The sequence below is a fragment of the Nothobranchius furzeri genome, chromosome 12, assembly GCF_043380555.1.
Source record: "Nothobranchius furzeri strain GRZ-AD chromosome 12, NfurGRZ-RIMD1, whole genome shotgun sequence".
Classification (NCBI taxonomy): domain Eukaryota; kingdom Metazoa; phylum Chordata; class Actinopteri; order Cyprinodontiformes; family Nothobranchiidae; genus Nothobranchius; species Nothobranchius furzeri.
Window position 1 is genome coordinate 45,636,492 of NC_091752.1, and position 61,193 is coordinate 45,697,684.

General features: G+C 43.5%; 2 protein-coding genes across 2 annotated transcripts; one reads left to right on the top strand and one right to left on the bottom strand.

The window, feature by feature from the left end:
• Positions 1 to 46,911: 46,911 nt before the first annotated feature.
• adob (2-aminoethanethiol (cysteamine) dioxygenase b) lies at positions 46,912 to 49,349 on the top strand. Its single transcript, XM_015976688.3, has 2 exons — positions 46,912 to 47,637; positions 47,738 to 49,349. Exon 2 carries the CDS (start codon positions 47,868 to 47,870, stop codon positions 48,627 to 48,629), a length of 762 nt encoding a protein of 253 aa, XP_015832174.1. The 5' UTR covers positions 46,912 to 47,637; positions 47,738 to 47,867; the 3' UTR covers positions 48,630 to 49,349.
• Positions 49,350 to 51,611: 2,262 nt separating this feature from the next.
• LOC107396841 (early growth response protein 2b-like) lies at positions 51,612 to 54,579 on the bottom strand. Its single transcript, XM_054734641.2, has 2 exons — positions 53,277 to 54,579; positions 51,612 to 53,190 (listed from the first exon to the last, which is right to left on the bottom strand). The coding sequence occupies exon 2, from the start codon at positions 52,928 to 52,930 to the stop codon at positions 52,151 to 52,153; it is 780 nt and encodes a 259-aa protein (XP_054590616.2). The 5' UTR covers positions 52,931 to 53,190; positions 53,277 to 54,579; the 3' UTR covers positions 51,612 to 52,150.
• Between the last annotated feature and the right edge of the window lie 6,614 nt (positions 54,580 to 61,193).

Here is a 61,193-nt window from a genome sequence, read left to right on the forward strand (position 1 = left end):
ATCAGGGTGATCAGCATAAACTTTATAGCACTGTCAACTCCATCTTGTCAATAACTGAACCTGGTAGTGTTGATCCCTCTGTGTCATTGTGTGCTGAGCTCCAGACCTTGTTTCTAAACAAAGTCCGGGACATTAGGGACGGTCTTGTGCAACCAGGATCTGGCTGTCCTGATGTACCACCAGCACCTCCCTCATTCTGTGATTTCACTCCCATATCTCTTAGTGAATTGTCAGATCTGATTGGAAATATGAAACCAGCAGGTTTTCCCGAGGACCCTCTCCCCCCAAAGATGGTGGGTGAGATCATCCCTATTTTGGGCCCCACAATTCTAGACATTTTTAACTCTAGCTTGGCTACTGGGGTGTTTCCTACTTCTTTTAAAAAGGCGGTTGTGCAACCAATTTTTAAAAAACCTGGTTTAGACGGCTCAAACCTTGCAAACTTTCGGCCAATCTCCAAATTACCGTTTTTGTCTAAGGTCCTTGAAAAGATTGTCTATTCACAGATTACAGCACACATGAATAGCTTTTCTCTGGATGACATGTTCCAGTCTGGGTTTAGATCACTTCACAGTACCGAATCAGCCCTTCTTCGCGTGACCAATGACATCCTGGTGGCTTCTGACTCTGGGTCGCCTGTTTTGCTCCTACTATTAGATCTCTCTGCTGCATTTGATTCCGTTGACCACGATATTTTGCTGGATAGACTTGAGTCATGGGTGGGGCTAAGGGGTACCTCACTTCAGTGGTTCTGCTCATATCTGTCAAACAGAGTTTTCAATGGTCCAGTTGGGTAATTGTTCCTCTGCATTCCTCCCACTTCCATGGGGAGTCCCACAGGGATCTGTGCTTGGGCCTCTCCTATTTTCAATTTACATCCTTCCCCTGGGTTTCATCCTGAGGAAATATGGCCTGGGCTATCATATTTATGCAGACGATTGCCAGATCTACCTGGCTTTGAAAAAACCAGACTCCATCTCGCTTCTGGACCAATGTTTGGCTGAAGTGAGGGTTTGGCTTGCTAATAATTTCCTTAAGCTAAATGATTCTAAGTCTGAGGCACTCCTGATGACCACTAACCAAACAACACAAGTATCTTCTGATGTGGCCACTCTCCCTTTTGACCTCAAGCAGTGTGTTACCAACCTTGGGGTGAAATTTGATACACAGTTTTCCATGGGCCCTCAGATTAATGCAGTGGTCAGATCGTGTTTTTATCAGCTGCGCAGACTAGTCCGCTTAAAACCGATCCTGAAACGAGCACACCTGGAATCCGTAATCCATGCTTTTATCATCTCTCGACTGGATTATGCAAATTCTATTTTAATTGGTTTACCTGCCTCCGCTCTTAACAGGCTTCAGGTCGTACAAAACGCGGCAGCCAGGTTTTTAACAAACACTTCTAGGAGAGAACATATCACACCTGTACTGGCGCAGCTCCACTGGCTACAAGTAAACTTTAGGGTCAAATTTAAAATCCTGATATTTGTTTTTAAGTTCCTGAACGGTCTAGCACCGGATTACCTGTCGGATCTTGTCACTAGATATGTGCCAAACCGGGCGTTGAGGTCTGCTGATTGCCTGCTGCTTCGTGTTCCATTAATGAAATACAAAACGCGGGGGCAGCGTACTTTTGTCTATGCTGCTCCGACACTATGGAATGCACTTCCTCTTTCGGTGAGGCTGGCACCATCCCTCCTCCGGTTCAAATCGCTGCTGAAGGCTCACTTTTACGACCAGGCATTTTTAAATCCCTGACTTTTATTATTTTATTATGTGTCTTTTTATTGACTTTAATTATCTGCCTTGTTGTGCATTTTATTGTTGACCGTGTATTGTTTTATATTGTGTTTTTACTTTTTATTCTGTACAGCACTTTGGTCGGCTGCCATGCCGTTTTTAAATGTGCTTTATAAATAAAGATGGTATGGTATGGTAAATAAAAACAAGTTAGTTTTTGTACCTGGTGGTTGCAACAAACAGACACCATTGAAGGTAATCAGAAGTGAGGGACAGAAAATGAAATAATTATTTTAATGTTTAGAGCAGCAGGAACACTGAGAGACTGCAGGCGCATCAGTGAGTTTGCGGCCGCTGCGCAGGGGGAGGGGAGAGAGGGCTGAAGCAGAAACTACCGTTGTTAAAATAAATGTGTTTAACTTTGAAAATGTGGGTGCAATTTTAATTGTCAAAAACTCCAGCGAACCATTAGTTCATTTTGCTCAAATAGAAATAGAGGCCTGCATCTAATACTGGCCCTCCTTCCAATAAAGGCCTGGAGCTTGATGAGCTTGAGTCAAATACAGGCCAGGCCTGTATTAGAGGATTTACGGTAGCCACAAATGCATTGGGGTGCTGGGTTTGTAGCTTAGCGACAACGGAACTAATGGCATCACATGCACTTTCAGAAATGGCTGAAGGTGGAATATAAACGGTTGCCAAGACAACACTGGTGAACTCTCCTGGCAAATAATATGGGCGACAACTTACTGCCAAGAGTTCAACATCTGAGCTGCCGAGACGAAATTTCACTGAAACATGACCTGGATGGCACCATCTGTTGTTGACAAGCACTGCCACTCTACCTCCTTTTCTTTTCCCGCTCCTCTTCAGAGCTCTGTCTGCTCGTACAGTCAGGAATCCTGGCAGAGAGACGTTGGAATCGGGGATATGGTCCTGCAGCCACGTCTCAGTGAAACACATAACACTGCACTGCCGATTCTCTGGCTGAGTCCTTGAAAGGGCTTGGAGGTCATCCATCTTGTTGGCCAGTGATCTCACATTGCCCATTATGATAGATGGAAGAGATGGTTTGAATTTCCACTTTCTCTGTCTCCGTTTTGCTCCCGCTCTGCACCCACGCTTCTGACGTTTTAGCTCATTTGGGATTTGTGGCTTCAGTTGAGGTCTAATTTCAGCCTTTCCAATGTTAATCAGCTGCTCCCAATTGTAAACCAGCTTGCTGCCATGGTTAAGCATAACAAATGCTCAAAAAGTGAAAAAAGTGAAAAAATAGCAGTAAAAATCCACTAAGCTTCACAGCACCAGAAACAGAAAAGTAAAATGTCCAAAAAAGTACAGTTTTTCTTGAGAAACTAGAAGAAAAAATGCCCCAAGGCAAAACTTACATATAGTCAACAGAGCTACTCCAACATGCAGCCACCCAGAGCAGCGCAGTTCCAGAAAAAAAATAATAAATAGCATCCAGCGCGTCGTAGCTACTCCGTGTATTTCTCCCATCTGAAAAAAAATCCACTCCGGCTGTTTCTGTCCTTAACTATTAACTAAATTGGGCTTTAATTTCTTCATCTTGGCCCGACAATGAGCCAACATCCACTCTGATCCTTCGGCTGCCATCCGCTGAGAGAAAAACTACCGATTTGGCTAGCTCCTCCTGTGGACTCTCATGATGAAAGTGAGAAATGTATGGAACTCTGAAGGTGAACACTTGCTGCTACTTGCTGCAATTTTTTCACTTTTATGTTCAGCTAACGAAAATACAAACAACAGAATTCCATTAGTTCTCCTGTTTGCAAGAAGTGACATATTTCTGTCAACCAATCAGTGGACTGTGTTGTTGCTCCACCCTAACCATACCGCTCCAGGAATTTCTGGACCTACAACAGAAGGGAGCCCAGAAAATCCCATGACTGGCGCGGTCCGGGTCGTTTGTCTGGACCGGTTTTACAATCGGAACAGAAAAATTTGCGACCTGATCCTTCCCATTCCATGCCAGTTTGAGTGGTGGAAAAGACCTATAAATGAGGGAAAGACAGAGCTCATTGTTTTTCACCCCAACAGCAGGGCTGTGGGTCGTTAGGTTGATCTTAGCCCTGTTTCTCCCTACTCAAAACCAGTTGTCACCAGTTTGGGGGTGAAAATTGACTCTGGACTTAAATTTGATGCCCACATCAACTATGTGATCTGGTCCAGTTTCTTTCATCTGAGACGCCTTGCAAAAATCAAGCCTATGCTGTCGAGAGCCCACCTGGAGTGGGTACTCCATGCTTTCGTAATTTTTAGGCTTGATTACTGCAACTCTCTATATGCAGGACTGTGTCAGTCATCACTGTGCCACCTACAGGTTGTGCAGAACAGCGCAGCCAGGTTTCTGACTGGGACCAGGAAATGGGACCACATCAGTCTGAGAGACGGCTGAGAGACGGTGGAACGGGTCCGGTGGGGTTGCAGGTTTGTGGTGAGAGGTGGTGGTGGAAATCTGGAGAGAAGGCAGGTTGTAAAATCAAGCAGGCTCGGAACAAACATACAGACTAAGAATTCGGGCTAATGACTAGACTTAAAATATCTCTGATATGAATACTCGGGAAAACAGGCTTGGAGACGTAGATACCCAAGTTGAGCTAATCATCCCCCCCCCCCCCCCCCCACACACACACACACACACACCCACACACACACATTCCCAAGGGATGTCACCCGGCAGCCCAAGGAAGGAGGAGGTGGAGGCCAAAGAACCCTCGAAGTCTCGGATGAGGGAGGGATCGTCAGTCTACAACCCCAGCACCCATTGGCGGTGCTCGGGTCCATAGCCTTCCCACTCCACCAGGTACTGACGACCCTGGCCACGACATTGGATGTCCAGCAGACGCTGGACCCTGTAGCCGAGGCCATCATCGGCAAGCCGGACAAGAGGTGGAGGAGCCGAGGAAGGACACAGGGACTAGAGGAGATGAGCGTGAGGAGGGAAACGTGGAAGACTGGGTGTACCTTCATAGAAGGCGGTAGGTCCAGACGTACAGAGGCGGGGTTGATGACTGCTGAGACGGTGCAGGGTCCAATGAATCTTGAGGACAGTTTCTTGCAGTGGTCCTTCAGACAGATGTTCCTGGTGGACAGCCAGACCTGCTGTCCGGGTGCGTAGACTGGGGCGCACCTACGGTGCTAGTCTGCCAGGCGGCGGTTGCGGTCCACGGTCCTGCGGAGGGCCTGTCATAGTCCAGGTTCGTTTGGCACTGCGGATAAACGGGGTATGGAAGAAGCTGTGGAGGGAAACTCAGAAGGAAGCAGACTAGGCTGAAATCCCATGGAAGACTCAAAGGGTGATGGACCAGTAGCTGAGGAGATGTGGGAGTTATGAGCGTACTCAATCCAGGCTAATTGAGAGCTCCAGTGGGTAGGATTGGATGAACACAAGCATCAGAGCACAGATTCCAGCTCCTGGTTCATCCTTTTGTACTGGCCATTTTTTGCAGGTGAAAACAAGAGGAAAGAGCCACCGTTGCATCCAAACAGACAGCAAACTCTTTCCAGACCCTTGAGGTGAACTGGGGACCTCGGTCTGAAAGGATCTCTGCTGGGAGGTCGTGTAAACGGAAAACATGTTTTATTAGGAGACTGGCAGTTTGAGCAGAGGTGGGAAGAGTCTTTAATGGCACCAAGTGACATGCTTCAGAGAAACAGTTTACTATTGTCATGATTATTGTGAAGCCTTGTGAAGGTGGCAAACCAGAAACGAAATCTAAGGCGATGTGGGACCAGGGTCTGGATGAAACAGGTAAGGGATTAAGACGTCCGAAAGGAGGTTGGTTGTTACTCTTATCATGTGCACAAACCTGACATGCTATGACATATTCCTTCACATCCTTAAACATAATTGGCCACCAAAAAGAGTGTCTGAGGAGCGAAACAGTGCAGCTGATCCCAGGGTGCACAGAAAATCTAGCAGTGCGTGCCCATTGAATGACTTTGCTCCTAACAGAATCCGGGACAAATAGTATGTTGGGAGGAACATTGCTGGAACTAGGTGTGGTTCTTCGTGGTTTGAGTACCTGTTCCCGGATCTCCCAGGTTAATGCTCCGAACACACAGGGCGGAGGAATAATGGTCGCTGGGCTGGTCTCAGAGTCGGCCGAGTACTGTCTTGAAAGTGTGTCTCGTTTCGTGTTTCGGGTTCCGGGTCTGTAAGATATCACAAAATTAAACCGGGAAAAGAACAAAGACCACCTGGACTGGCGTGGAGTTAGCCTCTTAGCCTCTTTCAGGTATGCCAGGTTTTTATAGCCCGTCCAGATGATGATGTCATGCTCAACTCCCTCCAGCCAGTGTCTCCATTCTTCCAAGGCAAGTTTGATAGCCAGTAGCTCCCTGTCTCCGACGTCGTAGTTCCTCTCAGCAGAAGAGAGATGACGGAGGAAAAAAAGCACAGGGATGGAGATGATGATCTGTGGGAGAGACCTGGGACAAAACAGCGCCCACACCAGTGTTGGAGGCGTCAACCTCGAGAGTAAACTGATTAGAATGGTCTGGACGGGTTAGAACCGGGGCATGTGTAAATCTGTCTTTTAGGGCGACAAAAGCTGCGTCAGCCTCAGAGTTCCATACAAAGGGCCGGTTGACTGAGGTTAGTTGGGTCAAGGGAGAGGCAGTCTGACTATAGTTCTTAATAAAATGTCGATAAAAGTTATCAAAACCCAGAAACCTCTGTAGCTGCATTCTCGTTGTGGGTGTGGGCCAGTCCTGCACAGCTCGTACCTTTTCGGGATCTGGGCTGAGCCTCCCACTCTTGAGAACAAACCCCAGGAATTTCACGTATGGCACGTGGAACTTGCAATCCTCCGCCTTGACGAACAGCCGGTTCTCTAGTAGGTGTTGGAGGACAGCTCGCACATGTTCCTGATGTTCTTCAGGGTTCCTTGCAAAAATCAAAATATCATCCAAATACACAGTGACAAATCTGTTAATGTTATCTCCCAAAACCACATTAACGAGGGACTGAAAAACAGCTGGGGCATTGGTGAGGCCAAAAGGCATTACCAGATACTCAAAGTGACCCATGGGGGTCTTAAATGCTGTCTTCCATTCGTCTCCCTCTTTAATCCTGATAAGATGGTAGGAATTTCGAAGGTCCAGTTTAGTAAAGATTGTAGCGTCCTGTATGGGTTCAACAGTTGATGACAGCAGGGGTAATGGATATTTGTTTTTTGCAGTTATGTTGTTTAGTCCTCTATAATCAATACACGGGCGGACCGACTCATCCTTTGAGACAAAGAAAAAACCTGCCCCCATGGGGCGACGTGGACGGACGGATCAGTCCTGAGGCGAGAGATTCAGAGATTTATTTCCCCATACATTCTCTTTCGGGCTTTGAGATGCTATAGAGGCGACTAGAGGGATGCGGAGCTCCGGGTATAAGTTCTATTGAGCAATCATATGGCCGGTGTGGGGGCAAAGCTGCAGCTTTGTCCTTAGAAAATACCTGTCCAAGGTCATGATATGCCTCGGGAACTCCGGTTATTGCAGGAGGTGTTGGCTCCTGAAAACTCCTTTGATGTTCTAGTCACGCTGAACCCAGGCAGGCCGAGTGACAACGGGAACTCCATGACTCCACCTTGTTTGTGACCCAGTTGATGTGTGGGTTATGTTCCTTTAACTAGGGGTGACTGAGAACTACAGGAGATTGAGGAGAGGGAAAAATGAAAAACAAGATGAGCTTGTGGTGGTTACCTGAAGTCTGCAGGTGAACTGGACCAGTCTTGTGAGTTATGGAGGATAATGAGCTGCCATCCAGCGAGAAAACCCTCATGGTAGTTGTGAGAGGGATGGTCGGGATGTTTAATTGCTCCACCAGGTGTTCGTCCATAAGATTCTGCTCACAACCTGAGTCCAGTAGTGTCTGTGTAGGGATGGTGATACACTGAGTTGACAATTTACACTCGAGAGTAGACCGAGATGTGACATTTGCTGTGGAACCACCCATCAGTATCTTCGGAGTTACTGATGGGCTCTCTGGATTTAACCGAGTCGAGCAGTTGGAGACAAAATGACCAGACTGGCCGCAATATAAACAAAGGCCCATCCTCATGCGTTTGTCTCTCTCCTGAGGGCTGAGTCTTGTTCGGCCTATCTGCATGGGTTCATGCTGAGGCAATGGAGGTGTTAAATGAACTAGACCGGATGGAGGATGAGTGGAAAGAAAAGGTTGGTTACCTTTCTGACGTTCTCTGAGCCGCTTCTCGATCCTGACACAGAGAGCGATTAGTTCCTCCAGTTCTGAAGGCTCCTGGCAGAAGGTAAGCTTGTCTCGGATCCGGTCATTAAGGGCTCGAGTGAAAGCTCCCCTCAACGAGGCGCTGTTGAGGGTTGAGGCTATGGCTAAAGTCCGAAACTCAATGGCAAAGTCGGCCAGTCGGCCACGGATTGTTTACCTTGATGTAGGCTCCATATCTTCTGGGCTAGCTTGGAAAGAGACTTGATGTCAAAAGTCTGGTTAAAATCAATTAAAAACTGTTTGAGTGTGCCGCCGAGGAAGCCAGGCTTAGCTTCTGCCCATCTGACGGCCTTACCACGCAATAATCCAACGATGTTTGAAATCTTGGCAGTGTCGGTAACAGAGGACTCAGGAGTTCGTTGGAAAGCTAGCTGACACTGTAGGAGTAAACCTCTACAATATCTCTGATCCCCATTAAAGGATTCTTGGGACGGTGACTCCGCGGCCCGGAAGTGATTGGCGCATGGTGGTGTCACCGCTAGTGTTCCAGGTGGATCCGGAGGCTGGGGTGCAGGAGGTTCCGTGACGGTGAGTTTCTCGTGGATCTGTCGGACCAAATTATCCAACTGAAACAGGGACTGTTGTGAGCTCGAGAGTTGGTCTGTGAGGGCTTGGAGTGTGGTCTCGTGCTGAGAGAGTCTGGCGGCTATGGGGAGAGGATTAGATTCTGCACTGAGGTCAGAAGTGCGGCTGGATGATTCTGTCATATGGGGGGAAGGTGTCTGACCCACGACATGCAGAATCATACACTGAGACCAGGTATGATAAAAAATAAGGTTTATTATAAAAAGGTAAACATAAAGTGCAGCAGGAAAATCCAGCTGGGACTCTGGAAGGTATCGAGGGACAGGTAGGAAGAGTTAGTAGAAGTGGATGATCAGGAATACTGGGGTGAGAGTCGGCACTTACAGTTGGTGGTCCAGGAGGAGTGAGGAAACAGAGACACACACTTAACGGTTAACAGGAAAGGGGGCTTCAGGTTGCTGGCGAACTGGAGGAGATGAGTACGGGAGCGAGGACAGGATCCGGTAAGGTGGGTGGTGAAGGGAGGGTGGACGACTAGCAACCAGCTGGGAGATGGTGGAACGGGTCCGGTGGGGTTGCAGGTTCGTGGTGAGAGGTGGTGGTGGAAATCTGGAGAGAAGGCAGGTTGTAAAATCAAGCAGGCTCAAAACAAACATACAGACTAAGAATTTGGGCTAATGACTAGACTTAAAATATCTCAGATACAAATAGTCGGGTAAACAGGCTTGGAGATGTAGATACCCAAGTTGAGCTAATCATCCAGCGAAGTGAAGATGTCTCCCAGCAGCTTATATGTCCCTGGCCAGCTGATGAGCAGATGGACTGCAGCTGATCCACTCCCTGACACGCCCACCTGCAGGAGAAGCTCAGAGAAGGTAAGACTGAGAGGAGGACTCACCCCAGACCATGACAGAAAGAGCCATAAATCCCATCTACAAGAGAATGCCAAGAGTGTACAAAGCAGTAATCAGAGCAAAGGGTGGCTATTTTGAAGAAAATAGAATATAAAACGTGTTTTGTTATTTCACCTTTTTTGGTTAAGTACATAACTCCACATGTGTGCATTCATAGTTTTGATGCCTTCAGTGAGAATCTCCCAATAAATAGTCATAAAAATAAAGAAATAGGGCTGTAGCGAAGCCTCGACGAAGTCGACGGCTCGATTCTAAAAATTTGTCGACGTCAGATCCGGAAGTCGACGCACCGCGCCCACTTGTTGCATCCCCAGGAGTTTGTAAATAGAGGAGGAATCTGCCTGTTCTTCCTCTAGTTCGCCCTCTTCTCCGCCTTCACTAACATCTCCGCCAAATACCGAAGACCCGGAACAACGTCCGTCCACTACTAGATTATTTTCCTGTTTTGCCCCTTCGTCTCCCGGCAACGGACAACAACTTCCGGGGTCAGATGCGCTGCTTCGTCTCTACCGCAGATGTAGAAAATCACCGGGAGCGCTTCTCCCTTCATAAAGGAGCTTCTTTCAGACATGAGGAGAGCTGTTTTGGTGGTAGCAGTCTCTCCTCCGTGCTGGTCTGTTTGCTGCTGGGTGTTTTTGGTTTATTTAAACTTGGTAACTTGAACTTAATGTTGGTAAAGCTACTGTTAGCATCTTCGCTAACAGCTTCTTGCGTTGGGATAAGCTGTTACGTTTTGGTTTAGAGTTCATCTTTTTTGTGGTGTAGATCTCCCTTTTATTACATTTAGAGTGTTGTGGGTTTTCGGTTTAGTGTAAAATACCACCTGAGTTTGGTTTAACCCGTAAGACCACTCGCCTCACGCACATAAGTGACCAAAACAAAGCAGCATGGAGACACTCCATCTTCTACCACCTCTCAGGCAGCAGCCTGCACTCCCAAGTTCTACACGTCATCAGAACATAACCAACCAACACAATAAACGCAGTGTTATACAAAATGGAAGGCCTGTAGTGTTTATTCTCTTACAGTAAGAATTTATCAATTTTTTTTGAGGAATTTATTTGAGATTTTCTGGTTTTTGTTAATTGTGCAATAGAAAAATAATCATTAGATTAATTTTCTAAATAGTCATTAGAATAGTCGACTATTCGATAAAATATTCGTCAGAATAATCGTTTTAAAAATAATCGTTTACCCCCAGCCCTATAAAGAAAACACATAGGAGATGGTGTGTCCAAACTTTTGACCTGTACTGCAGTTACAAATAATTTGTTTCTTCTAATAACAAACTTGTGAAAGGCATTCAAACACAATAGGCTAGTAGCTAGCTTGTGATGTAGAAAGCTATGGCTAGCCTATTTCTAAGTGAAAAAAAAACAATATGTTTTGAAGTCATTGTTTGAAATTAGACTTTTGGTTTGACATTTTCTTTAGAGATGACTGCATCTAGAACTAAGAAAGTGTTACAGAATTTATTTGAAAAAGCTTTAGATTTGACTGCTTCATTGTTCTTTTATCCTATGCTCTGAGGGAGACTTCAGAAGCACCAAAGCTCAGTGAGTGGACGTGTGCTTCACATTAGACTCATTCAGCTGAGTTTTTCGGGCTAAAAGCAACCACAAACCTCCGCTAACTTTGGTTTGCTCAGTTAGCTCATAGCTACTGGGATCAAAATGTGATGGCTGCCCACATTTTCACAGTCCATCTCTCAGCTCCACCTCTTTGTCCATTTATGTTTTGTCCAGGAGTAATGAGAAGTGTGACACGGCCAAAATGGTGGAGGTGGGAACTACCCATTGGGCTTCAGTTAAGCTCTTCATAAACCTACGGGTGACGTCACGGAGGGTTTTTCCAGTATTCTTTACAGTCACTGGTTTAAATACAAAATTAGATCCTCAGAATAAATATCAGTGATGAAGAGCTAGATAAGTGTGATGTATAGATCCTGTAGCTTTGACGTATCTGATGCTTCCGTTGAGTCACATTCGATCAGAGACTCAATACCACTAGTGTGTGTGTGTGTGTGTGTGTGTGTGTGTGTGTGTGTGTGTGTGTGTGTGGGTGTGTGTGTTCATGTAAAAGTGAATGAGGGTGATGTTAACACAGGGTCCAGCATGTTACTGTGTGTGTGTTTACAGGATGACATCACTAAAAAGAGTCATCGTGTTATACAGCAGTGGAGGCTTTAAACCCTCCAGCATCATGCACACACGTGCGCGCACACACAAACACTGCCTCTCAGCTTGACTTTGTCTCTGTATGCGCGACAAGACCTCTGGGAACTCCTAAACACACACACAACCTTTGGGCCCAATGTCTTTCCCTGTTTTAGCTGTGTGTGTGTGTGTGTGTGTGTGCGTGCGTGCGTGTGTGTGGGTGTGTGTGTGTGCATGTGTGTGGGGCAGAGAGAACACTGCGACCTAAAAACCCAGCTCACTGAGAACAACTCCACACTGAACAGAAGGCTCATCCAAGTGTAAGCACACACACACACACACACACACACACACACACACACACACACACTTATGCCAACAACTTACCACAAATCGACACACTTGACTTGATACAGCAAAATCCAGCACACACTCCCAATGCTGAAATGTGTTCTTTTTTTAGCAGCATGTGATGACAACTGAAGCATCACCATGACGACCATCCTCCTGATGAGGAAACCCATGAGATGTGTTTGAAGGAGACAATTATTTTGTTATGATGATGTTTATCATCACAGAGAGAACAATTATGTTAGATATTTAGAGGGCCTGTCCTTGTGCCTTTCCCATTTTAGATGTTTCCCTGATTCAGCACATCTGATTTAAGCTGAGCTTCTCAGCTTCTGCAGAGCGTGACCTTAAGCCTTGAGGTAATTTCTTTCTGTGAAAATACAGAAGCACATTTTATGACCAGGATTAGGACTATTGTCTTTGTAGCCTTCAAATTAAAATCTTAATGTATTTTGAGAAAAATGATACCACAAGGTGAAATATTGTTTAAAGATGCTGGTAATAATACTTGTTTTTCTCTTGTTACATAAATGCCATCATTCCTGAGAGTCTCAAAAGTGTTGTGATTTAGCAGCAGGTCTTTTCTAGGGTCTGAAGGGCCCATTTGTGATGCCAAAGAAGAGAAGGTTCAAATCAGGTATCAGCACCTTTGACCAGATGTGTGAGTACTTCAGGTAACCAGATAGAACTGTTGTGTACCACTGTTACCCTGTCAGAGTAAAATTATACTCTGCTGGATGAGGAACCACCTCAACTGTGGAGTCTTCTCAACTATGGGTGTTCCTCAAGGGTCGATAACTGGTCCAACCTTATTCAAAATCTACATTAATAACATTGTTCATGCTGTTGACAGTTCTCACATACATTTATATGCAGACGAAACCATTTTATATGCCATGCAGTTCTTCCTTGAACACAGCTTTGTCCTCATTGCAGCACAACTTTAATTGTCTTCAACATGTCTTCTCCAACCTTCGTCTTCATTTAAAGACAAGTCAAACAAAGTTCATAATCTTCAACTGTAACTTACCGCAAGCAACTTTCCATCCTAGTATTGTTTCCCTGGATGGTACAGAACTACAACTTGTCAGTTCCTTTACCTATCTGGGTATCTGGCTTGACACACTTTAATTTGACATTCACATTAATTCATTACATTCTAAAGTCAAGTCAAGAATTGGGTTTCTATTCCGCAACAGGTCATCCTGGAGGGAAGATGGCACCAGAATGTTGGGCAGCTCATCTGTTGCTCCTGCAGTTGTTATGGTTTTACTTGTTACTGGGATGTTTTTTCTGCAATATTAGCTCACTACGTGTGTATAGCCGTTGGGCTCTGCTGCAGCTCCGGCAACCGGCTAATTGTTTACCACAGCCTTATGAAAATGGACAAGACACATCTGCGCTACTCTCGGGAGTCCCCGGATTCTTACTCTGACTGCCAAACCTACCTAAGTGGAGCAAGCGTTGGAGAAGGAAGCATCGGAGAAGGGGTAAACGGGCTGGACGTCTGGTGAAGCTAAGATCAGCATTGCTTGATGAACCGGATGCTTTGAGGGAGAATCCTGGTGCGGCTGTGCCCTGTTTGCAGCGGTGGTGTCCGCCAGGCCCGGTGGTTTCGGGGTTGGTGGCGGCAGTTGGCGGCGGTCGGCTGGTCCGCTCCCGACGACCTGCACGTCCGAGGTACAGCTCTTGGAGAGGAGTCGATCGGCGGAATTTACAAAAGGTGATTTACGAGCCATTAGGGTCTTCATTATCGGATGGGAAGGATCAGGACGTCTCGGCGCCGGACACCATCAGGTTTTCCCTGGTGAATGCCAGGTCTATTATGAAAAAAACTTTTATTTTGAAGGAGTTCTTTGAGACTCATGGCCTGGATTACCTATGCATTACGGAATCTTGGGTTCCCAAAGGTGAATCTGCTGCTTTTGTGGAGCTACTACAGGATGACTGTGCCTATTTTAGTGTCCCGAGACTATCAGGACGCAGAGGAGGACTGGCGGTGATTTTTAAGTCAAAGTTCACTTGTAAACAAGTGGCTTCGCCAGTTGTGCCTACTAGTTTTGAGCTTTGCCTGTTCGAGCTGGGTCATGCGCCCCGACTCTTGGTCGCACTCCTGTACCGTCCACCAAGATTTAATGCTAACTTTTTGGAGGAGTTCACAGAGTTCCTCAGTGAAACTATTCCCAAATGTGATCAGGTTTTAATTCTTGGGGATTGTAACATCCATGTTTGCTGTCATGATAAGCCTATGGTGAAGGATTTTTAAAATCTTGTTGACTTAATCTGTCTCAGTTAGTTGACCAACCTACACAGGTATGTGGGCATATCCTGGACCTTGTGTTGTCGTTTGGGGTATCTGCATCCAATCTGCAGGTTGGGGAGGCCTTTTTCTCGGACCACAGACCTGTTTTATTTAATGTGCCTTTACCCTGTCAGCCTGTGATGCAGTGTCCTCCTGTGAAACTCTGCTGGGTGTTAAAGTCCTCTGCAGTCACTGAGTTTTGCTCAGTGTTTGGGTTGGTGGGGCAGGGCCAAACTGCTGGGCCTAGTAGCACTGAGGAGCTTACTGCACATTTTAACGCAAAATGCTCGAAGGTCTTAGATATTGTAGCGCCTGTGCAGGCTAACAAACATAAGTGTAAAAAGGAGCCATGGCTAAATATGACAACACAGGACTTAAAAAGGAAATGTAGGAAGGCAGAGCGTAGGTCGAAGCGGGATGGCTTCAGATCTCCCTTGACCTACTGAGAGATAGCTGGGTAGCCTACCAGAAAGCTGTGAAAGAGGCGAGAATTAAGTTCTTTGCTGACATTATTTCCTCCAACTCACAGAATCCTCAGGTTCTTTTTAGCACTTTGGATTCTATTTTAAATGCAAATGAACCGCTGGCTATTGAGTACACTGCAGATCCCTGCAATAATTTTCTCAACTTCTTTGTTGACAAAGTGCGGAGGACGAAGGCTTCAATCACACCCTCAATTACCACCCTCCTCTGCGGGGTCTTGCCCCATGGCTCCCGGAGAGCTTTTATCCAACAGCTCTCATAGAGTTGGAGAAGGTGGTCAACAGTCTGAAACCATCTGGTTCTGTATTGGATGCAATCCCTTCTAAACTTCTAAAATAATTTTTTCCAGCTGTGTCTCCTTATGTTCTAGAAATTATAAATAGCAGTCTACTATCAGGTGAAGTTCCCAGCTCTTTTAAACATGCAGTAGTGCGCCCTCTGCTGAAGAAAGCTGGCCTATAGATTCAACGAATATATCTAACTATAGGCCTGTTTCCATACTGCCTTTCTTAGCTAAGGTCTTAGCAAAACTTGTGTATGCCCAAATGATATCCTTTCTACATGAAAATGAGATACTAGAGATTTTTCAGTCTGGGTTTAAGTCTCTCCAAAGTACAGAATCAGCCCTGTTGATGGATTTGAATGATATCCTGATGGCAAACGATTCTGGGGAGGCTGTGGTTTTGATGCTCTTGGACTTGACTGCTGCATTTGACACCATAGATCACAATATCCTGATTGGTCAACTGGAGCACTGGGTGGGAATATCAGGCTCAGCACTCCAGTGGATAAAATCTTACCTGTCAGGGAGGAATTTTTGTGTAAGACTGGGGGACTGTTCGTCTGATACTGCTGATTTGCAATGTGGAGTGCCTCAGGGATCAGTCCTGGCACCTCTCCTATTTTCCCTCTATCTGCTGCTGCTGGGTGACTTGTTTCATCGGCACAACATCAAGTTTCACCTGTATGTGGATGACTGTCAAATCTATTTACCAGTATCATGCAACTCAAGTTCTTTTAAACCACTCTTGGACTGCTTGGAAGAGGTCAAGTTATGGATGCCTCAGAATTTATTGTTCTTCAACCAGAATAAAACTGAGACTATCCTGTTTGGCCCAAAAAACAAACATGGACGTGCCCAAGGGATGGACTCTCCATCATTAGCACCTTTTGAGAAGGCTGTGGTCACCAACCTGGGGGTGAAGTTGGATGTAGAGCTCACACTGGACAGCCAGGTCAATGGAACAATGAGATCATGCTATTTCCATCTCAGGAGAATAGCTGGGATTAAGCCATTTCTTTCATGTAAACGTCTGGAAACTGGCATCCACACCTTCATTACCACCAGACTGGACTACTGCAACTCGCTTTATGCAGGCGTCAAGCAGGCTCCACAGTGAAACTGCAGAAGGTCCAAAATGTGGCAGCCAAGTTACTGACTGGTACCAGGAGATCTGAACACATCACGCCCGTCTTGGCATCCCCACACTGGCTTCCAGTCACTTTTAGAATTTCGTTTAAAGTTCTGGTGTTTGTTTTTAAATGTTTACATGAGTTGACTCCACGATATCTGTCGGATCTGATCCATCCTTATGTTCCCTCAAGGAACCTTCGGTCAGCACAGCAAGGACTGTTGGTTGTTCCTAAACACAGACTACAATCTCGAGGGGGTTGTGCTTTCTCTGTGCTGGGGCCGAGGCTCTGGAATGAGCTACCTACATGTGTTAAACAAAACACCATGCTCGGCAAGTTTAAGAGCCAGCTGAAAACACACTTTTATTCTTTAGCTTTTAACCAAGAAGAGTCTCGTTAACAGATGGCTTAGCACTTTTTTGCTGCCCCACCTAGACTTTATCTACATGTTTTTGTTGGTTTTTAAATGGTTTTTATGGATTTTTTATGTTTATTTCTGCTGTGAAGCACTTTGTTTGGTCCTTGGGCCATGTGAAGGCATTATATAAATAAAGTTTAGTAGTAGTAGTAGTTCTCATTCTGCAAAGCAAACCTTGGTCAAAATGGCAATCCTTCACATCTTAGAATATGGTGACATTATTTATAGGACTGCTTCCAAAAATGTCTTCATAAACTGTCATTCATCACTCAGTAATCCATTTCATCACTGGTGCCCCTTTCCCCATATCATTGTGATCTGTACACACTCGTTTGGTCATCACTCCATTCCTGCAGGTTGTTACATTGGTATCGGTTCATATACAAAACAATCATCAGTAGAACCACATCATATCTTCGCTTATTACTCGTCACTTCCAACAACCAGTGCAACTTATGTTCCAGGAACTTAATCTCTATGGTTATTCCCAAAGCTCACACCTCCTCTGGTCGCTCCTCATTCCAGTTTGCTGCTTCCAACAACTGGAATGACCTGCAAAAATCACTGAAGCTCACTACCAACATTCCATTATTTACCTTCAATAATTCATTGCAATCAACATTTCCCGATGAATGTGACTGCTTCTGAGGACTTAAAGATTGTTTTAGTCTGTTTTGATTGCTTGTACATATTGTATGTGAGAACAGTCCTTTGTCTTTCTGTCTAACTGTTTTATGTGATTTTCGTCTTGTATTTTTTTTTATCTTACCTGTTTTCCTTTGATGTAAAGCTCACTATGCGTCTGTTACTGCTGCCTCTTGGCCAGATCAATGTTGTAAATGAGAATGAGTTCTCAATCAACTCATTCTGAAAATTCTGATGAGAAATGGGTGACTGGACCACCTCATGTATACTCTGATATTCTGATAGAAGCTGATTTTGGACCTTTTAATGGGTCCCATTAAATGGTCTGATCAGCTGTGTTCTTCTGAAAAATGTCAGAAAGTCCCCTCAACATCCATCTGTAAGTGGGACCCCTACAGACTAAGGCTTGTGACAAGTGGGGACATTTGATTCAACACAGAAAATGGGGACCTCTGGATATCTGGGGCTTTGACCTCCTCTGTTTTCCACGTTTCTCTGGAGGCAGGTCTGTTGCCCTTCACACTCACCATTGGACAGTCCTGTAGAGAAACCTTACACAAGTTCTCACATGGTGCTCTTACACGTATGGACTTGGGCATTTTTGGTACATAACTTAGGCTGTGGTTGGCACTAAATGCACAATGACTTATTGCTGTGTGCTTTTCAGCTAAAATTATTACTGTTATACATCATCATGTTGTTGGTGTATCTTGCTTCTGTTGTATTTTTGTGTGTCCTCTTTTTTCCAATCTCTCTTTCTGCAGGTCTAGAAGCAGATTCTTGTCCATCCTTTATTATTTATTTTTGTGAACTTTTTTCCCCACCTGTCACTGTCCTGCCCCCCCACCCCCCACCCACCCCCCCACCCCTTTTTTTTTCATTTCCACCTCCATGTCTGTTGGGACTTAAAACCTCCATCCATCCATTGTCTAAACACCTAAGGACAATTTTAGAGAAACCAGTCAACCTGAGAGTCATGTTTTTGGACTGCAAGAGGAAGCTGAAAACTCAAAGAGAACCCATGCATGCACAGACAGAACATACAAACTCCATGCAGAAAGACCCCAAGTTGAGAATTGAATCCAGGACCTTCTTTCTGCAAGGCAACAGTGCTAGCCACCATGCCACTGTTCAGCCTGGATTCAAAATAACCAAAAGCATTTCTAATAAAGTTCTAACATCAGGCGAAACATTACAGCTGAAACTATACTGTCCACCAGTGAGAGCAAAACTGTAAGACTTGTCTTCAGCAATCAGGCATCAATTCTGGTTGCTTTACAGCCGGACAGGCCACGGGAAATACAGTATAAACAAACACAGAAAATTAAAATAAGTGAAAACCTCAATCCTCTTGACTCTAGCAAATGAAAGGTGTCAATGCTTCTAATGTAAATAGTCACATGATCTCCAAGATAACTTAAAAAACAAACAGGTACTGACTAAGAACCTGCTGGGAGATTAAATTATATTCTTAAAATTATAGTGTTTTTTTTTATCTTTTATGTTGTAAGACTGGGTCTGTGTGGGTAGTAGAACACATGAACAGCTGTATAGTTCCTATGTTATGATGTATTTTTAGCTTTACTTGAGAAAAGCAAGTAGATAAGGCAGTACTGCAAATGTTGTGCCATCAGGGGGAGCCATTGTCCAACGGGTTCCATATGAGAGGAACAATGTAAGTTTTTTGATCAAGAGCCAGGGTTAGGGTTTTACACACACGCACATGTAAATGTATATATATATTTATATATGCAGCACAAACAGTGATCTGCTTTGATCAATGGCTTCATTGTGAACCCTTTTCTAAGTTTCAGCACTAAAAAGCTTAACAAGTCAACTTGTGTTAATTTAAACTTTTAGCTTTCAGAGCTTGAAATGAGGATTTTAAAGTCAAAGCCCTTTGATTATCAGGGGCGCCTCCAAAAGACTTTGATAGGGGTGGTCAGACGGGGCCAAAAAAATTTTTGGGCTGGCACACCAAATTGGTCCTTGTGGTAACTCTGGGAGAGTTTAGCCTGTGGCGATGCACTGCATTGCTGCTTTATTCATTTTTATTAAAAAAATAAAGCAGGATGTGTCCAAAACATTTAACTCAAATTTTACAAACAGGAACAATTCAGACAAATACAGTTCAGTTATTTAAAATGTTATTTTAATTTATTTATTTATTTATTTTGTTTAATTCACCTGCTATGCTGTGTTCACAAAAAACTATGGAGATAAAAACTTTTTTTTTATTGGTGAGCAGCAAAACATATGTATATATATATTTTATTCTGATTATTTCTTTACTCACTGGCTTTTCCTGGGGGGGGGGGGGATATCAATTTTCTATGGGTGGCCAAGGCCACCCCTGGCCACCCTGTGGGGGTGCCATTGCTGATTATTTCTTAATTGTTTTGCTTTAAATCAGGTTACTGTTACTATTCTTATTGCTGTCTAGATAAGGATGCATAGTAATAAATATTTTATAGACCAGCAGAGTTACAAGTCACTTAGTCAGATATGCACAAAAACAAGTGCCATGTTGCTTTTGGTATGACAGGAACTCTTAGGGACACAGAAACAAGGCAGGAGTCCCAAGTGGCTTATTTTAGCTGTGATTCTGTGTGAAAACATTTGGAAGACATTTTCTCCTTCTCTTTCATGGTGATCTTTTCTCATGACTTAACTTGAGAGAGTCCAAAAGTCAGAGGGCAACCAAAGAAAAAAATGATGTGAAACTCTCTGGGCTCCTGTTGAAATACTGTTAAACTTGTTTTTGCCCATAGTAATTTAGACAAATGATGCGTTCTGGGAGTCGTCTGTTAGTTTTGCTCATTCTCTTGCGCTGTTTGTCCAGCTGCTTTTTAGGTTTTGTTGATCTAAAAAAGGGTTAGTTCCTATTGAGTTAATGGGATCCTTCAGGGATTAGGTATCAAGTCCCTTTGCTGATCAAGGATGTTTGAATCCTGTTGGAGAGTTAGTGTGTCTCCTTTTCAGATTTGCTTGGGTGTACACTCCAGATGACTCACTGCTTGCTTGTTGCTTTTTTTCTGCTTATATTTTAGTGTCCCATGGTTTTGCATTAGTCATTTCATTAAAATGTTTCAATTCATTTATTAATTCATTAATGTTTTGTGCTTGTGACTAGCCTTTTGATTTTCATCTCGAATGGTGCGTTATAAAAAAACGTTCTTCTTTTTCACTGGTTGTTGACAGTCGTTTGGTTGTAGCTCAGTGTTAAATAATATTGACAGCCATCACCAATCAGCATGAGTTAACCAAAAGTCCTGCCCACCAAACTTAAACTGGATCATATATCGAAGCAGGTAGTTGATTGGTTCTTAAATTTTGCTACATTGCCTTGCCCCCTAAAATGCCTTGAAACAGCTCTGGGTGTGGAACTCAGTTCTGAAGGTGATCTGAATTGTATCAAATATATACATATTACATGCTTATAACGATTTAAAAAAGTGTAGTGGGATAAATCTACCATAATTTTCTTTTTCAACCATTTTGTTTTGTTTTCTTGTTGTTGTTTTTTTTTTTTACTATTTTCCCATCCTGTCTGTCTCTTATCTTCCTGCATCTCCTCTCAGTCTTCCAGAAAAAAACGCTGCCTGACAGAGATGTGCGGATCAATACTAAAGTAATGACACCTCACATTCTAGCTATTCCTGTTTTGGAATCAATGCTCAAGTTAAAGTATCAAGTATCTGAATAATTTTTCTTTATTCATTTTTGAGATATTTTTAAAAAATTACGTTTCTTTGGACGGAACTTCTGCCAACCATGGTGCATGATATAGCAAAGAACAAATACCTTAAGCCACCACTGGGGCTGCAAACTGCACTCTCTCCTGTTGATGCTGTCCAGTGATCCACAAATGGTGGCCAGTGGGCCACGTCTGGCCTCTGAGCCCTCTCTTTGTGGCCCCCAAACCCCTTGCGCACCCCCCACGGCCGACCGGGAGGTGTCGGATAGATAGAGCTGAGGAAAATAATCAAATAATCGATGCATCGAGATGCGGGCATTCTGCATCATAGAAGAGTACCATAATCAATTGTAGTGGAATGTAGTTTTGTTATTTTAATGGCGGCACCAGCATAGCATCCATATCAGTCAGAGCGGTGTTCTCCACTTTTACCGGGTAAGAAACTTTGGTCTTCCTTTATGTGGTTCTACAGGGCTGAGCGCTGGAGTTGTAACCTGAGACCGAACCCGAACCGAATCAGCCTGGTCAGTTCTCTTGGATTTGGGCCGTGAATTAAGTTAATTGAGCGGGTTGTCACGCGGCGTGCTCTGATCAGCGACTGAGAGAGAGATAGAGAGGGGGGGGGGGGGGGCATTGTCTGCTCACACAAGAGAGAGGATCGGAGGACGCTCCTCCAAACACATATTATTATTTTCATAATTTCAGTATTTTTTCTCCTGGAAGCGCTCAGTCAGCCCGAGTGCTGAGACGTCGGGAGATCCGGTCTTGGGGAAGGAGCGGGGTCCGTAACGGCAGCTGCAGTGTGATCATCTGTCTCTTTTATTTAGGGACATGGAGAAGTTAAAAGGAGAGAGAAATAGAAGATAGAAGTTCTTGTTCCACTTTATTCTTTTGTTTCATGATGATAAACTGATGTTAAATTCTCTTGCTTCTGGGTCTTTTTTGTGAGTGGCCCTCAGACCATTATAATTGAGTACCGCTGCAGTTGGAAGCTCACGATTAGCCAGAGTTAACATGGCAGAATGTAAACAGTTATGTGTTGGAGCTACTAACAGCAACAAAGAGGTCTGACAACTGTAGGAATACTGTAGGCAGTCACACCACAAACCTCATTAAACATCTCTAAATAAATCATGAGACAGAATATGAAAATGTCATGATGAGATGGTCAGAGAAAGGAGCTGCTAACGTGAAACATCTCTTGGAGTCTTTTGGTGCTACAGGTCAGAGCTGTTTAAGATGTTTGCGGTCGCTGAATCTAGGCCAACTCTAAATGTAAAGCTTTACATTGACAGCAAACTGCCATCTGCCTAGGGAAGGCGAGACGTGCCTGGATTCCATACCAGGATTTCATTAAGCTGCTTGCCTGTGGATCTCTCTGGTGGAGATTACAGAAACACTGCTGCTCTTTGTGTTGAGTTTGGAGTCACTTTACCGCGTTTCTCTCGCTAAAAGCTCCCAAAAAACCTCCATTAGCTTGAGTTAGCATGTAGCCCCCGCTAAGCTCCAACATGCTCCGACCGAGGTGGAACATGACCTCACATAAGCGGCCAGGGTGCCCGGCTCTGATCACAGCGGTCTGAGACTCTGCTTGTCTCAGATCACTCCATATTATAGCTGGTCACATATTATAGCTCCACACAGTCCCTCTTTTTAAATGGGGGGACCACACCCCCAGTCTGCCAATCCAGTGGAACTGCCCCCGATGTCCGCGCAACACTGCAAAGCCGCGTCAACCAACACAGCCCAACAAAATCCAGAGACATAAGGAACTCCAGGCGGATCTCATCCACTCACGGGTCCTTGCCACTGAGGAGTTTTTTGACCACCTCAGTGACCTCAGCCCCAGAGATTGGAGAGTCCAACTCTTAGTCCCCAGACTCTGCTTCTTCCCTGGAAGGCGCGCCAGAGGGATTGAGGCGGTCTTCGAAGTATTCTGTCCACCGATCCACAATGTCCCAAGTAGAGGTCAGCAGCACACTGTCACCAATGGTAGCTCACTGCTTTCCCCTCCTGAGACACCGGATGGTTGACCAGAATCTCCTCGAAGTCATATTGAAGTCTTGCTCCATGGTCTCACCGAACACCTCCCAAGCCTGGGTTTTTTTCCTCCGCGACCACCCGAGCCGCATTCCTCTTGGACTGCCGATGTCCATCAGCTGCTCCGGCTCCAGTCTGCTGCCTCAACAATTGAAGCCTGGAACGTGGCCCACTCGGACTCAATGTCCACCCCCACCCCCACCCCCCCCCCCCCCCCCCACCCCCCCTGGGACATGTTCGAAGTTCTGTCGGAGGAGGGAATTGAAGCTCCTTCTGACGACTCCTCCAGACATTGCCAGCAGACCCTCACCATACGTTTGGGCCTTCCACCATCGAAGCCAACTCACCACCAGGTAGTGGTCAGTTGACTGCTCCACCCCTCTTCAACAAAGTGCTCAAGACATGCAGCCACAGATCAGGTGAAACTACAACAAAGTCAATCATCGAACTGCAGCCTAAGGTATCCTGGTGCCAAGAGCACATATGGATATCTTTATGCTTGATTATCTATATCTATCTACATACATATATATATATATATATATATATATATATATGTATGTGTGTGTGTGTGTGTGTGTGTGTGTGTGTGTGTGTGTGTGTGTGTGTGTGTGTGTGTGCATATATAACCCTGTGTGTGTGTGTGTGTGTGTGTGTGTGTGTGTGTGTGTGTGTGTGTGTGTGTGTGTGTGTGTGTGTGTGTGTGTGTGTGTGTGTGTGTGTGTGTGTGTGTGTGTTGATGATCCAACCAACTGTGTCAAGCAGGGAGGCATTGGTTCCCGTTCTTTATTAAGTCTTTGGTACTCCAGTCCGAGGGCGAACACTCTACAACTAGGCCACTGAGCTAGCTGCTGACATGGTGGATGTAAAAAGGCAAGAATGTAAAAGACAAAAAGAAAAGCAGGGCAGACACGAGAGAGGAGAATCTTAAAGTAAAAAGTGCTTCACATAATCGATACGAATATTTCAGCGACCGTAGTAAAACAGCATCGCTAAAAGAGGAAAAACTTTACTTTTATGAAGCAAAGAGCAAGTAGCCAGAGGAGGCCCAAGTAGTGCTCGCTGCAGAACCACCAAGGTGGCGCTGCACCAGAGTCAGCCCCGCCCATTCCATCAGAGTCAGTCCAATCCAGTTGTCAGACTTGATAGCATTCTGGAACCGAAGAGGGTGATATAGCTAATATCACCTAAAATGCTAGATTGAGGATGGAGTTGAGAGATTATTTGAACAGTTTTTGTAAAGGTTCCAGATAAATAAAAATTTTAACTTTTGGAACTTTATACCATGTTATATTGTAATTTCCTCATAAGAAATCCCCCAAAGCCATTTTTGGCCTCATTCACGCATTTTCCTCCCGTCTCAGCTTCAATTTGGTCTCCTCCCACTGAAGCGGGTCTGGTCTTGGTTCTCAAATCTGGATATTCTGTGAATTTTCTGACAAATTATTTCTGAAATGACTTCTACTGAGACACCACCAGAAAAACTATACATCCCATCTACAAAGACACACTGGATGGCACAAGTACATGTACACGTGGTAGTCAGACTGGTGTTTAGTTTTGCGCAGGCCTCACGGTAGTGACATTAACATTTTTCTTCCTTTCTAACTATAGCGAGTATTATGTTTTAAACCATTTATTGGTAAACCGTTTAAAATATAATGACTAATGTATTTGTTTTATTTTACTTTCTTTGTTTTATTTTACTTTCTTTGTTTATTTAGCCAGTGTGAGTCCATTTGTGAGCAGTTTCAACTAAAATGCTGTTTAGAAACGACCAAATTCAAAGAACTTTTAGAGACATAAAATATTTTGCAGAAAATTATCAATAAAACTAAAATATTAACACATTCATTTTGTTTCAGCTGGCTAAATTGATTACTGCGGACCCCACCGAGAGTCGAACCGGCATCAGCAGAGGGCATGCCACTGGACTTCCAGAGTTCAAACTGTGAAGCCTTAAAGGCTGTTGTAGCACACTTTGTTGGAGCAGCTGTGGGCAGAGAATAGCTCAAAGAAATCTTCGTTTCGGGACATATTCAGGCTTTGTCGTGTAGCAAATTATGTTTACCTTGCTAAATTGGAGCATAGAACATAGCATTAACAATTGTAAACTAGTAACAGCTGTAATTCATGTTGGTCAGGTTAGTTTGCGATAAAGTTAAAAAACAAAAACAGAAGAAGTCAGTGGGCTATAGGCTGAGGTTGCGTTAATGGGCGGGGCTGACTCTGGTGCAGCTCCACATTTATGCAGTGAGCACCCTCTCGCATTTGCAGTGCATCTCTAGTAAATGCAATAATTAACTGTTTGAATTTTAGTTGGAGTATTATCAGCCTCTGAAATCCCAAACATTTAATAACCCTATTTTTAGTCAGCTGAGTTTCAATGTAGTGTTAATTGGTTAAAAGTAGATTACATAAACCAAGAGTTGTTAAAATGTGCAGTACTTAAAATAAACCAGTGATTACGTTTAAAAAGAAAACATTGCAGAAATTAGACTGATACCAGCATCAATGGCATTTTCTGTCAACCTATTAAAGTTGCATTGTTATAGTAACATATAATTGCTATAATATATGTAATAATATACTGAGTCAGGATCCTCTGGAGCAGGTGTGGGGAAACCTGGTCCTCGAGGGCCAGTATCCTGCATGTCTTTGCTCCAACATTTCTGATTAACTCATTCACTGCCAGCCGTTTCCTGATCACTAACGGCCTTCGCTGCCAGCGTTTCTCACCGTTTTTACGTTTTTTTAAGAGTCACAGAACGTTGCGCTCTAGCATGATGTCGATGCCAAAACAACCAAAACAAAGCGGAGACTCACCTCTTACATCAGGAAGAATCCGCGTGTTTCGAGCGTTATCCATTCTTTCATAATCCGTTGTCGAATTGTGATCGGCAGAAGCTTTTCCGGTTCGCGCCTCACTTTTTTTTGCAGGAACGGCCCAAAACGATCTCCAAACACATGGATGTGTTGCTTCCTGATCATGTGATCTGTGACGTATGCGGATGAAGATCGGCTTCAGGGCTGAGATGTTTGTTCTCTCAGCGTGGGGGCTCCTTCTGATGCTCAAACAGTAAAAAAAATGCAAATGACGACTTTAGTCGTCATTGGCATTGAACAGTTGGATCTAAAATGACGACTTTGGTCGTCAATGGCAGTGAATGAGTTAAGTTGTTGATTCACCTGTTCAGCAGCTCATCAGGCTCTGCAGAAGCCTGTTAATCACCCGCTGATTGAAATCAGGTGTGTTTAAGCAGGGTTGAAACTAAAATATGCTGGATAACGGCCTTCGATGGACCAGGTTCCCCACCCCTGCTCTGGAGGTTTCTTCCTGTTAAAAGGGAGTTTTCCTCTCCACTGTCGCTACATGCTTGCTTAGTATGAGGACTGCTGTAAAGTCACTGACACTAGTCATTGACTCGATGCAATTTGCTGGGTTCCATATGTAAGAAACTTTTTACTGACTGGCTAAATGAACTGACCTGTTTTGGAAAGTTTACTATGTGAATTGCCTTGAGACGACTCTTGTTGTGATTTGGCGCTATGTAAATAAACTTGAATTGAATTGAATTATAATCTAGGTTAGTCGACATATTTTGGTGGATAACTGAATATTCACAATGTAAGAATAAACTAATTTATTCTGTTGGTAATTTTAATTTGAGTTAAAGCAGTCTATATAATACAGCAGGTGTGTGTAAACTCCCATTTCCTCTCTCCAAGTGTAAGTTGTTTTGAGAGCTGAGAGTAAATAAGATTAGGCATTTAATAACATATGGATATTTGAAATGTTAATTTCTACAAGGAACAATAGAATTCCAGATATCTGGAATATATATCCAGTCTGCCTAATAAATGTTAAAAAGGCCACCTTGTGTTTTTAGGGAATCTCAGATTTCTCAAACTTAATTCCTACTAGTTGTTATTATGGAACCATTAAATATAATTTCTACTTGTAACAATATAGCCGTTGATGTCTTCTTTGCAGTTTTGACGAATAAGAATACAGTTAGCTCTAGGATAAATTAAATTATTGCTATATAAAAAAAGAATTATAGAGAGGTCCAATTTTTGATTAAATGTTAAAGGAGACATAACATTCTTTTAAGTTATTCCTTTTTACATCTAAATCCTTCAGTTGGGGTCTAAATACAGTGGAACTGCAGTTCTTTGGTCTGATTTCCTCATTATTGTTGCTCTACAGACCCTCATCTACCCCTGTTCTGAGGAGAGTCTTGAGAACGAGCCGTTTTGGGGTACTGTCTCTTTAAACTGGAGGAGGAGCTGTAAACTCCGCCCCCCTCCATAGTGCAGACCTGTACTCTCCTCCCCCAGTCAGACTTTGTAGTTCTATAGAGAAATCATTATTTAGCATAGCAGATTTAGCATAGCATATTAGCATTTTTAAAACATGTGGGGAGAGTAGTTCATCAAGCTGTTTCAAGGCTGCTAACTCTCTCATGCATTTGTCTGTAGTCACTCACTCACACCCGTCACGGCCGACGGAGGGACAAGCGAGCAGGCACGTGCGCGCGCACATACACACACATCCGTCACGGCCATAGACTGTACATACACACACACAAGGAATGCTGCTTGCTTATTTCTATAAAAAATGTTTTAAAAAAATGATACAGCTCATTAAAACACCATTAAAAGAATATATTTTATTAAGATCTCTATCTATATATATACATACATATAATTATAAATAATTTTATAAGTAGTCTTATTTCATATTGGGTGTCTTAATGGCTGTAAATGGATAAAAGCAGTTACATTTTAATTTAAAGATTTGAGATTCTAGTCAAAAATAAATAACATTCCTCCAAATGTTCTTTAATGTGATCATTATAATTCTAATGCTTAGAACTTTGTTTTTATTGTCTGCAATGCGTAGCCTATATCTTTATTAAATGTGTTTAGCTGTAAAGTGGTAATTCTCTCTAATGTGTACAGAGAGGTGGACATCAGTGCTGCTGTGAAATTCCCAAGATCAGTCTGCTTTGCTAACAAATATAGTTAAATCTTACCTGCATTCTAAATAAATACCGTTAGGTGAAAACATCAGTAGGCATTGAGTTATTGATACAATCCCTAACAGCCAGAATGGAAGAAGAGCATGCTGGGTCATCCTGGACCTGAGCCTGTTCTGTGTATTTACCTACAGGATGCAATAAATGTCTACAAGGCTGAGTTTGGACCATTACATCTAAAAGAAAACATACAATCAGTGATTCTTTTAATTGTTTACATTAATATACAAATTTTCTAAGTATTAACCTCACAGCAAATAAGTAGAACAATATAATAAACAGGTTTTAGTAGTTAAACAGGCGTTGTGCACACAGGTGCTTTGTGTCTCGGTGCTGGTGGTGTCTAGGTCTCAGAGTTCCTGTCCTCCTGCCGTCTTCTGTTGTCCTCAGGATACAGATTGATGTTTCCTGATGATGAGGGAGGGGCAGTATGTGGGCTTCAAACTGGTCCTGGATAACAGTGGGAGACCTCCGTTGTCTGAATACTGAGATCAGAGGGTTGGTGAGATGCAGATCTTCTCTACCTCATCTAGAAACGGAGTTGGTTCAGGGAAAACTTTTCCAAAGACCAGTTCCATTATGTCATCGCCATATTCTGCAATGATAGACAATAACTTTAATGACATATTTTGTTTACAAGCAGCTTTAGGAAAGTTGTTTCTTTAGCTTTCATGTTTATAGTCACGTTTGTGTTTGTTCACAAGTTCACTTTGCTGCAGTGACTTCATATTTTCTTACAAATGTAATAAAATAGTGACACTAAAATTATACAAATGACTCCTTATGAAAGGAAGCTCATTAGAGAGCAGTGCAGACAGACTTACTACTCTATTAAATCCACTGTGTTGACGCACTTTAATGACTTTGTCACGCTGCATTTTAGCTGATATGGGACTTTATTTACTGGATGCTAAGATTACATCACACTCACGTAGAATAACACACAGGCTCTCTGCTGTTATAATCAGTGGGAGGTTATCATCTGGTGTAAAAGAAGGCGTTGATCAGAAATCACGTTTTATTCCACGAAAATCAGCCAAATCCACATTAATCTGGGTGCTAACTTTACTAGCATGCTGTGCTAGCGATAGCAAGCCGGATGCTAACGCTTTAGTGCTGCTAATGCCCGTAAATCTAAAGTAAAGTTTGTCGACATTTTTGAGTTATATGAAGCTTACCGCTCTGCTGCTGTGTCCCGGTGCTGCCACATTCAGATAAAAATGACTCCTTTTAGATAGATGAAGCCCTCAGTACTTACTAGCCTTGAGACATGAACGAACGAACCACGCGCACGCGCGCGCACACACACACACACACAAACACAAACACACTACTTTTTCTTCTGTGTTTTTTTAGCAGTAGTGTCATCAGCTCCTGGGTTTAAATACTGCCACACCACCCTTCCTTAAAACGAGGAACAGTTTTGAGCTGTGTGTGGCTAAAATAACCAGACATTCTGCATTTTTCAAATAGGACTACAAAAAATCTTAGCGAGAAGAAAAAATGGCGGATTGGCTCTGTGTTTAGCCGAGGGCCATTACCATATTTGGTAGTTATCCTCACTAAATTAATTACTGATGTAATAGATAATGTAAAAACTGAACGGGTGGACAAATATGCCCAAAACTTAATTATTAAATATCTAAATAGCAACTCCAGTGAATAATATAAGCCTTTTTGCTCACTTAGACACTTAAAATGTGAAACACACCGTGTTAATGGATAAAAAAGTGGGTTTTTCATGTTATGTCTCCTTTAAAACAGCTGCTTCCACCTTGTCTTATTTTCCTATATGTCATCACCTTTCTGAAGCGCTCTTTGATTTTCTTTCCTCATCTTCTACAGATTTGTCCCACCAATATTTTTAAATTATTATTATTTAAATATTGGGGAACCAGTCCAAGATAGCAGCTGCATTTCCTGTTTTCACGCAGCTAACGCAGGGCCTTTTCTTTGTGTCAATGTATACACCGCCCTCTAGTGTACTAAATGCATAGTGCGGTGAGGTCAGACTGGGTTCAGAAGAGCGAGGCGGACACTGACGTCACTCTTCCTCTTTTTTCACCTCATGAGTTACTTTTGAACTAAGCAGATCAAAGGGATCTACCAACTGCAAAAATAGCTGGGTGTGTGCTGTGCTGCTGCCACTGATGTTTTTCCTAAAAATACTACTAAAATAAAATAAAAAATTAGGAAAATTTCCTAAATTATTCCTAAGCCCCTTTAATATTTTTCGGTGGATTGTTTTTACAGTGAACTATTTGTCATTTTAAATTTTGTGCCATAGTATCAGCCAGTGAGCACCACTTTGAGAATGTTACTGTGGCCGTGCAGAAGACGCAGCTGCCTGGAGCGCAACAACAATCAGCGCTCTGCCGTCTCCACTAAAAAGAATCCCCGGTACGTTGAGAGTCCATATAAATAATGTATTATAGGTCAAAACTGGATCTTTTTTTTTTTGGTTTCCCCCTAGGTGTGTGAGCTGAGGGCTTCTAGGGGAAACCCGTCCCACCTTATGGGCCATTCCCATCTGTACCAGGTCGGCCCGGGCCGGGTAGCGTAGGTTGTTTACATATCTGGGTGGCCTGGTATTTTTCCGGGCCAACCAAGGCTCATTCTCAGCCCTCTTCTCGAGGGGGTCTGCTTCAGGCCGACCAGGGCCAACACACCCACTGCTGACAGCAAATTCACACCTTCCATTAGAGCAAGCCTCTGATTGGTGGGTAGAATCAGCCCACATGGGCTTAAGACAAGGATGTGTGGAATCAACCGGGCCAGGCTGGGGCCGACTGGGGCTACCCGGCCCGGGCCGACCCGGTACAGATGGGAATGGCCCATTAGTTCCCCCGTAATTCAAACCCTGGTTCCTGCTGCATTTGTCTCACATGTCCTGCTGTCACAGCCTCTCTCCCAGCCCGTCTGCTCCCAACCAGGTGGGAAGATCCCAGCTTTTTGATTGGATAAGGCTGTCTCCACATTTCTGCTGCCTTTTCCTATCGCATCAGGTTTAAGGTAATCCTGTTTGTGTTTAAGGCGTTAAACTCAGGGGCACCTAAATACCTTCCTGACATCATCCACCGACATATCCCGGAGCGTTCCCTTAGGTCATCTGTCCAGAGACTATTAACTGTGCCCAGGTACAGCTTGAAGTCTCGTGGGAGTCGTGCCTTTTCAGTGCTCGGACCAAGTCTTTGGAATGAGCTGCCAGCCGACGTAAAGCAGGCCAAATCACTGGAGACCTTTAAAAGCCGACTGAAAACACATCTGTTCTCGTTGGCATTTGGACATTGAAGTTGGGATTGCGTGGGCAGCATCACTTTGAATGTGTCTGGATCTGATTCTGGAAACAGGACTGATATGGATTGTGAACTTGTACTCGGGATTTCTTATTGTATTTTAAATGGTTATATGTCTGTTTTATTGTTGTGCTTGTTATTGGTGTACAGCGCTTTGTTTGTCCGTTTTGGGCATGTTAAAGCGCTTTATAAATAAAGTTGATTTGATTTGATTTTCTTCTTTGAGAAATAATGCTGCGCGTGGTCCCATCAGTTTCTGGTTCCTTTCTAGTTTTTGTTGATACTGCAACAGAAATGAAGGACTTGCTCTCCATTGTAGAGCTGTGTCACTGATAGGTTGTACTGCTAGTCAATCCAAACATTTGACATTTTTTGTGCAAACACAATGAGTATGCTTCATGTTATTTACTACGCCTATCTGTGTCTGTATTAATGTTTGTCACTTTCCTTTCTGACCTCATTCAGCACTGTCCGTGTTGAGAAAAACATCTGGGAGAGGAACCAAAGGCCTCGACAGATTGTTAAATGACTTGTTTGGTTTAGGTTCATAACTGCTTCCCAGCGAGTCAATAAATAAAGCAGGCGTGTGTTGGTCTTTCGTGGAGAGGGTAAACACGATAACACAACACATTGACGTCACTGCAACAGCTCGCACGGCAGCTCTCTGTTCACACTCTCGGCCGCAAAGTCACCTCTTTGACGTCGTGCCTTTGCAGGCAGAAAGTGTTTAGTGAGCCAGTCACACGGCCATATCTGCGCAGACATCTACAGGCTGCATCCCTGGAGGCTGGGCCCTGTTTGTGGCCCATGTGGGCTCAGATAACAGATGACTGCAGGCACAGATCCTCTGTCCAAATCAGACACACAACATGGACACGCAGGACCAGGTCAGCTGGAACCATTAGAGGAGTTTCTGACGTTTGGACACATCACTTCATGGCTAACCTTGGGGTTGTGTGTGATGTCTGCATGTGAGTGTTCCCCGCTGGGTTCTCGGGCCTCCAGATTCAGTTTCCTGTCTATACCCAGAGGACTAAAGTCTCTGTCATAAAACACATTTGGATCCAGTCAAGCTAAAGTGTCAGAGGAATAACGGCACGCAAGCCTCGAACCAGTCCTGCCTTTCTGAGTCTTGCAGGAGAGACAGGGTTAGGTCTCCAGTTTTCTACATTATTCAGAGGTCACGGCAGAAGGACACATTTTCTTCTTCTGTTTTTGCAATTGTGAATCTACAAATAGCTGAAGGAATCACTTTATTTTCACCTGTTGCAGATGCTAAGTTACTAAGCAGCTAAAAAAAACAAGAAAGATTAGGCAAAAATTATCTAGGGCTGAAACGAATCATTGAATGATTCGAATGGTTCAGTTCATTAAGTTACTCGATTCCTTTTTTTACTTATTCAAAGCTTCTTTAAATGTGAGCTCCACAGTCTGAACACATTTTACTGGTGCATTATGTGGTGAACTAGGTGCTGTGGAGGAGAATAGAGAAACCAGCAAAGATAGAAACCATTGGGAAGGGCAGAAATGGTCCAAAGTTTGTGGTCACGAGTTAAATAACAGGCAGATTAGCTAATGCTAAGCTAGCCCGTAGCACGCACACAAATCACAATCAAGTGGAGTTCAGAAAAAATTGTGATGATTGTGAATAACTCAACCGTAGGAGCGCAAGAAAAATCCCCTCCATCCCGTTTATGTGTGGATGTCTGCAGCTGCAGCTACCTGCGGTCTGGTTGCTGCTACTGAGATTCAGCAGCTGTGGCAAGCCATTGTTGCAAGTAATTCACAAACACTTCTATATTGGAATACAATTGAGATTGGATTATGCTGCCATAATAAAATAGATAGGCCACCATTACATTGTTACTGGTAGAAATTCAATGTTATAATTTCCAGTAGCTTTCTCCTGAACATAGTGATGAAATAATTCAATTCTACTGATCATGTGTGAATTTATTTAGATATGTTCAGACAACGAAGAGTGATAATAAACCAAATATTTTAATGAAATATAAGTCAAATTTTGTTCCATTAATTTTGTATTACTTATAAATATCAGCTGAGGAAAGTAGACGACACCAATACATATTGTTGATCTTTTTACAGTTTTATTGTTTTATATTTATATTTTTTGTCGTCAAATAGAATAATTTATCAATCAGAGGATCTGATAGAAAATTTGAATACTGCAATATTGGATAGCTGCGGCCCTAAAACTTTCCCATATGAGCATGTGACAACCAGAGAGAAATCTGAAAGAGCATTGTAGCTGATTCTCACAGTGAGAGCCGAACCTCCTTCTGTTCAGCCAGATTTCCAACTGGCCTCCTTCCACCAGCCAATCACAGCCGTTTGTCTACAAGTATGGAGGACACAGTGAGACGTCCATCTAAACCAGGGGTATTCAGTTCTGGGCCAGGAGGTCCGGTATCCAGCATGTTTTAGATTTTAACCCTACTTCAACACACCTGATTTCAATCAGCAGGTGATTAACAGGCTTCTGCAGAGCCTGATGAGCTGCTGCACAAGTGAATCAAGTGTGTTGAATCAGTGAAACCACTAAAAACGTGCTGGATAAGACTGGTTCAGACTAAACTCTCATGAACACAGAAATAACAGCTAAAGAAAAATGTGTAAAGGATAATAAAAAAGCCGACATGAATTCATAAATTACTCATCTTAAGTTGGAAAAAACTGGACTTATGAGAAACCTCCTATGGTAACTCAAAGGTAGAAGGAAGTTTCTGGAATTATCTGATGGAGATGCTGAGAGCAGAATAAAGCCCAGTGATCAGTGTGTTGAGTTCACATTCAGCTGGAAAAACAAACTCCAAGTAACGACCTTCAACTAGGTGGTGTTTAGATGTTTTTGTTTTATTTGTTGGATTCTTTTTTCCCTGGAGCTCTTTTACCTTGGTGCTTTGGCGCCAGCTTTGTTTTACATTTATTCTGTTTTGGAAATAAAAAAAAATGTTTAAAAAAAACTTTCTGAAATTCAGAAACTCCAGCTGAGTCATGTTGTAGAAGCTGTTTTACATGATGCAGAAAGCAACAAAGTTGTGATAAGATGACGTATGATTCACTTTGCTCCCATTGTGGAGATGGAGGGCCCAATCTGGGTCACGAGATAAGAACTGACATCATCATCTGCTAAGTTTCCATCATGTCCACCTGGTGATTACCTTCCTGCTCTTGTCTGCATGCAGCCCCAGAACCTGACCCTCTTCAGCCCACCAGAATCTGGTTTCTGTTGTTGAGCCCCCGGTGATGCTTTATGTTTGTTTAGACCCATGTCAGTATACCAGAGGGGTGATGTAAAAGGTCATTTTGAAAACTGCATAGAAACAAAGAACTGTGGCTGAGCCGAGCACCGTGCTTCAGCAAAACAATCATCCAGGCAAGGAAAGGCCATGTTTATGGAAATCAGCATTAGTGGCAGCAAGTACAAAGAAACAAAGAAAGGAAGCTTGTGGCTCCCACGCAGAATAATCCATGTGCACATATGACGCAGATCTCTCCGTCTGCATGATTTTGTGCTCTATAGAAATTATATTTTCTTCTTCTTCTGCCATGTGTGTCTCCTGCCTCTATAAACCTCTGTCTGATTTTGTCGTCTGCATGCTCAACGGATGGCTCCTCTGAATGTAGCGGAGATTTAGATGAATGTGCATGTGCATGCATAGTTTGCTGCTCTGATATGGGCCCAATCCCAAGACTGGCACTGCAGCCTGCAGTCTTCAGCAAAGTGCACTTGGAGAAAGTGCACTGCTACACATGCTTGGGGTGCTAAAGATTAAGATTAAAGTCACATAGTTGTCACACACACCTGGTGTGGTGAAAATTGTCCCCTGCATTTGACCCATCCCCGTGGGGAGCGGTGAGCTGCAGACACATCCACACTATTGGGTGGTTTAACCCCCCAATCCAACCCCTTAAAGTTGAGTGTCAACCAGGGAGGTGCCATGTCCAATTTTTATAAAGTCTTTGTTATGACCTTACCGGGATTTGGGCTCCGATCTCCCGCATCCGGGGCAGACACTCTACCACTAGGCCACTAAGCTGGTCGCTGTGCTATTTTTAATAAATCTTTATTTACAACTTTCGAACAAGCAACCAAACAAATATTTGAAATAAATTTGCATAAATTGCTGCTTTGTCTAAAACATTCAGAGCATCAACTAATCATTCTAAAGCAAACCACTTTCAATAGAAAATACTTATTTTCAGAAAAGGCACTTGAGCATTTTCTCCTGTGGGTCATACCCGTCACCAAAGTCCACATCAATGCGCACTTGGTGAAGTGCAGATCAAGGGTGCACAAGGGGTGTGATCAACTTCCACACTTGAGAATCGGGACACCCTACACACTCACACCCTCTGAACGTGGCTCAGATTCACCAGTAAAACCGTCCGTCAGAGTATCATACGGTTGTTCTAACGGAAGATCTGATGGGTAAACTGGCCCATCAAAGTGTTTTACAGCTTAAACATGCATGATTATAGGACAGTGTGTGTGTGTGTGTGTGTGCTGTCCACTCAGATAGGCGTGCAAAGTAATGCGCGTATGCCTATCTGCTCCAGACCGGCATTGGCTCAGAGATCCCCCGTCTTAAGATTGAGCAGACTGCAGCAGCGTCCAGCATCACCATGCTAGAACTTCATTTATTAGGTTTCTCTGCCAGCAGACAGGGATGACACGCCCATATTGGTGACAGGTTCATCCATGACCAAACTACCAATGGATGGTGACAGGCAACTGCATCAACAGGAAGAGAAAACCTTGCTGATAGAGGAAATCAGCCTTTCATATCTGCAGCACCCTCTGCTGATGATCAGCTCATGATAGCAGGTTCAAGCGGCCATCCTGCTGCTTCAGAAGATTTTTTCTAAACCCCGCCCACCCTCTCTTGGACGGACGGACAGACGGATATATTCCAGGGCTGAATTTGCGTTCCTGCCCATCTAGTTAGAGGCGAGTAGCTATTTCCCAGTGTCTCAGTCCCAAAACAAAGTGAAAGTGAATTAAACTCAGCAAACAAGACATGTTCCTCTTTTAGCCCATCAGTGATGCACAGAGCATCATTGGCACTGCGGAGGGATTGTTTAAAGAGCAAGTCACCCCCTACAAGAAACTTACCTCACTCCCACTTCCTGTTTGAAAAATGCAACAAATGCTGTTGCCTAGCAAACCGAGAGAGCGGAGCCGCTAACACACACATACACACACACACACACAAAGGCTCACGACATTGTGATATCATATGGTACCAGTTTACATCATAGCATAACTCTTAGCCAATAGCGATGGCAGATTTAAATTCAAATGAGGTGCAGAGTTTTTACCTGACAACGGCACAACACTGACAGTTTTAGGCAGAAATTTTAAATTTTAACTAAAATGCACTAAAGTGCAAAACTATTGACTACACATGTCTGCAGCATGATTAGACATGCATTTATGTAGTTTATCAGGAAAAAACTGTTTATTTGGGGGTGACATGATCTTTAAGTTTTTATTTTTATAGTACAATGTTACATTTAAAATGTTCTTGTTAATTAAGAAAACAGAGCTTTTCATTTTTTGTGGTTGAAAGCAATAAGTTTCCATAAACATCAAGTGTCAAGAATAAAACCTTATAGTGCAAGGAGCCAATGTCCACATGGCCACAGGGCCCTGGGAGGTCAATGAGATTTGACCAACCTGTAATAGCTAGATGTGGTTTTTCTTTTAAACCACACCAAATATAAGTTTGGGTCTCAGGACGTTAATTTTGACACAAGAACTTGGGAGGTTCAGCACCATACAGAGAATGAAATTGGTTTTCAAAACAAATTCAAACATCAACCCTCAGTGCTGGTGCAGTTTGTTCTCCTGTTTTACGGCCATGATGTTTTCTGTTCTCCATCCAGACGGTGTTTAAACATTTAGTTTTTCCTTCCAGCTGATGGATCTTCATCTTCTGAAGTGTGCTTGCTTCAGAAAGTATACTACCTCCTGCAACAGGGGAGTAGACTTAATGTTGAAACATGCTGGGTAAAGCTGAAGGAGTCCATAAGGCTGGACAAATTCATGGCAAAGAGATCAGAGGGATCATCAACGTGGATGTTAAAATCACCAACAATCACCAGTCTGGACAGCTTCACAGTGGAGGAGAGAAAGTCACTAAACTCCTGAAGGAAAGAACTGTTTGGACCAGGTAGACGATAGACCACAGCACAGTAGAACGGGTCCTTACGCCCGACTTTAATCAGCTGCAGTTCAAAGGAAGCAAAGTGACCAGAGGTTGTAGAGCTACATGGAAGATGGTCTCTGAAAACAACAGCTAGGCCTCCACCATGACCAGAACCCCGGGGCTGGCTAAGAAAAGAATAACCACTCGGGCAGAGTTCAATCAGACCAGAATAATCAGATGTTTGCTGCCAAACTTCAGTCAGAAACAGAAAATCCAGGTTTTAGACAGAATTAGATCACTGAGTAGGAAGGACTTATTGTTAACAGAGCGGGTATTTAATAGAGCCATGCTGAGTGAGGTGGAGGAATCAGAAACTACAGAAACAGCTGGAGTTAGTGGACGTAAATTAGCGGGGTTAGATCCACGGTGTTTATAAAAACCACTTATGGAGGGAACAGGAGGATAAACCACTGAGGAATGAGGATAAACCAACCTCAAAAAACTTGGACGGAGAAACCGCGCCTCAACACGGCCTGGCGGGAATGCGGAAGTGGTGCTCAAGTCGCCAAACAAAGGAAAAGAAGCTAGAAGATCACCCCGATGTTTACTAGATAAACCACGCTTTAAGAGAAGTCTTATTCTCACCTGGATTCCTGCTCGTTTACCTCTTTTCCTCCGACGTTTTCCCGGGACCGGATAAACATCGCTCGAGGCGCCCTGGTTGGAATCGTTGTTTGGCTCCGGGCCAGTGCACCACTCAGGTAAACAAACAGGAGGTACGTCCTCGGTGCATCTTGGGCGACTGTGAACGAACGGAAGGACAAAAGAGTCTGGCAATCATAGGAGATGGTAGCAGGGACATTACTGAAGAGGATCGCAGACAGGAGCAAGGTGGAAAAGAGGAGGTTAGTGGAGAAAAGTTTGAAAAAGTGGCCGGTGACCGTGACTAAGCCAGCACAGGCGCCATCTTGTTGCCGACCGGAAGCGGTCGGCAACAAGATGTACTTGACTGAAAGAAACAAAGAAAGAAAATCCTTTATATAGCGCCTCTCAAGATAAAAATCATGAGGCACTTCACAAAAACAAAACAAAAGACCAAAGTTTAAAAAATATTTTTGAAAAAATGATTAAAAGTATGTTTAAGATGAGAAAAAGTAATAATTGTGATTTAAAAAGGGAAGAGAAAATTAATTGGAAAGGGGGAAATAAGTGGATCCCGGGAAAGGCCAGCTTTGCTGTCACATAAAATCCAGCCTGAACAGGTGAGTTTCAGCTGCTTCTTAAAGGAGACCACTGAGTCCACTGATCTCAGGCTCAGGGGAGAGAGGTCCAGAGTCTGGGGGCCACAGCAGCAAATGATCTGTCACCTTTGGTCTTTAGCCTGGTGCACAACTAACCCTTATGTTAACAAATGTTAAGTGCGCGTGTGCGTGTGCGTGTGTGTGTGTGTGTGTGTGTGTGTGTGTGTGTGTGTGTGTGTGTGTGTGTGTGTGTGTGTGTGTGTTTGGGGGGTCTACTACTAAACTGTTATTGTGTCACATGACCCTATGCTTCTATAATAGGCTTGTTGTATTTGTGATTTTATCTTATGCTACTAACTTTTAGAACCATGTTTAGAGCATTGTTGGTTTCTTTCATAGATAGAAATGAGATTTGGCCTCTTTACATATGATTGAAAATATAGATGTTAATTTACATGCACTTTATTAACTAAGATCATCTCCAGAGGATAAACTTGATAGTTTTTACGAATAATAACACTGAGTCTGTAATTTTTTTACAGAAGTTATTTTTCAATAAAGGAGAACAGAAATAATTTTTTCCTTGGAAAATTTCCCGTTGAACCTTCAGACTGTTGAACAGGTGGATTTATTACATCGTGTTCTGATCTGAGTCAGGAACAGCAGTCAGTCGAGTACACAAACCAACTGTGCTGTTGTTATAAATATACAAGTGTGTGTGTGTGTGTGTGTGTGTGTGTGTGTGTGTGTGTGTGTGTGTGTGTGTGTGTGTGTGTGTGTGTGTGTGTGTGTGTGTGTGTGTGTGTGTGTGTGTGTGTGTGTGTGTGTGTGTGTGTGTGTGTGTCCAGCATGCTCCTGTTGTCATAATTCATCCTGTTTATTTAATTTGGATGTCAACCCACACAGGGCTTCCACTGTTTGGCTCCACATCAGGACTAAAAGTGTCCAGGCCTGAATCACACCATCTATTTTCAGCCCGCTTTCACTTCCTACATATAAAAACAACATGTTGCTTCAGGAGAGGCTTGACGTCCCGCTCTGCCAGCACACATGCTCTCTAGGCACTGTTCTAGTGTCACATGGTGAGTAGGTGGGTGTCAGAGATGGAAAGCTGGAGAGCTGTGATGGGGATGGTTGGAGATGCTGGGGTCCAACAGATTCCCTCATGGTGACTGAGAATCTAGGACGTCAAAGTTCAGTGGACCATCTGGGAGGTGGCGGTTCAAAATCTGGTTTCACATCATTCCAAGTCATGGACGACCAGCTTCAAACACAGAGCAGATTAAAGTCCCATTATTACTAGAAGGAATACATGCCGCTCACCACATTGCATGAAAGAAATGGCCTCACCAAAACATGACTTTTTAAACTTTGAATTCATGAAATAGAAATTTGATTCTGTGAAATTATGTATTTGAGAACTTTTTAATCCCTAAATACACTGGAAAAATGTAATCTGCAAAAATTCAACTGCAGACGGGGACCTCCTGGTGACTCCAGCCAAAGCAATCGTCACTTGGTGGAGTCATTGCCTCACTGGTGTCACGTGATCAGAGAAGTATAATTTGATTGGCTAAAAGCTACTCGACTCGATCAAATGATGATTAATTTGGCTCGGGTCACCAGGTATGGAGCTAGGATTGTGACGACCTGTCACGACACACAGAAATCCGATGGCTCAGCAGGGGATGGCTTTTGCAACTTTTCGTTTTCACTTTTCAAGGAGTCAGCGAGTTCATGCAATCCTAAGGTGAAGTCATCTCGCTGCTGGAGGACAATGAATGGATACTTGACCTTGCATTACAAACAGACATCACTGGGAAACCATTTGAATTGTAAGCTGCAAAGTCAAAGGTAAAACTGCAAGTGATGAAAATGCACATCAGCTTTATATGCCAGGGCTGTTCAATTTGTTACTCTCCTGTTTAAGTGTATTAAATGCTTAAAAATCTGAATAATTAATGAGCATCCACGTGACTTCAGAGCTAGCTCCGAAGAAAGGCAACCAGAGAGAAATCAGAAAGAGCTTTGGAGCTGATTCTCACAATTCCGTGCCTCGAGGGCTGGTATCCAACACTTTTTAGTGGTTTCTCTGGTCCAACACGCTTGATTCAGTGGTTTAATCACCTGTGCAGCAGCTCATCAGGTTCTGCAGAAGCCTGTTAATCACCTAATAATTGAAATCAGGTGTTAAAGCAGAGTTAAAACCAAAACGGGCTGGATATCGGCCCTCCAGGCCTGGAATTGAATAACCCTGCTAATTCAAAGCCAAGTTGAACATTTTGTCAGTGCATTCACAGAAAAAATGGTGCTCCACTTTCCTTCTGTGCGGTCTGTGCTGAATGACAATGCTTCTGCATCTGAGACTTTGACAAAGTTGTGGAAAAATACTCTGACGTCATTAATGGACTTGGACAAGAGTTTGTGAACAGGTTTTACGACTTTGATCAATTTGAGTCCTGTGTGTCATTCATTTACAATCCTTTTGTGTGAGTGGACATTGCATGCATTGCTGAGCAACTATGTGCAACATTCAGCTTGGATGCCTGGGAGGTGGAGATAGAAATTATAACACCCCAAAACAACCTCCATCTCAAAGCCCACCAAAGCGAAACAAACCTTTGGTGCCTTGTGGATGCAGAGAGGTACAAAGCCCAGCAGCTATGAAGGTTGCCAGCATGTTTGGTTCAACTTATCTCTGTGAATCAGCCTTTTCTGACATGAACTACATCGAGAGCAAACACAGAACACGCCTTACTGATGCTCATCTACATGAGTCAGTGTCAAGTTACACCCAGATTACAGTAAAATGGTGAGCAGCATGCAATGCCAGGCTTCCCACTAATATGCCAGATGTTTTCACTTAAACAGCTGCATGGCAAAGTTCCAACCTATATATAAACTGTTATGTACAGATTTTGTTAAAAATGCGGCAGATTTTGTGGTAAAGAGTTGTTTTGCAGCAGTGAAATGTTACATAACTGACAATTTACCTAGACTGATTAGGATGGTTTCAGAAATAGTGAAAATGGGACATGTTTTGTCAAGAAATGTTGAAAAGGTGATTTTTTTTATGATGATGAGACAACTGAAACACACTTAGATTAATACAAATAAAGTGTTACATGTTTAGATTTATGTGATTTCTGCCTTAAATCATTATTATTCATTGGGAAGCAAATTAAATGTTATCAGACATAGCTAATCAACATTCAATTATTATTATTATTATTATTATTATTATTATTATTATATTTTTTGTATGTTTGCATGCTTTCACTGAAGTGCCAGAATCAATCCATGCTTCTAAGGCTGTTTCAGGGTTAGTTTATGGAAAGCGTCCTTCTGATGATGTGGGCACTTCCGAGAAGAACAATTTTCTGGACTTCTTGGACTGTTGGGTTTCCAGGAATCTGTTTTGTTCTCTTTTCCAGTCCCTTCTTGATGAGGCCAAGTGCACTCACTACGACGGGAATAGTTGTTGTCTTCATCCCCCACATTCTTGTGACTTCTGTTTCCAGGTCCTTGTACTTTGATAGCTTTTCAAGCTCCTTGGTGGTGACATTTTTTTCTGATGGGATGGTCATGTCAATCATGAGGCAGGTCTTCTCTTCTTTGTTTTTGATGATTATGCCTGGTCTATTGGCCATGATTTCTCTGTCTGTGTTGATTGGCGTGTCCCACAACACTGTGATGTTGTTTTCAGTCACTGTTGGTGGTTGGTGTTCATACCACTTATCTGCAGCTGGTAGATGGAAATGCTTGCAGATCTTCCAGTGGATATAGCTTGCTGCCCTGTCGTGTCTGTGGATGTACTCAGTTCTGGCTAGAGTGGGGCAGCCTGAGAGGATGTGGTCAATGGTTTCTTCATATTGGCTGCACATTCTACACATGGGGTCTGTTCCATCTTTAATGATCTTGTGGTGGTATGATCTCGTTGACAGTCTTGTGCTGCTATCAACAATCCTTCAGTTTCTGCCTTCAGTCCTGCACTGTGTAGCCACTGATGAGTATGATCTTGTTCTACGTCTGCTTTTTTTTTTATTCCCAAGGGGTATTGTCCACGCATTGGGGTTTTCCTCCCATGTTTCTCTCATCCTCTTTTGGGCCCATTTCTTTGCCTCCCTTTTGGTCCTCTTGGCAAAGCTTGTTACTGTTTCTTTCTCTTTTCTTGCCACATCTGGGATGTTTAGTTGCTGTGCATATCTTATAGCTTCTGCATGACTTGTGATCCAGCCAAGATAAGGTAGCTAGGAATTTTATGTCTCCTTTATCCGGTGACAAGGCCTTCTTGTTTGGAGGCCAGACAGATGGGGTGTTCGTGTCTGCAAATTAAAAAGTTAATTTCTGTTCATTTTGATTAAATACTTTACCTTTGGGTATGCTACAACTGCCATCTACAACCATCTACTGCCATGGGCTTCATCTTCTGGATTTTTCTGAATTACTCTGGATTATTTTCTGGGGTCCCTGCATTCCTGCTTCTCTTCCTGGGTTCCTGCACGTGGATATCGCCATGTTTGGATTACAATTGCTGATTGGGATGTATGCTGGCATCTCTCCTATGTGGGGTGTTTCGGATAACCTCAGTGTTCCATCTGCAGCTTTGTTCTTTTGGATGTAACACCACATTCTGTGTCCAAGGCCTCTCTGCTATCTGTTTCTCCTGCACCATGTGTATTAAAGGATCTACCACCATCTTCTCCTGCCTTGTGACCCTTCTACAACTGGTCCAAGGAAATGCAAGTCTTCTACTCGTGACCTCAAGTCCTTGAAGGGGAGGATTTGTAGCGCTGGAAAAGTCTAACAAGGTTATTTGTCCACTGTAATGTCAGAGGTCACCAGACATTGATTAGTCCACAGCCTGTTTCATCAAGGCTTAACTGTGTGCTTTTCACCTTCAGACACAAGCTATCTGTGACCTTGCACCAGAAGGTAGCCATAATAAATTCCTTCTCCTGACTCTCTTATCTGAGCTGCAACTCAAAGGTCCATGCAGAAGACGAGACTTTACACTGAATAAAATGATTCCTTTTTAGGTCTCATAAAATGATTTTTTTATATCCACAGGTTGTTTACAATCATATTCTGTGTTATCTACAATGAATGTTCAATCTAAAGTGATTTAATAATGAATTAATTAATTAACATGAATGTTTATTTTTTCGTGACTTATTTCAGATCTTAAATACACTAAATGAGTCTACTTGATGATTTGATAACATTTACATATTACTATCAGTGCATTAACAAATGAATGTTTAACAGATTTACTGTACATTTAGTGGAATAAGCCTCTTCTGAGTGCTTGAGGAATGTGTGTCGTTTGAGGGTCATGATAACACCTATACAAATTTCTCAGATCTGGTTGGTCCAAGTTTAAAAACAACCATTTCTTAAAAGTGAACTCACTTCCTATTTGCCCCAGTTCCTCCAGAGCTCTGAGCTGCTCATGCTAAATGACCATCCTATGGGGAATCAACCAAAAATTTCAGTTTAATAATTTTAGCAGCTTAAAGAACATCACCCTTTTTGATTATATTTTATTGCTTGCTTTGCATGTTTTAGAATCATTGCATTGGCTCCCCGTATGTTTTAGGGTCCATTTTAAGGTTCTTCTAATGGCTTTTAAGTGTCTTAATGGTATTGGGCCTTCTTATCTCTCAGAACTCTTTTTACCATATGAACCCTCACGGCCTCTGCGCTCCTCTGGCAGACGTCTCCTGGTCATCCCTAAAGTCAGGACACACACTCACGGCGAGGCGTCCTTCCAGTGTTATGGCCTTCGCCTCTGGAACGAGCTGCCAGAGGACCTCAGGGCCGCAGAGAACGTTCATGTTTTTAAGTCCAGGCTCAAGACCCATCTTTTTTTAGGTTGGCTTTTATCTAAATGTTTACTACAGTTTTATTTCTCGTTTTACATGATTTTATTTTATTGCTTGCTTTGCATGTTTTATATGATTATATTTTAGCATTGTTTTCATTGTTTAATATTATTATTTTACTGTCTACATTATTTGATTTATTACTTATTTTCTAACTTTTGTCCCTTATATCAGCTCTTTTATTAAATTTTTACTCATTTTAATCCAGTGTTTCCTCTGTAGGGGCCCTCTGCCCCGGGAGCGGTGGTCAACTGTAGCTGCCCGGGCGCTCTATAGGTAGTGTTTAAGAGGAGGTGGGGGTCTATGCTCCCCTTCTACTGAGCGCCCTGACTTAGTGTGGAAGACCTGATGCTGCCGGGGCAGACGGCTCCTCTGATGACGTTTCCTTGCCTTACCCTTACTTGGCTCATCTGGACTCAACCACATATAATTTTTACTTGTGTGTGTGTGTGTGTGTGTGTGTGTGTGTGTGTGTGTGTGTGTGTGTGTGTGTGTGTGTGTGTGTGTGTGTGTGTGTGTGTGTGTCTGTGTGTCTGTGTGTCTGTGTGTCTGTGTGTGTGTGTGTGTGTGTGTGTGTGTGTGTGTGTGTGTGTGTGTGTGTGTGTGCTTGCATATGTCTGTTAATGTTTTTAACCTGATATGGGAATCTGGGGTCATTTTGTAAAGCACTTTGTTTGAAAAGAGCTTTATAAATAAATCTGATTGATTGATTGATTGATTGATTGATTGATTGATTGATTGATTGATTGATTGATTGATTGATTGATTGATTGATTGATTGATTGATTGATTGATTGATTGAATCAACAATTATATTTTGCTCAATCCACCGCCTCACCACCAACTCATTAAATGTGAAACCATCCACTAGAAGCCACCTGGGAAGTATGCATTCAACCAGTCGTGCATTGACTGAGGTAGCCCTACGACCTTCAGATACATCAGAAGCCCACTCACTCGCATGCTGACACGACTTAGCTTGCAGACCAGATCTCCATGAACTTCCACTACCCTGGTGCCTAAGCTATTCAATAGCATCACAGTGGTTGGCATTAATTTGATAACTTGTTACAAACAAACAGCCAAATTTATTTTATGAACCCAGACATCACACCTTTTTGAGTCACAGTGAAACTCTTAAACATACAAGGCCATGTTTCATCAGAGTTCATTCATTGTCTCATTTAATATCACTGTGAATAACCATTAATAATCATTTGTATTTCATCATCATTATAATAAAATATAGAATTAAACAGATTTTTATAAATTATACTTTTGTTTCTGTGTCAAACTATTATAAGGTGTTGTTTCCCTGGCATTTCTCAAATTACCTAGTTTAATTATCAACTAAATTCTAAAGGCTCAATAATGTTAATAATTCATATTTTTATGGAATATTACATTTTATTGAATACCTTTATGTTCTATTGACATTTTATTAAAAGTAACAACTTACCAAACATCACCCACACACACTCGGGTTTTGGTAAGGTAGATGCATTTCACCACCCACACCATGCTGAAATGTCATTTCACATGCACGTTTACTGTACACAGACAAAACACACACAGCACTGAGAAAGCAGCTTTGTATTTATTTGTTTGAAGCCACAAATATTATCAGTATGTTTGTGGGTAATAAAGGACACTCAAATTCCTCTTTGGCTCATTAGCATCACTAGTGTTTGGACTACGCTGTGTGTTTTTTTAATGGAATCAATAAAAGAGAACAGGCAAGAATCTGGGTTCAGAGCTCTGCTGCCTCCTTTCTCCCTGTGTGTGTGTGTGTGTGTGTGTGTGTGTGTGTGTGTGTGTGTGTGTGTGTGTGCGTGCGTGCGTGCGTGCGTGCGTGCGTGCGCGCGCGCGCCGCGTTTGTCTTCATGTGGCCCTGACACATAAACTTTTTTAAATAAAGATTTCTGAATAAAGTTGCCAAAATCCAAATATGGGCTGCAAAAGACCTTCAGAACATCTGGAGAGCTGCTGATCCAGACCAGTTTCCTTCACAAACGCATGAGAAAAGTGTGGTTCAAACGTCCGGCCCTGGTGTGAGTCTCACTGCCTCGATCTGCTTTAATCTCACCAATCATAACAAAGCTGTTCAAAGGCCAGCAGGTTCTAACCACACGTTTCATAAATAACCTACTGTTTTTTTTTAATTCTGGTGTAGTTTATGTGTCGTTTTGTAAAACACAAATACCTGAAAACAAGAGTCATGTTAAAGGACTGAAATGTGTCCATATTCCCAAAAGATATGATAATCTCCAACTGTTTCATGTCACGTATTCTTAAATCATGGGCTTCTGACCTTGGTTTTAATTTTATATGGAATAACGTGATTAATTACTCATTTTTGTGACAGGCAGCATAAAAATAAGTCTGAATACAAGTGCTTTGTTACTAAATGTTGGTCCCTGCATCAAATAACAGCAGAACGGTTGGGACAATGCTGCTGCTTAGATTAATTCTAAAAATAATATTCAGCTATACAGTTAGGTTAATATTAGACATACATATTTCTAATTATTTTGGCAACATGCAGCCTCAAGCTCCTGTTTGACCGTTATTCGGGGTGAAAGATCATTTAGCGCTGTTTTTCGTGGGTCTGCTGGGTAATGTAGTCCATTGTCTGGAGTCCAGAATGTACCGGGAAAGTGTTTTCTTTCTGGACTACTAACTTTGTGCTAGTACCTTAGTTCATTACTGTAATAACAATGTTATTTTGCTAGTACTTCTTGTTTCTTGACAAAAGGCAAACGGCGCTTGTTTGAGTATCTACAGAAAACTACATTTCCCACAATCCCAAAGGTGTTAGCTGCCTGGTGCGGACGTGTTTGACACTTATTTAAAAATGGGGTTCCGAACCAGTTGAACCGACTGACCGCTAAATTCTGACGTTCTGTCGGTGAATTAGGCGCCACCGTGTCGTTTGTTGTTTTTAGAACCGTGTTGCTATCAAACCAACGTGCAGGAGAAACTACACAGGTGAGACCAGAAGTGCCTAGCCACAAAGACATTATCTCTGCCTCTGATCTCCTCCTTCTTGTAAGTATGGTGAGGTGACACAGTTCATTTAATTTTGATTTGAACAGAAACTCGACTTAACTTTATTTTCTGTGCATTGTTTAAACGTTTCGTCATAAAGCTGACCAAAGATCCCAAAGAGAGTTCGCGGAGGAGTGCACCATCTTGCTAATAAGCAATCTTTGGCCTTAGCCGAAGAGCACCGCGGAGCAGAGACCAGCGGACCCGAGCTGCGGCACTCCCTCTTCGGTATGATGCCAGCCGACAGCGCCATGACTTCCATCGTTCAGAGAATAGCTCGACAGGCTCTCGTCACCTTCAAAAGCCCGCCGGGACTCGGTGAGGACGCCGGTAAATCGTTCATGGAGAACCACAACAAGCTGAAAAGCCTGATGACGGAAGTGCGAGCGGCGGACCTGAAGCTCGTCCCGCGGAGAGCCAAGGACAGCTCGCCCCGTGCGCCCCCCTACCACCACGGGGTGCCCCCGGTCACCTACATGCACATCTGTGAGACGGACCAGTTCAGCATGGGGGTGTTTCTGCTTAAAACCGGCGCCTCCATCCCGCTTCATGATCACCCGGGAATGCACGGCATGCTGAAAGTCCTTTACGGGAAGGTTCGGATCAGCTGCTTCGACGGACTGGAGCGGCCGTCCGGCAGCACGCAGGCGACGCCCCCGCTTCCACCGGCCCAGATGGGCGCTCTGCGGCGCTCTGTGCTCCGCTCCTCGGCGGAATTCACGGAAGAGAGCGGGCCCTGCGTGCTCTCCCCTGACCGGGACAACCTGCACCAGATCGACGCCGTTGACGGGCCGACGGCGTTCATGGATATCTTGGCCCCCCCGTACGATCCGGACGACGGCAGGGACTGTCACTATTACAAGGTTCTGCCAGAAGCGGATGTTACAAACACAGAGCAGAAGGAGAAGCAGGTCTGGCTCGTGGAGATCTCCCAGCCTCCTAGTTTCAGGTGTGAAGGGGAGCCTTACCCTGGCCCCGAGGTCTGCCTTTGATCCATCTGTCTCCACCAAGCTGGTCTTGTCTTTGGCATGAGACCCGGGCTTTTGGACTTGGTTGGACAACGAGGAGCCCGTGTTTGTCAGTAGCTCAGAAGCTACAAATTAAGGGTCAAAGATGTGTTTTAATTGTGACTTAGAATGTAAAGTTCCTCTTCAGCGTTGATGCAACTCAGACTGATCATTAAACATTAACAGAGCAGTCCAGCTTTGTGCCCCAGAGGTGAGACAGTCTCCAGACTAATCTGAGCCTGGGACCGAAGCGACCTTTAGTGGTCTTCGGTGCATTTATTGGGTAATAACAGGAGTAAATACGTTTTACAGTCCACCATCTCTACAGCATGGCTTCAGGCTGAAGCAGCGGCTCCAGGTGTTAGCCATTAATGCCACACTCAGTCAGCTGATGATGTTGCATGACAGGCTGCTGCTCACACTCACACAGATGTGTAATCTCAGCCTGCAGCTGAAGCAGCATTAGAGACAATGTGTTCGACTCGTCTTCCTGCTGCAGGCTTTGTCTCAGACTTAAAAGAATTTTCCGAAGTGAAAACCACCTTAAACGTTATCGTTGACTCTGGACCACCTCCTCCCTTAGCGTTTCTCTGAGAAGATCCTCAGGGACGCGTACTGAATCAAGCTTCAGCACAAACAGCCTTCATGTTGTAATCATCAGATTAAAAACTGTTCTTGTGGTTGAAAATAAACATCAGAAACGTGTTTTTGCGTCGGTCTGAGGTCCATTATAAATGCAACACACAGCAGCATGAACCAGGAGCTCCAGGGTTTAGCTGCATGTGGTAAATGCTGAATCATTCACTGCTGCCACCGTGTGGCTGATGGAAGAGTTGGACTGTTGTAGGAAATGCTAGAGAACAAACCAAACCGATCATTTACAAACAGAATATTTCAGAGGCTCTGTTCCTGTTAGTATCTCATGTAGAGGTCGACTGATACTGGTTTTTCTATTGCAGATAGGTACGGTCACGGTCAGCCGATGGCCGATTTGTTATGCCGATATTTTGGGCCGATTTTCACAGTTAATAACTAGACTTTTTCCACCTTATTTCCATGCTAGTACCATCACAAAACTTCTGAAACCGAATCAGATTTTGAACGCTAACTTTAACCAGCTGTTAAATCTTAAGTTTAACAGCTGCTCAGTGTTGAAATCAGACATCTAACTAAAGTTAATCAAACAAATGAGTCCACTAACAAAGTGTTCAATATTCTAAAATGGTAAATTATAAGACATTTAATAGGTGAAAGTAATTTTTGGAGCATGTAATAAGCAGATGTTATTCGGGAACGTAAACATACATATAAATGAAATTCTGCAGCAGGCTGCCTGGGCATGTGCCTGACTTAAAATCAGCCTTACTAAGAAGTTATATCAGTTGATGCTCATATACGGAAAATGTTAGATATCAGCCTGATATATCAGTGTCCCCTTAACCTCGTGGAACGTTGATGTGACTGAACACAATGATCCTACAGAAAGAAGCGTGTCTCAGGGACCTGCGGTGACACGGGCAAATCTGGGGGTTAAAAAAAAGATGTAATTAACACAAAGTGCTTCTGACATCAGGCATAAACTTTTACCCAGATAGAACACTAATTAGTTAACACAAGTAGTCCAGCTGAATCAGCTGCAATTAAACACAAAGGAAATCCCATTCAAGCATGGAGTTGGGGACTGCCCTGCCTGGTTACTGGCCAGGCTAAAACCCCTCGTTGTTTCTGACAACAGCTAAATTATTCAGCTGCAACTCGCCCACAAACAAGTCCAGCCCGGTATTGGGCTACCGGATCGGCTCGGGGTCCTGTGCCTGATGATGACGTCACTGCGGCAAATCCACTCAGCTTTCACACAAGTTTTGGACCAATCAAAGTCTTCAGTGTCAGCGTGCTAACGTAACTTTTATAATCGTGGTATCGTAACTTCCATAAGTCCTGCGTTCAGCCAATCATCTAGTGTGACGTCATCGGCAGGCGCAGGACCCCGAGCAGATCCGGCATTTTCACCAGAAAGATTTAATAACTAATAAAAAAGCACCCACCTTATTTTAATCTGCAGAAGCTTCTGCAGAGCCTAATAAGCTACTGAACATGTGATTCAGTCAGTGAATCAAGTGTGTTGGAGCAGAGAAACAACTAAAACATGCTGGATACCGGCCCTCCAGGGTCCAGGATTGAGGACCAATCAGCTTCAGATGAAGCGTTAAATGTTTCCCCTCATTAGTGTCTTTACATCGTAGGAAAAAATGCCTTGTGAATCATTTGCTAATTTTCTAATTCTAATTTTCTTTCTCAGGAAAGCTGAGGCACTCTGTTTTTTTTTGGGGGGGGGGGGGGTTACAACTCATTAATATTCATGACATACAAATGTCTTGTCTTGGATTGGTGATTGGTTAACAGAAACACAACTCTTCCACTGCCTCCATTCACAAAGTTGATGTTTTATGTCCACAAATAACACAAGCCTTGAAGAGTTCTGCTATGTGGTGCAGTTGCTAATGCTAACGATGAGCTTCTACTACCTGAGACGTGCTCTGCTGTTTCCTGGACATTAAACCAACAGCAGCCCTCCCTGTCGTGAGTCATTAATGTTAAGTGACAGTGTGACGTAGATCTGTCAGGCTTTTCTAATCCTAGATTTTCACGTCTGTTTTCTATCAGAAGCTAACGCAGGAGATAGGTGTAGGAGACTATTTTCATGTTCAGCTTGCATGCTAAACTCTGAGTGACTCATTATAAGCAGAAATAATCATTGAAATGGGTTTTCAGCTAACCACACCTTTATTTTTCCTTGTGGACCTGATCGTTTTCGTGGCTGATGCCGTGGAGCTGTAGTCTGACAGTGCGCAGGCGACGCCCCCGCTTCCTCTGGGCCAGAAGTGATGTGATCATGTTCAGCATGCGTGAAACTCAGAGAGACCAGTCGTAGTCATCTATAAAGACAGCAGGGGTTTTTGCTCAAAAGAGTGTCCTGTGGCGTGTACCACTCGTCTTATGTGTCTTTATTTTAAAAGAAGTACACCAACAAGTGAACAAACCAACATTTATTTGCACTGACACAAAGCATCTGCTGCTTCATTTAGTTTGCATAAACCTTCTAAAACCAAGAGGAAACTGCACACTGCAAGCCATCCAAAAACAACAGGAATTCAGATAAAAAATAAGGCTTCATGTACCTGAAACTAAACCCTGCTCCATGTTTGATCATGTGGCACGGATGAGTCAGTCTGTCAGAAATAAACATACTTCTTTGATCAAACTTCCTGATGATGACTAAAGCTGAAATAGACTTTCTCTTATCAGACCTCCGCTGCGTCAGCATTGTTCACCTGTAGGAAAGTGAATCTGAATGGGTCCTGCAAAACCGGGCTGATCTGAGACCCTAGCTGCTCTGAGGCGCATCAAGTGAATCCCTGAGAACTTTGACCTGTTGGTGACCTGTGGCTGGATCTGAGCTTTTTGCTGCAGAACTTAGCAGGAGGCGCTGGGCTGGCGCGTGAAGATTAGGACGCTGAGGTCTTTTTGTCTTTCTGCCGCAGGTGAATCTTCATGTGCCTCCTGCGCTCGTCGCTGCGGGCGAATTTCCTCCCGCACTGTTCGCAAGAGAAGGGCTTCTCACCGGTGTGAGTGCGGATGTGCGTGGTGAGGTGGTCGCTGCGGCTGAAGTTGCGCATGCAGATGCGGCACTGGAACGGCTTGTGGCCGGTGTGAATGCGCAGGTGTCGGCTTAGCTCATCTGACCGTGAGAAGCGGCGGTCGCAGCTCTCTGCCGGGCAAGGGTAGGGCCTCTGGTGGACGGGCGTCTTGCTGGGCCGGTTTGGGTACTTCCTGGGTCTCAGGATGGGCCTTAGCGGGAGATTCTGGTGGCCGGGGAAAGCCATGGCCATCGGGCCTTCTGTGGCTGCTGACGGCGCAGCAAGCGTAAAGTTCCTGATGGTGTTGAGAGGTGTAAGAGGCGGGGGCACCCGGAGGGAGTCCAGGGGGTACGGGAGGGGCTTCCGCTCCGGGAAGGACGTCTGGAGGTCTCTCTGGCAGCTCTGTTGGTAGAAGCCTCCGTACTCCGGCATGATGGACAGCAGCGCGGTTCCGTCCACGGCCGGCTTTTGCGAGGAGCCGTAAGGCTGCGGAGGATGGTAGGACACGGCGCAGGTGGACGGAGCCAGGTACCCCCCTGCTGACTGGTCCTGGTACATGTCTCCGCTGCAGGAATAAGATGGGGCCACGTGCGGGTGGGGCGGATTGGGCGCGTACATGTGGCTGATGTCAGGCGGGCCGTGCGCCATGTTGCAGTCCGCCGCGTCTCCACCTCCCGTTGCGTAAATGTCAGATGCTGGGGGTGACCCTGCAGGTACCGAGGACTCGATGTCAGCTCCGACCACGTTAATTACGTCACCCGTTGTCCACGGTCCTCCCGCACCCTGGGATTCCACCGAAAACCTGCCGGTAAACACCACCGGGTGTGTGCGTAAAGTTTCTGCGTAGTGTGCCAAGTCGCCTTGGAGCAGCAGCTCAGGTGAGCTCGTGGTCCTGAACAGAAGGTCACCTGGAAGACAGAGAAGGGAAAACAGAGCCAGGGTTAAACTCACCCGCTTCAGGAAGGACTTTTGTTGCACGGAGCACAAATCTTACCGCCTTCATCTGCCCCCCCATTTTCCTCCTCTCCCACAGGCTCCTGCTTAACCGCCAGCCCCCCCTCCGCCCTGAACGCAGAAACACCCTCCACCTTGGCGGACTTTCCGATTCACTGTCTCTGATTCTAGTAACGGTGGGTGTCCATCCTCTCCGTTAACTCCGGTGTTTTCTGCCTCTCGCCTCCGGTAAGCCTCGGGAATGTGCCGTAAGATATAAAGGGATTTCCCGGGTAACCCTTGACGTCATTTACCAAATATGGACTTACTGTCACAAAAAAAGAGGGAACTCCAGAAATGGACAGCGGAGATTATCCCTGGCTAGGATTAAAACTTGAAGATAACAAATCATGAGCCAAACTTTATGGTTTGATTCGCTTTAGTCTTTAATCTTCCCGCAGCTTTAGCGGCTGTTTGAGGGCGACATTCGGAGTTCCGACGTCTGTCTCCATAAATGGGTCCCTCTCCGGTGAGGCAGGAGCCCCGGCTGCTTATGAGGCTGGTATCCGGTACCAGCTGAGCCCACACGGACCAAACAGGCCCATTTGTTATCTGTCAGCATCTGCTCCCGGCGGCTGAGATAAATTAGGTGATTAGAGACGCGGAGTCACCTGCCTGCTGCAGCATCAGTGGATGGAAGGAATAATCAGCTGCTTCAGCCTCAGGGCCCATTACTGGGTTTAAAGCTCGTGTTGTTTTTATAGTTTATTTCAGATTTAAACTTTGGTTGTGCAACACTGAATTGAGGTGCTAAAAATACAGCTGCCTCGCCTTGTCCAGAAAGTCCACTTAAAAACGTTCCAATACGAAATAAAATAAGACGTTTCCGTTCTTTTGATTCATTGAGAAAAATAATCTATCCACATGAACTTCAGTTTAGAAGCACTCAAACAGATTTAAGTAAAACGATGGTCCTGTTTTCCTCCTCAGCAGTCAGAATGTTATCTTTAAAATTATTTAAATCAGTTTTCCTGATTTGAATAAACGTCAAAAATAAACTCTAATTATTTTAATATGATTGTAGTATTTATATATAGTTTAGTTTGTGTCTATTGTAACAATTTGTAGGTGGTTACTTTTAATAAATTGTCAATAGAATAAAGGTGTTCTATTAAAGCTAATATTCCATGAAAATATAGATTATTAATATTATTGAACCTTTAATATTCAATCGATGATGAAACTAAGTACTTTGGCTATGCCAGGGAAACAACACTTTCTAGTAATTTGACACAGAGACAAAATTATAGTTTACAAAAATCAACGTATTAACATATTTCTACAATGATGAGAACAAATAGTTATACATGCTGAGTTAAGGTGATTTCAACTGAGACACTGAGTGAGCGCTGATGAAATAAGAGCTTAGGTGTTAATTTTAAAAAAATCTACAAAAGAAAGAAAATTATCTTTATTATAAAGTGCCTCTAGATAAAATCACGAGGTGCTTCAAAAAGACAAAGAAAATTAAAGTATAAAAAATATTTCAAAAAAGTTATTAAAGTAGGTTTGAAATGAGAAAAAATTAAAACAGAATTTAAAAAATATTAGGAAAGGGAGAGAAAAAATGAATAGAAAAGAGGGAAATCAGTGGATCCCAGGAAAGGCAGAATAAGAACAAAACAAGGAGAGGGTGATGAAGGTCACACCAAAGCTTGCTTGAACAAGTGAGTTTTCAGCTGCTTTTTAAAGGAGACCACTGAGTCCACTGATCTCAGGCTCAGGGGGAGAGAGTTCCAGAGTCTGGGGGCCACAGCAGCAAATGATCTGTCACCTTTGGTCTTTAGCCTGGTGCTGCACAACCAGTAGGCTTTGATCACTGGACCTCAGGGACCTGCTGGGGGTGTAGGGACTAAGAAGATCACCAATGTAAGATGGTGCTTGTCCATGTAAGGCCCTATAGACCAGAACCAGGATATTGAAATGAACCCTGAAGTTGACTGGCAGCCAGTGAAGCTGGAGGAGAAGCGGGGTGATGTGGGTGTGTTTGGAGGACTTGGTCATTTTGAACTTGGAGACGGCCACAGAGAAGGAACGCTCAGACAGATAAGAGGAGAACCACCCCAGACAACACATTCTCACTCCCAGCGCGTCAAAAACAAACGCTTGGTCAGCCAACCTCTGCGTCAGACCCCTGACACCAAAAGTGCCTTTTTCGTTACTTATGTGCGAAAAGGGGTTTTTCCCTTTTGTAACTGCAGATCCCAATGCAGCGTAAAACTGACGTGATGGGATATCCGCTGATGCGGCACAGAACCAGCTCATGTAACCGCACCTAAACCTTAACATTTCACTATTTATAACCTTCCCCTCACCCTCTTCCTAACCTTCGGACTGGAGGGTCGAGTCACTAGACTCTCTGTGTAGACCTTCATTCGTTCGCAGGCTGCTGTGGTGTTAACAAGTGAAGCTTCCAAATAAACAGAGACGTGTTCCCGTACTTCAAAGGTATTTTTCGCCTATCTCTTATTTGTCCTGAGACCATGAGCTCGAACCTCTACAGCTCGCCCGTTACATTGGTGGCAGCGGTGTTTGGCAGCGTTTACCCCCGGGACGTGGCTCGTGAGAAGGCTACGCAGGACCATGTTCGGAGGCTCTTTTACCGGTATGGACGAGGACAAGCAGAGCCCAGTTTGGACTGAGGATGTATGTAACATCAAAGTGGAGCTGCCCGCGCCATTTTGTGGCGACGGTCGTAAACTCTTCGCTACTTGGACTAAACAGTTTGAGGCTGCCGTTCGCGCCCAAACCCGAGGAGCGGGAAGACGGAGCTACATCGCCACTTCGGCTGCTCTTTTGCCCACCAGACTGGACGGGGCCGCTTTCCTTTTGTGGGACAGCCTCCCTGCAGCTACGCAAGGTGACTTTGACCGTGTTGAAGAGAAGTTAAATGAGGCATTTGGACAGAAACAGTTCATCTTGTACTTTCAGACTTGTGTTTCTGCTCGGCCTAGGCTGGCTAATGAGAGTTTGGAGATATATGCGGCTGATATTTCGAAAGCCTTGGAAGTACTTAAGAAAGACCTGAGGGAAGACAACGAACATCTGCGGAAGGACATCATGTCCCTGCGCCAGGAGCTGACTAGCAAACTCGATAACATTGCGGAGGAGATGCAGGGACTGAAGGCGAGAGTAGACAAGGCGGAGAACTGAGTGGGGCTGGTGGTGGAGGCCACGGTGGAGTTAACGGAGGCGATTAATGCATGGAGCAAAAGGCAAAGGAATATCCAAAATAAGCTGACAGATCTTGAGTCCAGATCGAGAAGAAACAATATTAGGATTTTTGGAGTGGCAGAAGGAGAGGAAGGGAAATCGATGCACCAACAGACTTCCTGAAACACGAGCTGGCCCTATCTGCAGAGCTGGACCTCGGGATCCAGCGAGCCCACAGAGTCTTTGCGTCCAGTTTCCGCATAAGCACGCAGCCGAGGCCAATCATCGTAAACTTCCAGGAATTCATAACTAAAGAACGGATCCTAAAAGAAGCCCAGAAAAAAGGCCAGATTAAAATAAGAGACAAGAATATCTACTTGGATCAAGATTACGCAAAAGAGGTGATCCAAAAGCGCAGAGAGTATCAAGGGATCAAGAAAGCACTGAAGGAAAAAGGGATTTGGTTCCAGACCCCTTCACAAGCATTCGGATCCACTGGGAGGACGGAGCTCGAGTATACGGCAACGCATACGAGGCGGGGCGGGAGCTGCACCAAAGAGGAATGTGTGTGGAGGCACCGGCAACACCGGTGGAAGATGAGGAGATCACAACCTGGCTACAGGAGATTGTTAGCTGGCGCCAATCCCCACCCCCCACCCCCCCAGACGGCAGCGAGAATCACCAGCAGCATGAAGGGCGAAGGAAAAGCTGAGAGAGTACAAGAGGCCCGGTGATAAATAATATGGAAAAGGCAGAAAATTCAATATCCTCATCTAATGCGAAGGGGAAAATCCTCGTACGATGAGAGAAATGGAGGAGCAGCACCAGGAGGAGAAGATTAGTTGGACAGACAGGATGGAGGCGAGAGCCCAACCTTATATAGGGCCCATTACGGGAGGACTAACCCTTCCTCCAATAGGGAAGGGGAGGGAGAAGTATCCCTCCCACATGGTGGGAGTTCCAGGTATTGTCAGTACCATTTTTGTTCATATTATGGTAGGTTTTTGTTTTACAGTGGTACAGCTGGGTCAGAGGGTTACAAGGTTACTGACTCCAGCGTTTCTGTTTTTTATCCTTACTGTTGTTGTTGTCATTCCTAGTGGTGGGATCAACTGTTATACTGTACTTAAGGCATGAGTGGCCGGGCTAATTTGAAAATAATGACATTAAATGTGAATGGTTTGGGTAACCCCATTAAGAGGACTAGAGTCTTAACAAAGCTGAAGAGAGAGGACGTGCAGGTGATTTTCTTACAAGAGACACACATGACAAAGAAAGAGCACGAAAAATTTAAGAATTTGGGGTATGAGAACTCATTCTTCAGCTCAGGCAAAAACAGTAGGAGAAGAGGAGAAATAACACTCATATCAAACAAGGTTAATTTCGGGTTGATGGAAGAAGTGGGGGACAAGGATGGCAGCTATATCTTCATTAAATGGAGAATTGACGGTACGGTGGTAACATTGGTGAATGTATATGTACCCCCAGAGGCGGACCCAAAATTTCTGCAGTTGTTAATTGATAAAATTGTATCCTTCAGTGAGGGGATCTTGATTAGTGGAGGGGATTGGAATACAATATTAAACAAAGCAAGAAACACTACAAGCACAAAAAAAGAAATAATAGATCCAGAAAACTCGATGCTATGATTAAAGAATTAGGGCTATGCGACGTGTGGTGCACTCTTCAGAGAAAGATTTTACTCACTATTCAGCGGCTCACAAAATACATTCGAGAATCAATTTTTTTCCTGATTAATAATTTTGATTTTCACCGGGTGCAGGCCTGTAACATAAGGACAGCAGACATTTCCGATCATAATGCAGTGAACATGATTATAAAATTAGAACAACAAAATGAACGCACGCAATGGAAATTGAATGTCAGCATTCTCAGTAACTCAGCAGCAATACAAGAAATTAAAAAAGAAATACAGGACTGTATAAAAACAATAAGGACAGTGTAATAGAGCCAACAATTATATGGGACACAGTCAAAGCAGTAATGCGAGGTAATTTAATATCAAGGATGTCCTGGCTGAAAAAAGAGAAGAAGTTAACACAAAATAAATTGGAGCAACAAATTAGAGAATTAGAAAAATTACAGCACAGAGATAAGAGTAAGGACTTAATAAGGAGCACTGGAGAGGTTAAAAAACAATTACTAGAATTATCAATGGAGGAGATAGAAAAGAAAATGAGATTCACAAAGCAAACCTTTTATGAATTGGGCCCAAAAGCAAGCAAGATATTAGCAAAACGCTTGAGAACACAACGAATGAGGAATGCAATCAAGAATGAGGAATGCAATCAATAAAATTAGGGACCTGAAAACAAAAAACTTAAGCTACGAACCAAAGAAAGTATTAGATATATTTCTAGAGTATGACAAGATACTATACAAGAAACCCAAATTGACCAACAACAAAGAAATAGAAAAATATCTGGAAAAACTTGATCTCCCCTCCATTTGGGAAATTTCAGAATGGTATCTTAAACGCACCAATTACTAAAAAAGAATTTGAGGGAGCTATTAATAGGCTGAAACCAAACAAAAGCCCAGGGAGCAATGGTTATCCAAATGAATGGCACAAGATTTTTAAAGAGGATCTCACCACCCTATTATTGGACTCATTCAATTGGACGCTAAAGAATGCTGAAAGCCCTCTATCCTGGGGAGAGGCTATCATTTCGGTCCTGCCAAAAGAGGGGAAAAATAAGGAACATTGTAGCTCTTATTGCCCCATTTCAATTTTAAATGTGGACTACATATTATTCACATCAATAATCTCCAGAAGATCGGAACTCTTTCTCCCGGATTTGATAGACGAAGACCAGACGAGTTTTATAAAAGGGCAACAGATGCAGGACAATATAAGACGCACATTACATATAATCAGAGAGGTCAATAAACACAAAGCCCTCACGGCGTTAATAATTCTAGACGCGGAGAAGGCTTTCGACAGGGTTAGCTGGCCCTTCCTGTTTGTAGTCCTGAAAAGAATGAGCTTTAATGATATTTTTATAAATTGTATAAAAGCTCTATATAACAGGCCAATGGCCAGAATCAAAATAAATGGAAACCTCTCAGATAGTTTTGAACTCTTCAGGGGAACGCGGCAGGGCTGCTGTTTGAGCCCTGGTCTCTTTGCATTATTCATCGAACCACTGGCCCAATTCATGAGAGAATGATGAGCTGAAGGGGGTGACAATTAGCCTTGTGAACTAGACCACTACATTTATTTAGTCTGGCTTGCCAGGCTAGGTGACAATAGCACGGAATGAACATAAACTAGGACTCTATGCGGACGATGTGATAATATATCTTCAAAACCCTGACACTACATTTACAAAGCTTATGGACGCCCTAAAAGACTTTGGCGGAAAATCAGGATATAAACTCAACATTACAAAGACCCAAATATTAACTATGCACTTCAGGCCCTCGCATTCAGTCAGACGGGAATTCAAACTCAACTGGGACGCAGACAAAATGAAATACCTGGGGATTTACTTAACACGAGAACTTAGCGCATTATATGAGATTAATTATAAGGAGATAAACAACACGATACTAAAACACCTAAAAACATGGAAGATCCTAGTGATGGACATCAGCTCGCGAATTGAAGTGCTTAAATCAAATATCCTACCTAGGGTAATGCATTTCTTTCTCTCTCTTCCGGTAATCATCCCAAATATCCAATTTATAAAGTGGGAAAAACAAATGAGCAACTTTATCTGGAATGGGTCGAAACCTAGGATAAAATTAAAAACTCTCCAACTAGGGAAAGATGAGGGAGGGCTGGCAGTCCCAAATCTCAGGGAATACTATATAGCAGCGCAGATCAGATACATTATATGTTGGTTTTCCACAGAATATCAGGCCAAATGGAAAAACATCAAGCTCAATTACGACACACAACCTCTACAAGCGAAGCTGGGAGAGAAGATGCCAACAAATTCTGACAGCCAAAACCCTATAATATCTACAACATTAAAGGTTTGGTGGGATACAATTACTAAATATAAAATTGTAGGAGATAACAAAGAACTGATCTGGCCATCATACACACCAAATTTTAGAGCCGGCCAGTTAGATAACACTTTCGAGAAATGGAGAGACAGGGGAATCACAGCAATACACGTGTTAACAGAGGGGAGAGAATTTAAAACATCTGACAAACTGAAAAGGGAATTTGATCTGGATAACGGGGATTTTTTTTAGATATTTGCAATTGAGACATTTCTATAACTCAGAGGTAAGAAATTCATTATCTAAGGAGGGGAACGAGTTAATACAATTGATCACAGGTACTCATAAAATGTTACCCACAAAGGCGGTTTCAAAGATATATAAATGTTTGCAAAGATGCAACGGAATCTCAATACGTTAAGAAAAAATGGGAATCAGAACTGCAAATAGAGATATCTGGCATAATGGCATTGGATGTGCCGGTTGCAACATACTTCAACTAGCTCACGACAGTGGAGGGAATATGGATGGAAGAATCTCATGAGATTCTTTATCACACCTCAAATTAAAAATAAATGAACAGGGAAGCCTCAACACTGTTGGAGGCTTTGTGGCCGCATAAACGCCAACCATTCTCATATCTTCTGGCTATGTGGAAAGGTTCAACCATTCTAGAAAAACATGGCAAAAATAATTGAAGACATCTTGAAGTATAAAATCATTAAAGACCCACGACTGCTGTACCTTGGACAGTGGCTGGCAGGATGCATTCACAAAGGGGATGCATACC

What these genes read in the sequence shown, in the direction of transcription:
- LOC107396841 (XM_054734641.2), bottom strand. Translation starts at nt 52,930, where the DNA reads ATGGCGCACGGCCCGCCTGACATCAGCCACATGTACGCGCCCAATCCG.
- adob (XM_015976688.3), top strand. Translation starts at nt 47,868, where the DNA reads ATGATGCCAGCCGACAGCGCCATGACTTCCATCGTTCAGAGAATAGCT.